Below are 72089 nucleotides of genomic sequence, written 5' to 3' on the forward strand. Positions count from 1 at the left end.
TAGTATCAAACTCTTCCAAGCCTCCTCACAACCGCAGGAATTTCAACTCTATTGATTTTCAACAGTTTTCCACCTCTCTCCAACACCTTCTCTCCCCAATTTCTACATTTTCCTCCCCTGATCGGGCAGTACCCCATTTTCATCAAACCCTAGCAACTGCTCTGGATCAAGTGGCTCCAGCGACACTACATACTTTGCGTACAATTCGTTGCCAACCGTGGCACACTACAGTAACACGAACTCTACAAAAATTCTCTCGTAAAGCAGAACGTCACTGGCGTAAATCTTGTGCCTCTAATGATTTCATCACATATACCGATATCTACCACTCTTATAGAAATGCTCTGGACACTGCTAAACAAGCATACTTCCGATCTCTCATCTATGCTCAGGCTTCTAACCCCAAACGCCTCTTTAGCACATTTAACTCTCTTCTGAATCCTCCTGCCGCAAATCCTCCAACTAACATCAGTGCACAGGCTCTTGCTTCCTATTTCAAGGACAAAATTGACAAGATCAGGCTTGAAATGGTATCATCTCCCTTGACAGGCAATCAATTACCACAAATGAAGAGGAAGTTTCTACTCTCTTCTCATATTCCTACTCTACCTCCTGTCCTCTTGATCCCATTCCCTCACAAATTGGTATGTCCCTGTCTCCTGTTCTCATTCCTCTCTAACTAAAATCTGTAATCTCTCTCTTTCTACTGGTATTTTTCCATCACTATTCAAACATGCAGTGATTACTCCCATTTTAAAAAAACAAAATTCTGACCCTAACTCTCTCAAATTACCACCCCATCTCCCAGCTCCCATACCCCTCCAAGCTTCTCGAGAGAATTGCCTACACTCGCCTCACACACTTTTACAGTCAGGCTTTTGCTCTCAACACTACACAGAGACTGCACTGACCAAGGTTGTCAATGATTTGATCACAGCAAAAAATAATAACCATTACTCTCTTCTAATTCTCCTGGATCTCTCTGCTGCATTTGACACTGTTGACCACTTTTTCCTCATACAAATGCTACAATCCCTAGGTCTTGAAGGCACTGTCCTATCCTGGTTCTCATCCTACCTATCTAATCGCTCTTTCAGTGTTAATTTCTCTGGATCCACCTCTGCTCCGCTTCCTTTATCAGTTGGAGTACCACAAGGCTCAGTCCTAGGTCCTCTGCTATTCTCTATCTACACCACTTCTCTTGGAAAACTAATAAGCTCCTTTGGATTTCAGTATCATCTCTATGCGGATGATACACAAATTTATCTATCCTCTCCTGATCTTTCACCATCTGTGTTGTCTCGCGTTACTGACTGTCTTTCTGCCATTTCATCTTGGATGTCTTCTCGCCAACTCAATCTTTCAAAAACTGAATTAATAATATTCCCACCCAAAAAACAGAAGCTTCCTGCCTGACATTTCAATTTCTGTTGATAACATGACCATAAATCCAACCCCGCAAGCTCGTTGCCTAGGTGTAATCCTTGATTTACAACTGTCATTTATCCCCCACATCAACTCTAAATCTAAATCATGTTACATACAACTAAAGAACATTTCCAGAATACGTACATATCTGACAAGAAACCGCAAAAACATTAAATTCATGCACTCATCATCTCCCGCATCGACTATTGCAATTCCCTCCTTACTGGTCTTCCCAAAGTCAGACTTGAAGCCCTACAATCTATTTTGTATGCAGCGGCTAGACTGATTGTCCTTACCAACCGTTTTTCCTCTGCTGAGCCACTCTGTCAGTCTCTACATTGGTAGCCTGTATTTCAACAAATCCAATATAAAAATTCTTCTACTAACATACAAGGTCATCAACAAAATTGCACCGACATACATTTCCTCACTGGTCTCGAAATCTCTCCCCACTCGACACCTCCGTTCTGCACAAGATCTACGTCTCTCCTCCACTCTCATCACATCCTCCCATTCTCGGTTACAGGATTTTTTTCCGGGCTGCACCCACATTGTGGAATTCCCTTCCTCGCACAGTAAGACTTTCCTCTAGTCTTCAAACCTTCAAGTGTTCACTGAAAACCCACCTCTTCAGACAAGGTTATGATATTCCTCAGCCACCATCTTAATTTCCCTAGCTTACCCTATTACCATCCTCCACACAGCTAACGCAAGACAACAACCCTCTGACCAACACTGCAACACACACACCCCACTCAATACTTTTACCTTTGCGTTCTAGCTGGTCCATTGTGCAATATGATGTAGCACATGCCCTTGTGTTTCTACCTCCCATTGTCCTATAGATTGTAAGCTTGCGAGCAGGGTTCTGTTACCTCTCTGTCTGTATGTATTACCCACTATTGTTTTATCAATGTTTGTTCCCAATTGTAAAGCGCTATGGAATTTGCTGGCGCTATATAAATAAATGTCGATGGTGATGATGATAGTTTACGTGTATAATATACTATCAATATATATATATATGCACTAATTATTTCTACATTTATTGATTTTGGTAGATTCAAAGAGGCAAGATCTCCGTATGTATGGCACGGCACAAGTGCCATACTTGTGGGTTGTAGTCCTTATTCAAGGACTACAACTCACATCATGCTATGCTTTTTCATCTTATGTTAATACTTGCATTTTCAAAGCAACAGTTAAATAAATACAAAGTTATAAGGTCCAGAGAATAACAAAGGATAGGATGAGAATTGCATCCAGTATTTATTTATTACCATTTATACAGTATACAAAATAACACATTGTACAGTGCAGATGGCCAATACTGAAAATAAGGGATTTTTTTTTTTTCAGAGACAAATCTCTAAAACCTGGGACTATCCCAGGAATTTAATGACATTTGGCCGATGTATAATCTATGGTAAAAAATGATATATTTTTATAGCTATATTTCCTGGTTAGGAAGAATAGTCCTCTAATGTGTTCAGAGGGCACCCATCCAAATGCAGACCAGTTGTTGCATACAGACAATATACTCTACATGGCCATGTATTTCTCTAAATGTATTTCTCAAATAATAATTGCCTAGAGACCCCCATTGCTGCCGCATATTTGAGAAAAATAAATTACTATCCATAAATAGCAAGGCAGTCCCCTCCCCCTATAGTGTGTGTCCCAAAACCCAAAAAAAGGAAAGATAGTAGACACACAATTTTAAAATAGAAACTAAACAAGGTGAAGTAAAATGTACAGAAGAGAATCAAAGTAGGCATAAGCATTCAAATAAACAACACATTGTTTTATTAAAAACATAAAAAAAAAACAAAAAAAAAAAACATTTAAACTGTTGCAACGTGAAAGTATTGTCTACCTCTTACTTCCAATTAGAGAAGACAACCACTTTTCAATTAATAGACACTGATTGGTGAAGGGTGTCTCAAACTTTCGTGCACAGAGACAGCAATTATAAAAGTTCTTTTATGAGTTGAAAGGAGGGTTTAGAGATGTATAACTAATATACTGACAGCAGAGATTCCGACACACTTATTCATAAGACTTGCCTGCAGTTAACGAAGATCTAAAAAGTTAACAAAACCAGTTGATCAATATTGATTTTTAAAATGCTCCAAAACAGTATTGTATCTACTAATAATGTATTTTTTACATGGCAAATAGATATGGAAGCTACTTAATCCAAATCCAGACAAATGTGTTTTAAATTCAGGCAAATCCACTTAAAAAGGCAGCTCGAATGTCAAATGAGTTCCTTTGAATTTCAGTAGTTTTAGAAATTTTTTTTAAAATCCGATTTCAGGCCCATGGCAAAAATACACAATATTTCATTTATACCAATGTTACAGCAGCACCAATTAGAACATATTAAAACCATTACCTATAATAAATAACCTATACCTTGCGTTATGAGATTAGTCACAATACAAATTATCCAAACTATGTAGTTGTAGTCACAGAAGGATTGTGGCTTCATGTAATTATGGACCCTCAAAGGCTAGTAGAGACATAAAAACCATCTAAAATGTAACCAATGACAGCAATATATTTACTGCATCTAAAACATACAAACAAAATGTAAACAGTTTTTTGTACTGGAATTATTGAAGATTAGATTTTCTAATCTCTTACAGAACAAACAACAGAGACAAAAATACAAACAAGCAGAGAGGCTTTCTTTCTACATCAGAACATATAATTCACAGAAAAGATAAATACTATACAAAAGTGCATGTCCATGATTCAATATTTGCTGACTGACCTCAAAAGGGTTTAGTTACAAAATATATTGCTGCCATTAGTTCTAGCTAGTCCCAAGATTTTCTGACACAGAATACAAGTGGAACTTCCTAAGGTTTCTTCGTCTTCCTAAAGGTTCCATTATCAGTATCCTCGGACCACTGCATCATGTATGAGCCACTGCACAGGAGCAAATGTCCAACCACCTGTGTCAGGTGCGACAGGATCCACAGGAAACTCCTACAATCATAAAGAGACGTACATTAATATTTGAGTTGGGAGACAGAAAATAAAACAAGTACAATACACTTACTGTATATTGTATGCTTAATTTCACACCAAGAATTGGCATTAAAAGACACTTTAAGGAGTCAGAGGATGTTCTTGCCATATGGTCCCTTATTAACTCCACTGCAGGTAAGTGGAATATATGGGCAACAGGTCATTGGCACATACAGATATACTGAAACTTACAGAAGCATTAGGTTTCAGAAGATTGTGTGTGTAAGATGATTTTTTACTTATGTTAGAAACAGCCATGCCATATGGTATTAATGTACAAACAAATACAGTGCCCCTTTTTTTTTTTTTTTTTTAAAGATTAATAGTATCTGAACATATTCTATCATTTAACATCTTATCAGGTATGGGCCATCTATAAAGCATACTGGCCACCTCTCCCAGAATGTCCGGGAGACTCCCGCATTTTGCGAGAGTCTCACGGACTCCCGGGAGAGTATGGCAATCTCCCGGATCTGCCCACTTCAAAACGCTGCGATTCTCCGGGAATCGCGGCGTTTGGCCCCGTACCATGGTGTTAAATGTAACGGGGGCGTGTCCAAAATGACGCAATTTTGGAGCCCCCCACCCATCACGCCCACCTCCCCCGGCAGGCTCCCGGAAGCCAACTTTAGAAAGTTGGCAAGTATGCTATAAAGTCCATTATGGAAAAGCTGTTTATAAATGATTGATAAAGATAGTGGCTGCTCCTTGCTGAGAGCGCCACCATAACTGGTTCCCCTACTTTCAATGATAGGCTGGGAGACCAATCTTGGGCCCAGGAAAAATGTTGTCAGGTTCCTGGAATGATGATTATACTGTATACAGGAATCAAGCTGAACATTGTATGTTTTTAATACGGAGCACTTCTACATTAGAATCAGGAATCCTGTGACTAGGACATCCACACGTTGGCTACAGTGCCATGGGCCTTAAACTTCCTAACAACATTACATATAGTGGAAACAGGAACATGGTCTCTGGAGATTGATTTGTAGCCTTGAAATTGTTCATTGCAGCACACACAGTGACACAGCAGTAGTACGAGTTCTTTTCTCTATTCAACTCATGTAATGATTTTTATATTGCAGGCACCTAATATTCACGAGAGAAGAGTTCAGTTCCAAGGTCAAATCACCTGCTTGAAATCTAATGTAATTTCTAACTACTCTAAAAGTCCTGCCCATTTAATGATTTCTGTGTGAAATAAGCTACAACGCAGTAAATCTTTCTGCTATTTGTGCTTTATTCCACTGCAAACCGATGAATGTGTAGATAATAATAATATTTTATAATTTCAACAATGTTCTGGAAGAAAGTGTGCATAATAATTAGAATAAACGGCAAGGGTGCCAATATTTGTGTCCATGACTGTGTACATGCTTTGTAGATCTTAACCTTCTACAGCTCCAATTACTGCACATTGATCCACAGTGTATTGCGAAATAGGTTGTGCTCTAATTTGACACCAGTCCATTAATCAACACGGGCCCAACAAGCGGTGGTCAGTATGTAGTATGCCTGCATCAGGAATTATTCTGAAGAATCAATTGCAAAAAAAAAAGGCAAATTTTAAACAACCAATATTTTTCAACAGAAGTGGAGAGGAGAGCATCTATTGTATTCCACTATCTCTTCAGTTACCTTAGTGCAGTGTTTCCCAACTCCAGTCCTCAGGGACCCCTAACAGTGCAGGTTTTCCATATCTCTTTGAAAATGTGTCAGTTAGTAATGATTACACCTGTGCTCCAGCAAAGATCCACAGGTGGTACTAATTATTTTACTTGTGACCTGGAAAACCTGCACTGTTAGGGGTCCCTGAGGACTGGAGTTGGGAAACAGTGCCTTAGTGCTATGACCCAGTCTTTTTTTATTAATGTAATTAATGATGTTTTAACACTAGTTAAATACATGCAAAAGAATTCACTAAAAAAACTCTTTGTTCCAAGTCCATAGCCATTTGCATTTTTATCTGCGCATCACAGTAGCTGTTTTCAGACTACTTGTCAGTCGGTTTTGACCTGAAGTGAAAATATACACAAGGATTCCATTTTACTTTACCCAAAAAGACGACCGTGCTCCAATATAGCTTTTATTGCTACAAATACATTTTGTACCTTTAGGGCCCGAGTTAGAGCTGCGTGATAATATCAATAAATGTTCTACTTTGTATTAAGGTGAACACTCCGAGCTTAAGCCCTTGTGTTAGAAGGAAGTGACCACACCATCTCAACAATACTAGAAAATGACAGAATAGTTGTCCCTCCTTACATACAATGAACATTGTTGTCTAAGCTTACACAAAAATAACCAGCACTGGTTTGGTTTTGCAGACACACCCCCACACTCTCATTTTACACCGCTTGACTACAACCCTACTGGACTACCCTAGTAGACAGATGTCAGGGTATCTTACAATCTATGTACAAATATTTAGTACTGTGTAAGCCAGTTATAGAAGCAGTCACAATTCTGATTATACAGTGAACATGAACCATACTTACCTACTTTCTTCAGCTCCCTTCCGGGAGCCAGCCAGTGGAGGGGGGCGTGAAGGGGCGGGGTGGCCGAAATCGCGTCATTTCGGCCCCGCCCCCTGTGACGTCATGACGCAAATTGCGTCATTTGACAGCGGGGGCGGGGCCAAACGCCGCGATTCGCCGGGAATCGCGGCGTTTGGGATCTAATTCTGCCCACTTCACTAGGAAGTGGGGCACTTCCTAGTGAAGTGGGCAGAATTCGGGAGATTGCCACACTCGCCCGGGAGTCCGGGAGACTCTCACAAAATGCGGGAGTCTCCCGGACATTCCGGGAGAGTTGGCAAGTATGACATGAACATCCTTACTGTGCTTAGGGGCCTATTTATTATAGGCAATTTACTTATAAATTCCCCGAAAACAGAATGGATGCATATTTAAGTGTTTTTCTAATTTATCAACGCTGCCTCACAGCAGTTATCTATGATATCTGATGCTTTTCATTTTGTTCGAAATACATAGCAGTCCCCACAGATGTCTATGGGGACTGCTATGTACCGCAATTTAACAATTTTCAAAACTACTTTTACACTTATGGCAATGTCCACCAGTTCAGGCTGGCGTACATCACCGTTTTTGACAGTTTTCAACACTGTGGAGCTCTGCTCCGAAGAGCAGAGCTCCACAGCGCATGTGTGGAGGGATCACATGACCCCTCCCAGTCTCACACCGCTGTCTCTGCAACAGTGCATTGCAGGGATGTTTGTGCGAATGCCCAAGATTTTCAGTGGGCGCATGCACACTGGAGTGAGAAGATCGCAAATGTCTTCGGAAATGAAGGGACATTGGCAAGTATGTTTTTCACTTCACAGGAACAGCAGTTTTTTTGAAAATGCTGTTCCTGTGTTGCTTTTTTAATAAATATGAGAAATCGCATTGATAAGAATTGAACTATAAGGATTGAAAACTATTTTCCATTTTTTGCGACTGTTGATAAATGTGCCACTTAATCCCTTAAAAAGGTGTTGTCCTGTTACGTTAAAGTAAAAAACTGTTCCTAACAGCCATCCACGTACAACCACTCATAAGGAGACTATCTGTACCTGCCTCTGTGTGATACTGTGCTAACCCAGCATCTGAGACACTGTACACCACTTAACACCCTGCTGAGCCTACATGGTAACGGATTTGATGGATTTATAGACCATGCAGCTTCCGGTCCTCCTTTATACAGTGCAACGTGTTATATCTCACAGCACGTTAGTGAAACATTATACCAATGTATTAGAGTAGTAGAGGGGTTGTATAGGAACAGGTCTACAGATGCATCAAATCCACATTAACAAAAGTTTTGGCCATAAAACCAGTTTATGTTCGGCTTTAAGAGCTCTGATTTCAGTTGAGTGAGTGAGCCAGACGAGGAGACTGAAACCAGGATACGGTGGCAGGTGTGGGCCGCCTCTTCCAGGACACAACTGGACATACAACAGCTGCACGTCCCAGAGCAGCTGCTCCTCAGTATAAATCAAGACTTGATGATCTTAGCGCTGTGATCTGTGAAAAGTTAGCTGTGAGTGAAAGAACGGACATGGAGCCTGACAGACAGTGACGTAAGGAACACATACATTCATTATTTAAAAGACACATGCATAAAGGAAATGACAAGGGAAAATAGATATTATTCATCTTATTTTTTGGGATTGACAGCATTTTACAGCTACAGCATTCCTTTATGCAGTATGGAAAGAGAAATGTTTGTCTGGGAGATGTAGAGATAGTAACCTAAACACAGAGGAGGGTGTGTGCGTCAGAGGGGGTGGGGGATAAACTACAGTTGTCTGGAATTCTCCAACCAAAAATACTGTTTAAAATAGAAATTAAGACTGTAGCACTGCCATAGCTAGCACTAGAAAAGCAATGAATCATGTTTGCAGGGCAGTGTAGATTTTTCAAAATCATGTAGTATGTATATACATAGGGTAGAAATATTTGGCTGAAAGGTGAAAGTGGAACACCCCGGTTAAAATCCTGCATTTGTCTCTAATTGATACCAACAACGGAACACTGACACTAATGGTCCCTGGTGAAAAATGGGCTTTATTTGGTATACTTCAAAATGTCAAAAATTAGTTGTTATGGTGAACAGCATATTTGTGCCGTTCGCAGCACACCATTAAAGCACTGTCATCTTTGCCTATTCAGCATACAATATAAATGTCAATGTATCAGTTATGCACAGTGATCGTATTCAGCACTGCACACATACACTTATAGCCACTTTCTTCTGGAAAGTTTATCTGATGCTTTAAATAGACAATGCTTAGAATCCCCTCCTAGCCCTCCAAACCATAAACATAAGTAAACTGGCCCACTGGGCAATATATCTGTGCTGGGTGATGTGCGAGTTGTTCAAATATGCTAAAGACAACTCAGAGCATTTATGTATTATGGTCATCTATGGACATAATTCTAGATGAAAAATGATGTTGTCTAATTAAAATCACGATAGAAACATAGAATTTGACGGCAGATAAGAACAATGTGGCCCATCTAATCTCCCCTTTTTTTAACCATGGTAACCACAAACCCTATTTGATCTTTAGTTCTTTGTAAGGATATCCTTATGTCTATTCCTTATTGTAAAGTAATTTTTCCTCAAATTTCCTCTGAACCTACCTCCCTCCAGTGTCAGTGCATGTCCTCGTGTTGTAATATTTCTCTTCCTTTCTCGAATGTGTCCCTCCTGTACCTTGTTAAACCCCAGATATATATGAAAGTTTCTATCATGTCCCTCATTTCCCTTCTCTGTTCCAAACTATACATATTATCTTTTAGTATTTCCGGGTAACTTTTGTGCTGTAGGCCATGCACCATTTTAGTTGCCCTTCTTTGTACATTCTCTAATGTATTTATATCCTTCTGGAGATATGACCTCCAGAACTGGACACAATATTCTAGATGAGGCCGTACCAATGACCTATACAGTGGCATCATTACTTCTTTATTCCTGTTACCAATTCCTCTCTATGCAACCTAGCATATGATTTGTCTCTCTCATTGCTTTGTTACATTACTTACCTGCCTCTAAGTCACCTGCAATAGCGACTCCTAGTTCCCTTTCCTCCTCAGTAGTTTCCATTATAGTGCTGCTAATTCTAGATTTAGCCTTTGGATTCTTGACACCTAAGTGCATGATTTTGCATTTTTTGCCATTAAATATTTGTTTTACCCCTCCTGGTGTGTCTACCTTGTTTTATATATTTGAGTCATCTGCAAAAAGGCATACATTCCCTTCAATACCATTTGCAATGTCAAGATATTAAAAAGCACTTGACCAAGTATGGATCTCTGGGGCACTCCCCTGGTAACCTTTCCCTCCTGTGAATACACTCCATTTACTACAACTCTGTTTTCCTTCCTGCAACCAAGATCTTATCCATTCAACCATCTTAGAATCATTCACGTTTATTTAACAGTCTGTGATGGGAGAGTGTGAAAAGCCTTACTAAAGTCTAGATAAGCTACATCTATGATCTATTACTTTAGTCACCCAGTCAAAAAAGTAAATAACATTAGTTTGACATGATCTCCTCCCAGTAAATCCATGCTGTTTGGGGTCATGTGAGTTGCTGGATTTGAAATTTTCTACAATCTAGAGATGCGATTAACTACACAATCTTCCCGCACATCACTACTCTGTACTATTAGTGGCAGGGGCCCCCAACTCTCAGTCTGCGGCTTCTGGCTGGCATTCTTTTGCCACCTTGCATCATGGCACTGCCCCTTTCCTCACTTACATAAGCACAAGAGAGACAAGATTAACACATTCTTCTCCGGAAATATTAGAAGCCCCTGTGAACATTCCCATGATCTGACTGGGCACAGGCTTTATCCTTCTTCATTTCAAAACTTCCAAACTGGAGATGAATATTCACTACAACAAGGTGCTCTGTCTTGTCAAACCCTAATTAAAAAGGACAAAGTTACTGTTCTTGTTCTACAAAGCTTTACATCGAACATGGAAAACAGACATGAGCATTAGCAGAAGCTGCTCAGTAGTGGTTTATATTCATCTGTTCAGACCATGCACATTGGTTATTCCTACAAGTAGTCTGTGACTGCTTTGTGATTATACTTGCACTCACCGCAGAACTTTCTTCGCGCCCAAGCACTGAATATCACAGGATACAGAGTACATTTCATAAAATGTTGCCTTTATGTTCAAACATCCAATAAAATCCCTGGGGTTCAGCTTGTACAAGTCCAGTGTAATGTTTGCTATCCCTTTCTTGCTCATTTTCTGGGCTGAATGTGGAACATTTCTTCCCTAGTTGTTAAAAAACAAACAAAAAATAATTAGTATTAGATCATGGAAGCCAGACATATCGTTAGACATGTGTAACGTTTATAAATGTCATGTAACCTTAGTAACCAGATTATAACTCACTTACCTACTACTCTTGAAAACATGAATGCAGCATCTGATTGGTTCAAATATGTATATATGAAGAATTTATCAAACACAAAATTCTTTAAAGGACTATTATCTATGGTATTGTCATTCACAAAGTAACTGTTAGAATAACGAACTGTAGGCAGGGCCGGTGGAACGCGGTAAGCAAGGCGGGAGGGGGGGGGGGGCACCAAGCCAGAGAGGTGCACCTTATTGCAGAGGGGCACCCTCCTCCCTGCTCCGTTTGTACAGACCGTCTGGTGTGACATCATCACGTCCAACATTTTCAGTGAGGATTGGCACAGAGAGGAAAGAACAAGAAAGAAGACAGAAGAGAAGAAAACAGAAGAAAGCAATAGGAAGGTAAGGAAAGGGATGGAGGATGCAGTGTGGTAAGGGGACACAAATTAAGGGGAGCAAAAGCAGCATGGAGGGCTCAGTGTGGTGATGATAAGGGGGTACAACCAAACTAATTTGCCAAAAATGTTAAAACATTTTTTTATATTATTCATATAGCAATTCATGTTTGCTGTTTAATTCATTTGTATTACTCTCTTTATTAAAGTTTATTACATGATTTGTATTAATAGAGAAAGCATTATTGAATGAAGAAATAATTTCTAAAAGAGGAGGGGCGCAAATGTATTTTATGCAGGGGGCGCCAGACATGCTAACACCGGCCACGACGAGTAGTAACTGTCTATAGTTTAGGTCAGCAGTGTCCAGACATCCACCAATAATTCACTTGTGGCGAATGGACTATCAAGTTGTAGCGATCATTCTCATGGTCTGGCATGTCACAGTACAAATGGTTTCCAAAAAGATTTCACAGCGCATTGGAAAAAGTCATAAACCCCCTCTATTCAGTATGTAATTGTTAGGTACAACTCCTAATAGTGAGGGGGTTGCACCCACACATTAATAGAATTCACAAAAAGAATGCCCTGACTATATACATTTTCTGTTTCTTCTACCATTTATGTCACAGTAAAAGATGGTGTGTGTTCTCTGGTATCACACACACATGCTCTGCTGCCAGCACAGGGGCTGTCAAGCAGCAGGTAGTGGAGGAGATGTTCTCTGGTATCACATACCATGCACTGTTGCTTGGTGTTACTGACTGGCTGTTATTGTGTCATTACCATTGTGTGTGTGTTCACAGCTCATTAATCCTGGATCAACAGAATGGAGTTTTAACACAAGGGACATCCCCATCTCTTACCAGCTGCTTGTACATCATCATCATCATTTATTTATATAGCGCCACTAATTCCGCCGCTCTGTACAGAGAACTCACTCACATCAGTCCCTGCTCCATTGGGGCTTACAGTCTAAATTCCCTAACACACACACACACACACACATACACACACAGACAGACTAGGGTCAATTTGTTAGCAGCCAATTAATCTACCAGTATGTTTTTGGAGTGTGGGAGGAAACCCACGCAAACACGGGGAGAACATACAAACTCCTTACAGATAAGGTCATGGTCGGGAATGACCACAATGCTGTAAGGCAGAAGCGCTAACCACTTAGCCACCGTGCTTGCCCATAAGGGTATAAGTGTCAGGATAGGAAGGAGAACAAACTATAGGGGGGGAGGGGGGGGGGGATACATGACATGAGTATGTGGTTGAAAATTAAATAATGAGGAGGGGAACTAGTGAAGGAGAAATCTTATTCTGCAGGGTGGCAAATCAGTTGGACACTTCTAGCCGCTTTGAAAAATGATTGTAGATTATAACCATCACACAATCACAAGTTAAATAGAGAGGAAATGTACAGTTAACTTCATGGATTCAACAAACAGATATTATTTTAACCCCACGTGAATGACAAGGCAGTTAATAATAATGACTCTTCCCCAGGAAAAATGAGATTCATAGCCATCAGTTTATAAAAACAAGTATTACTCATCTTTGTGATTATCCCTACCATTCATGTAGACCGTAAGTTTTTTTTCTTGCATTTTACCAGTGGATTCACCAAGGGACCAGACCTCAGGAGGCACACACTTAATATTGAACACCAAAAAAACATAGGAAAATCTCTTCTTTTATTTATGTTGTGTGTATGGTGGATCTCTAGAACTGGACTTCATAGTGTGTGCGATATAGATATAAAGTGCTTAAAGTTATAAGAGGAAACCACACTTCTTTCTTTCTTTAACAGGTATGTATATATTTTTATACAAATCAATCTATTCCAAAGTAAATTAATGTAAGGAGAACACACATTTGCATTTCAGTATTGATTTCTTAAATATTGGCCTGCCACCTAGTGGTAAACATCAATATTCAAAGAAATCACTTTGCCTGTTAACTCTTTTTTTTGTATTGAAATATGTTTATCTGGAAAATGTATTTAATGGTCTTAAAGCAGAATACAAAAAAAAAAATAATCTGCTTACACAAAGTATGAGTAAAATCTAGAATAATATGCATATTGTTGCTGAACAAAACATATCCAAGCCTGGAGTACATACATTTTGCTCAATTCACAAATCAAGTATACATTTCTATGCTATATTAAACAAAATGCATGCAATATTTCTATGAACTACAGTATTTAGCATATGTGAAGGTTTGCATGACTACAGTAAAGCTGCAGTTCAAGAGAAATAGTAGCTTATTTTACACTGCTAATTATTCTGCTGTATGGGATAACTGCTTAAAATAATCAATTTGAGATTATGCAGTAGTAAATTTGTATAAATTATTGCATATGCTAACAGAAGGTATTGGGCCTTATTAGCACATTGACTTTGGAAAGAATATTTAAAAAGGTCATGTACAGTTCTCAGTGGCAAAATGGACATATTTAGCTTAAGTGCAACAATCTGAATAGACAATTACCACATCGAGGAGGAATAATGAGAGATTACAGTTTCTGGTCTTAACTGAAGGAGCTCAAAGAAGGTTTTCCTGCAGTTTTCAGAAAAAACCCAAAGTCCAATTGCTGGTCATAGGCCACCCCTCAGCATTAGGGGACTTTCCACACTTTCCAGTGGCAGATTAGCAAGTCCCTCTCCCACGACCACTGTACACAAAAACCATGTACTCCCTGTTTTATCCTCACTGGTTCCTCTAGGTTCCGATATCACTGCAATTAGTAAAATGATGAAACACTGATGATTGGGGATTGAAAGTGCCAGCAAAGAGGATGCAAGGTTCCCCAGTGTTGTGCCTTATTGGTAGTGCTAGCTAGGTTTTAAGATTGGAAACAAAACAAAAACAAACAAAAACAGAAAAACAACACAGAATTCCCCAAAAATAAAACAATGAAAAAAAACCAAAACCTTAGGAATAATCAATGAATTATAAAGGAAGTTGTGTTCCATGTGTGTGAGATAAATCACATGGATGAGATATCATTGTGTAATGTTGTTACTGCAGCTGTGTGGCTCTTTTTATTTAGCCTTTCCATGTTTGGCGTTCATACCAACATTTCTAAAAGACCTCTCAGCTGTGAGCTAGGAAAGCCTGTGTGCAGTAAACATAACAAATGTACTTATAAAGAAAACATAGGCACATCTGTACTTTTCTTTAAAACAAGAAGTAATTAAGTAAAGTATGGGAAGTAGCAAAAAAAGTACTTGGGGGTGTCACGAGCCGCGGCGGTACTCACAGCCGCCGCGGCTCGCTTCCCGTGCGCCCTGGCGTCCCAGCCGTCACCATGACGACATTTCCTCTTCCTGCCCAGCCGTCACCAAGGCCATGGCCGAACGCCTCTACAATAGCGCTGCGTCCCGGCGGTAGGCGGGCGCATGCGCATGAGAGGCAGGCTGTGGGCTGATTTAACTAGTGGGCTGATATTACAGGCATTAGCCTGCATCTGTGTATTTCAGGGACAAGCCCTGATTGGCCCTGCTCTGTATGAGTAATTAGCCTGCAGCAGTGTATCCAACTACCGATTGGTCTGTATTGGTATTTAAGGCAATGAGGTCTGCTGCCTCATTGCCGGTTATAGCGTTCTGTCCTCAGTTCTGCTGCCTGCTTGTGCTATCCATTTTGGTTCCTGCTACCTTGGATTTGACTACCCGTGTTTTGACCCCTGCTTGTTATTGGACCTGTGACGCTTCTCTTCTGACCTTGACCTTTTGCCTGGAATTCGGATTTTGCTTCTCTGCCTGTGAGTTTGACCCTTCGCTTGCCCTTGGATATTGCATCTGTGCCTGTGACCTTTTGACCTGGGATTCTTCTTATACTACAGACCACCAATCACTCCACTTCTGGGAACTCCTTTAAGTCAGTATACGTTACTCAACCCTTGGTCGGCCCGCAGCCCAGTCTGTCCCCACCACTAGGGGCTCCAGCGAACACCTGGCCTTCAGAGTAGTTTCCGAGTTTCACTGTACTGACTTGGGAGTTCCTAACATTATAATCGGCCAAGGAAGATTGGTATCATACGGCCATGGACGGAGAAGAGTCGAATCTGTCCCCAGCCCAGATTCTGGCCAACCAGATACAGGCGGTTTCCTAAGTGGTGCAGACTTTATCCCAGCGTCTGGCAGTCCAAGAAGGGGTTTCCAGAGACCGGCAGCTTCCGCAAGTTCCCGCTGGTGACACACCGGAGCCTAAGATGAATTTGCCTGACCGATTCTCTGGAAGCAGGCCAGCCTTCCGTAATTTCAAAGAGAGCTGCAAGTTGTACTTTCGTCTGAAACAACGTTCCTCTGGTTCCGAACAGCAGAGGGTAGGGATCATCATCTCATTACTCCAGGGCGACCCTCAGTCTTGGGCCTTCTCCTTGCCCTCCACAAGTCCAGCCTTACAGTCTGTGGATGCCTTTTTTCAAGCTCTGGGGTTATTGTACGATGACCCAGACAGGGTAGCCTCAGCTGAGGCTCATCTCCGTACGCTAAGGCAAGGACGTCGCTCAGCGGAAGAGTATTGTGCGGAATTTTGGCGATGGTCCACTGATAGCGCCTGGAACGACCCAGCATTGCGAAGCCAAATTTCGCTTAGGACTTACTGAGCAGATTAAGGATTCCTTAGTTCGGTATCAGATATCCAACACGCTGGAGAACTTGATGCAACTTGTCATAAAAATTGATCGTCGGATCAGAGAGAGAAAGGCTGAACGGGAGTCCGCTGCTCCGATGGACCTTTTCACAAGCTCCGATAACACTTTGCCCGATTCCTCCGAACCTATGCAATTGGGCGCTTATCGCTTGCCTCCGGAGGAACGCTCCAGAAGACGCTCACTAGGTTTGTGTATGTATTGTGGTCAACCAGGCCACTTAGTCCGCTCATGTCCCAGCAAGCCGGGAAACTCCAAAGCCTAAGTGCAGGTGAAGAGGTGCGCTTGGGTCTTCAGATTACCTCTTCAGACAATTCCTTATTAGTCCCTGGACGTCTAACTTTCCGTGAGAGATCCATGGACCTGAAAGCTTTTCTTGACAGTGGTGCGGCTGGTAATTTTCTGGATATACATTTGGCTCAGACACTTGATATTCCACATATCAGGTTAGGATCAAGCATCACCACATGTGGTTTGGATGGTAACCCCTTGCCTGGGGGAAGGATTCTCGCCAGGACTCCAATGGTTCGGTTGTCTGTAGGAGTCCTCCATACGGAGGAGCTCTCCTTTTATCTCATCTCTTGTCCCTCTGCTCCTTTGATATTGGGGTATCCATGGCTTCGCAGTCATAACCCCCTTATTGATTGGAAAACAGGGGAGATTGTCCGTTGGAGTCCCGGGTGCTCTACGTCCTGCTTGACCTTGCCTCTTAGAATTATACAGCCTAGTCCAGAATTGTTGCCGGTACCCTACCAGGACTTCAGTGATGTCTTTTGCAAGAAGAAAGCTGAATCACTTCCACAACACCGGGAATACGACTGCGCCATTGAATTGGTACCCGGTTCTAAGTTGCCCAAAGGGCGTTTATATTCACTTTCCCTTCCTGAAACACAGGCCATGGAATCATACGTAAAAGAAAACCTGGAGAAAGGGTTCATCCGCCCTTCTAAGTCCCCGGTTGGCGCAGGTTGTTTTTTCGTTTCTAAAAAAGATGGCAGCCTGAGGCCTTGCATCGATTTCCGTGGACTAAATAGCATCACGATTAAGAACATGTATCCGTTACCCTTGATCTCTGTTCTGTTCGATCAATTTAAAACAGCTACTGTATTCTCTAAAATTGACCTCCGAGGGGCCTACAATCTTATCCGAATCAAGAAGGGGGATGAGTGGAAGACTGCCTTTAATACCCACTCGGGACATTACGAATATCTCGTAATGCCATTCGGTTTGTGCAACGCTCCGGCAGTCTTTCAGGATCTGATTAACGATGTATTACGTGAGTTCTTGGGAAAAACAGTGGTTGTTTATTTGGATGACATCTTAATTTATTCTGAATCCCTATCTCAGCATCGTCAGCACGTCCGCCAGGTTTTATCGAGATTGCGTGATCATCTGTACGCAAGACGTGAGAAATGCGAATTCGAGGTGTCCACAGTGGCATTCCTGGGTTATATCATCTCCTCATCAGGATTCGCTATGGATCCCGCCAAGGTGCAGGCAATTCAGGATTGGGTCCTACCTACTAACTTGAAGGCGATCCAAAGATTCCTTGGCTTCGCCAATTATTACCGAGGGTTTATTGGCTCATTCTCCTCGTTAGTGGCTCCCATCACTGCCCTCACTCGAAAAGGAGCAAACCCAGCGGAGTGGTCCGCAGAAGCACTGGCGAGTTTTTCAGCTCTCAAAGCTGCATTCATTTCCGCCCCAGTCCTTAGACACCCTGACCCAGGACTTCAGTTTATTGTGGAGGTGGATGCTTCGGATGTCGGTGCTGGTGCCATTCTCTCTCAGAAAGACTCACAGAGTAAAAAGCTACATCCTTGTGCATTTTTCTCGAGAACATTTCTGCCAGCGGAATGTAATTATGACGTCGGAAACCGTGAACTATTGGCTGTTAAGTTGGCATTGGAGGAATGGCGACATTGGTTGGAAGGGGCTGCACACACCATTACCATCTCCACAGACCATAAAAACCTCCAATATATTCAGACTGCAAAACCTCTGAATCCCAGGCAGGCTCGCTGGGCCCTATTCTTCCCCAGATTTAGGTTCATCATCAAATTTCATCCAGGTGCAAAAAATATTAAGGCTGATTCTTTGTCCCGAAGTTTTTTGGCTCAGCATCCTCAAACTCCTGACTCGCAGTCTATTATTCCTTCCACTTCAATTCATCTCGGACTCACCCAGGATCTGGGAGCCACTATCCAACACTTCCAGAAAATTGCTCCTGTTCAGACACCTCTCAACAAGTTATTTGTCCCGGTTCATCTAAGGAAACCTGTCCTCATAGAGGGTCACAACAACCGCTCTGCTAGTCATCCGGGAATTCGTAGGACTATTGAAATCCTCTCTCGCTGGCTTTGGTGGCCCACCTTATCGGATGATGTGGAGACTTACGTTCGTGCTTGTCCTGAGTGACCTAGAAACAAATCCGCTAGGAACCGTCCTGCTGGTCTACTACTACCCTTGCCTGCTCCAAGAAGACCTTGGTCCCATCTTTCGATGGATTTTATTGTTGACCTTCCAGTATCTGCAGGCCATAACACCATTTGGGTAGTCGTGGACCGATTCAGTAAGATGGCACATTTTATATCCTTACCCAAACTACCGGATGCCAGGACTTTGGCTACCTTGTTCCTGACCCACATCTTTCGTCTCCATGGTCTTCCTGAAGATATCATCTCGGACAGAGGATCTCAGTTTATTGCACGATTCTGGAGATCTTTTTGTAAGTCCATTGGGATCACTATCAGTCTGTCCTCAGCGTATCACCCACAGTCGAATGGACAGATAGAAAGAACCAACCAGTCCTTGGAACAGTTTTTACGCATCTATGTTTCAAAATTTCACGATAACTGGTCCTCTCTCTTGCCCTGGACGGAATTCGCATTCAACAATTCCTGCCATTCCACAATACACACATCCCCGTTCTTCTGCAACCTCGGATTTCATCCGAAGTCCAACTCTTTCTCTACTGCTGTTCCCAGTGGGGATTCTGGAACACCTGCTTTTACGGCCAGGTTGAGATCTCTCTGGAAAAAGGTGCACTCTGCACTGGGTCAAGCCACTCAAAAATCCAAGACTTTCGCTGACCGCCATCGTGTGCCATGTTCTCTGAAGGTGGGAGATCGGGTTTGGTTGTCCACACGGAACATCAAGTTGAGGCAACCTTGCAAGAAACTGGGGCCCCGATACATTGGACCATTTTCAATTGAGAAAAAGGTTAATCCAGTGGCTTTCAGGCTGAAACTCCCACCGTCTTTAAAAATACCCTCGACATTCCATTGTTCGCTTCTGAAGAAAGTCGCTGCTCCCAGCAGATTCAGTCAGCCTTCCTCTAGCAGGCCTCAGCCTTTGGATGTGAATGGAGACCAGGAATATGTCATTGAAAGAATCCTTGACTCAAGGAGGGTCCAAGGCCAAGTTCAGTTCCTGGTGCACTGGAAGGGTTATGGTCCTGAGGAGCGATGCTGGATACCGTGGAGGCGTCTCCATGCTGGGAGACTCATTAAAGAATTTTTCAGGAAATTTCCCACTAAACCTGGGTGTCGGGGTTCCTTAACCCCTCCTCAAGGGGGGGGGGTACTGTCACGAGCCGCGGCGGTACTCACAGCCGCCGCGGCTCGCTTCCTGTGCGCCCTGGCATCCCAGCCGTCACCATGACAACCGGGACGTCACCATGACAACCGGGACGTCATTTCCTCTTCCTGCCCGGCCGTCACCAAGGCAACGGCCGGACGCCTCTACAATAGCGCTGCGTCCCGGCAGTAGGCGGGCGCATGCGCATGACAGGCAGGCTGTGGGCTGATTTAACTAGTGGGCTTGTGCTATCCATTTTGGTTCCTGCTATCTTGGATTTGACTACCCGTGTTTTGACCCCTGCTTGTTATTGGACCTGTGACCCTTCTCTTCTGACCTTGACCTTTTGCCTGGAATTCGGATTTTGCTTCTCTGCCTGTGAGTTTGACCCTTCGCTTGCCCTTGGATAGTGCATCTGTGCCTGTGACCTTTTGACCTGGGATTCTTCTTATACTACAGTCCACCAATCACTCCACTTCTGGGAACTCCTTTAAGTCAGTATACGTTTCTCGACCCTCGGTCGGCCCACAGCCCAGTCTGTCCCCACCACTAGGGGCTCCAGCGAACACCTGGCCTTCAGAGTAGTTTCCGAGTTTCACTGTACTGACTTGGGAGTTTCTAACAGGGGGAAACCATAATAGCCACACATTATAATGTCAATGTCCGGTGACTTAGAGAAACAGCGCTCACTTCTGGTGCGACGTCCTAGCATAAGGCTGCTCTGCAGAGAGCACCAAGGATTACACATGAATACTACCCTTGTATAATCTACCCATATGTGCTTGCACACACTTTTATATTTGTGTGGATGAGTTTTTAAACTCTCCTACAGCAGGGAGCACAAAAAATAATTATGGTGAAAATGTGAGGAAAAAAATGAGTAGTACATGTCAGAAGTCACGCATACCTCCGACATCATCCTATGATCACAAACTATGAAGAAATTAAAACAATTCTGCTAAAGGATTAAATTACCAACATGTGTTTTACAGTGTACTCTACTATACTATAAGTGTTTCTAGAACAATCAGAAGGGAGCAACCAGCAGCAAAACGCATAAGCTCATCCTGGTTATACATGTAATCAGAGTTCCTATACATTCCTATTGCCTGGAAACAGAAAACATACCTGTGTCCACTTCTGCTGTCCTTCAAGTAGTACAAAGTGAGTGTTGTCCTCCAAAGACTGGAAGAACTCTTCAGTGTCAACAACTGTGCCATCTTCCTCCAGCACTAGGGTCACCACATTAGCAACTACATACAGCGTGTTGATGGTCTGTAATAGTAAATGAAGTCTTAATTCACCATTGCATAAGGATTTTACACAGTATATATATCAAAATAATTTGATGGGGGGGCAGGTTTGTGACATAGTTCAGTTTTCAACTACTACAATTTAAAATTGTCTACAAATGAAGTAGATTATTGTTATCAAGCTATAACCAATAGACGATTGAGTACTTCTACACATTGTAGAAGAAATGTTCTGAACTGACATTAATCTATCAAACTACTTGCCAAGTCATTCAGACGTAGAAGGACATTTCCAATCATTAGAGAGGATCTTGATAACTCTGCCCTATTCATTAACAGCTCAACCCATCCCATCAGAACACGTAGCACGTCACTACCTCCTTTCTTCATCACGAGGTCTGGTAGAATCTCCAGGCCCAATACTAAATTCCAGGACTTTGTTATGCAACTTTCGGTGTTACCAGTTCATGTGTATTTTCACTTGCACACTGTTCTCACATCCAACACCTGTCACACTGTCTTGCACCCGCACACCTGTTTCATGTTAATTTGTTCTAAAAAAATGCAGGATGTAGATGTACGCTATGAGTGCTTGGTGGAAGTGACATCACTGCCATCCACTTGCCAACCAGGAAGTGCTGGCTGACAGGAAATACCTGGCAGCCATCTTCAGTTCTCAGTATATACCACACATGTTCTCACAGTTCTCCAGCCTCTGCTTTTGATTTGAGCTCAGACAGTTCTACATGGTCAACACCAGAGTTTAAAGTTCGAGTCTTCAAGGCTTCCAAACAGTCCAGATTGTTATGGGGGGAGGGGGGTTGAGAACTGATGTTGGAAATTACTGGTCTACACAATTGATAACCATGTCGGGTATGGTACTATGAAAAGAATTATATATTTTTTCCTCATCAGATGACATTACTCACTCTTGAAAATAAGAGATCAACAGCTGCAGAACGTCACATTATCGCTTATAAATACAATTTTCATCATCAACATTTATTTATATATGCGGGCAGCATGGTGGCTTAGTGGTTAGCACTTCTGCCTCTCAGCACTGGGGTCATGAGTTCAATTCCTGACCATGGCCTTATCTGGGTGGAGTTTGTATGTTCTCCCAATGTTTGTGTGGGTGTCTCCTTTCCTCCCACACTCCAAAAACATACTAGCAGCCAAATAACCTACTATTAAATTGATGTTAGTCTCTCTAGATCTGTCTGTGTGTATGTTAGGGAATTTAGACTGTAAGCTCCAATGGGGCAGTGAGTGAGTTCTCTGTACAGCACTGCACAATTAGTGCCACTATCTATGATGTAGATGATGGCGCCAGCAAATTCCGTAGCACTTTACAATTGATTTTAGATTCAATGCTTTAGGTGGGGCACATTTGAAGAGATCAGAGACAGATTTTGAAACTAACATTTATAGAGGTTTTAATAACATTTTACACTTCTCCATAAAAAAAAACAAAAAAACTTGCAGCACTCTATAGATAACAAAAGAAGATACGGTTTATCCATAGCAACCACTCAAAATATGGTAGTGTTATCTATGGAACAGTTTTCCTGAGAGCACCGTCCCATAAATTTTTTGGAGGCTACTGTACTACTCATTAAAATAATATTCTATATATTTGTTGATAATAATAATAATAATTAGGCAAAGCCTATGTGAGTATCGGACAAATACTCATAATATGCTAGCTACTTACAAGTCATATCAAACAGCAAACAGGTGTTTGAGATTTAATTCACAGTATTAGCTAGGTGTGGTTTATAGGAACTCCGCTTGCAATCATTGATTAAAACCCGAGAGGCAGAGACTAAAATTATGTTATTATCTGTTTGATTGTCTCTAAATTCTTCTGCTCTACCCATGAGGTATTTATGGACAGAGATATCCAGAGGTGTAGCTAAAGACGAGTGCCCAGTAGCAATTTAAGACACAGGTTTATTTATGAATATCATAAAAAACATCCAAAAACAGACCACTCACATTCTTTGTGGTTCTGTGATACCTCAGGACATCTCAACAGAGTGGAGGCTGTCTCGTATGTAAATAAAAGGGACTATATAATCATATTATATTTGTGTGACATTCTGGTAAGATGTTAGGCCAGTATAAAGAAACTAACTTGAAAGCCCTTTAAAAATGAAAAAAACAACTACTTTCCATTAACACAGACTTTCTAGTTCTGACATCACAATGAAAGGGGCTGTGAGCACCAAAGGCAAGTTTAAAATGTCCGGCAAATGTAATTGTTTTTGTTCACTTTTGGGATCTGTTTCTCGTTGAGAAGTGAATTGAGAATCGATTGTATATATCTATGTATATAATTTGTGTGAATAGTTTTTCATTTTAAGCATTGTTGCTTTATTTTCCATATTAAATTACACTTAAGTTCAGGTCTCTGTGTACTTACGAATTCACGTGTCAGACTTGGAACATTACCTAGCTGAAACAGAAGAGATTATTTGGTTTATGATAGCTTTGGATCTGGGGAGATTATTTGGTTTATGATAAATGATTAAAGTAAGTTGTAAAAGATTAGTTTAGATAAAGGGAGAAGAGAAAGCGTCCTGAGTAAGAGTGTCAGCTCTTCAGAAAAAACCTTGAGGGTGGCCTAGTTGGTAAGGCAAAAGTTAATGTGTGGGATAGAGAGGGAGAGTTTTGATCAGTTTTAAATATACCAGGGGGTATATTTACTAAACTGCGGGTTTGAAAAACAGGAGATGTCTATAGCAACCAATCAAATTCTAGTTATCATTTGCTTAGTACATTCTACAAAATGACAGCTAGATTCTGATTGGTCACTTTTTCAAACCCGCAGTTTAGTAAATATACGCCCAGGTGGGTGTTTTTGATTAACCCTTTGTCTCACACGCACACTTCACATAGGCTCAGGTGAGTGCTGGATTGTGAAGTCTCAAAAGTTTTTATTAAAAATGCGGTGCATATCTTCAAACTTTGGATAAGGACCAACATCAATAGTCAAACAAACCACCCTAACTATTCAAAGTTATTATTCTAATTTAATTTATTTCACTTTTAAATTACATAATTTTACTTTATTTTTATATAATCTTATATTGTGTGTTTTTTTTATTGTTTCGTTTTTTTTAAGCATGAGCCTGTATACTGTGATCTGAATCCATTTAAAGAAAAAAAGAAAATGCAAGTAATTCCCTTTACTGAGGACATTTAGGTTACAAGCATACAGGAATACAAAGTACAGTTGAGGAAACACTCACTTTTCATATACTATAATACTATATACAACCTTATGTCACAAAACTCACTTGAGCCCTTGAGAATGGGTCAACATGATCATCTGGTCCATCTAAAAATCTATATCCAAACTGGCACCAAGCTAGCACTTTGCAGGAGCTATTAGGTTCTCCCTTCACTTATAGATCACTTAAATTTACTCTGTGCACTATTGCACTTCAATTTAGTGTAGAACTTTTGTCTAAATTCCCAGCAATATATAGTGAAGTATTAGTGTGCTATTTGTATAAAATGTATTGGTGGAGAGCAAGTTCATGATCATGTATTTTTTCCAAAAATGTCAGGAAAGTAAGATTAACATTCACCCTCAATGATGATGCTGATTTCATTATAATTATGATCTCATAAGCCATAGTAAGATTTGGAACTCTTACAAAAGCTGCAGGTCAGAGGGACTGGGTGGTCTGTTGAGTCATTAATGAAGGAAAAACTATTTGAACGCAACCAGCTGTCTTTGTGGGTTCTACCTTCATTAGGCATATATTTATAGGTACGATAATTCCATCTTTGGAGACAGAGTGAGGGAGAGAGAAAGATGAAAAAAAGTGTGCTTGTTAAATAGCAAATTTATATTTTTTAAGAACAAAAAAAAAAAAAAGATGCTTAATGCTCATGCATTAATTATGTGATATATATATATTGTAACAAAAGGAGGCATTTAGCTGGCAATATACAGAGAAAGCAGGGAAGTAGAGTAAAACATTTGTGCAGTAATGCACCTAGAGTGAAGACTTATGTATGAAAAGCAATAGTTTAAATTTGGTTAAATTTACATGATCTGAAATCCTTCCTCTCAGCAAACAGACAGGGCGTGTCTGGTTGTGCAAACAGAGGCAGTGATGGGTGTTTTCTTTTAAAGAGAAGGTAGGTGTGTCACCTGTCCATCAAGCTAAGGCTGGGGGAGGAGCATCATGTATAAAAGCTTGTTTGTTTCATTTGTTCAGAGAGACCAATGCTGGGTGAGCTGGCTGGTCCTGAGAGAGAGCTGGACTATGTATAGCTAGTGTTTAGAGTCTCCATGATTGCTGTACAAGTATACGGTGTCAAACATTTACCATCCTGACAATAAAGCACCATAAAAAGGAAGTTGTTGTTCGCGTGTGCTTCTGCAGTAGCGGGCTCTTGCCACAATATATATATCTCCGCTTGGTCAGGGCCATGTATAACAATATTGTAACGTCCTATTGCCTAAAATTATGGCCAACATAGCTACAAAACCTGTGACTATGACAGAGGGGTGAGTGTTGTAACACGTTTGACAGGAGCTTCAGTTCAAATTCCTAAAGCTTCACAAGCATCTATGTGTAAGGTGATCTCAGCATGGAACATCAATGGAGAAAAAAAAAAATCTCCAAAGGGCAATAGTGGGCAGATGTGTATACTCCTATATAAGGATTGCGATACCTGTGCATGTTTTCGAGGTGCAGAGGAAAACAGGTGAGAAATTGCAACCTAGTTGGGTTGCAGTGCATAAAGCGGTCATCACACCTGGCAATGTACGTTTGACAGTCCAATGGGGCAGAGAGCACAAGAAAAGGATTATTGAGCAGTGGGTTACAGTGATCTGGTTAGATAAATACTGCTTTCCCGTGTTCTTGACAAAAAGATTGTGGCATGTGTGGAGCCAACCTAAGAACTCTACAGCCCCATGTGCAATTCTTTCCAATGTAGCTGCTGCTGTTCCTGTCACACTAAGCAATGAAATTACTTAATAACACCATTAAAACACTACTGATCAAATTGCAGTATTTTTGTAGCAGCTACAAAATTATCATTTAAAAAAAAGTATTAATTATTTTTGTATATGCCATGTAAACGATTTTTTTTTTTAATAAAAATCATTATTGAAAAAAATCAAAAAAAGTATATAAAATTAAAATTCAGTAATTTGTATTTGTTAGTACCAGCCTCTAATATCGTTATTCAGCAATTTAGTTAAAGTGTGAAAAGCACAGCAGTAGTTAAACCCAGTTATGCCAGAGAGGAATCACTCAGCATCTGAGCTACAACATCTCCAGTATAACCAGGGACCACTTTGTAGGGTTGAAAGCAATTCATTATCAGCAGAAAACGGAAAAATATAACTTCTATTAGATTGCCAGTGAGACGCAGCAGAGTGATTCATGCAATGATGGTCACAGAATGCCGAAATCACTTGATAATTTTTAGTATGGGTATAATACCTGCATTTCAGCAGTGCTTCTGATGCTGAGAGGATACAACAGTGATGAGGTTACTAATCTACAGTTTGTGACATCGCTACTCATATGTTCTACTCATAACATTATCGTGTGCAGCAGACTATTACACTACAAACATTAGTTATGTATAACAGAAGAAAGCTTTGAGCTGATGAATTATTGGATGATATCTGGGATTTCCTACTAGAGTATCCAATATAAATAGTATATAGAGTGTACAACAAGGTATGCCCTTGCCAGGACAAAAGATTGACTTGGACCTTGCAACTGTCTAATGGGATCTTTGAGGATTCACACACATTTATGTGGAGACAGGAGCTATGGGGTGCTATTAAACGGCCACTGCTGCTCTGACAAGTGAGGTCATAAGCCAAGCACTTGAACCCATTTTTTGTGCCAGAGTAATTCACTTATCTATTAGGGGTTAAGTTCTATTGTGTACTGCAGTCAACTGTAACTTAGGGGAGGGCCTGTTGTTCACCCTCTATATTCTTCTCAAAGTGGATGCTGGTTCTCTGTGCTGCACAAATTCCCTCCCACAAGCTGCAACATTGCATCTCTTTTAATGTTATTGTATTGCTGTTTATTTTCCTGGTGTAGGTGCGGATCCTTGGTGGAGTTGCTAACCAATTTTCTCCCCTATACAGACGAGGTACAGTCGGAAAAGCTTTTGCGATCAGCGACTAATACATAAAGGGCTATCGCTGATTGGCCGCAGGTCACTGCCCCTTTCAAAGTAACGTGGGTCATGATCCCCTTATCTGAGGGATCCCTTGACCTGCTTTGTGCGGCATGTAATTGTGAGTCCAGAGGGGGTGTAGTTACTGACGCAAGATTCTGCACTGGCCAAATCGTAAAGGAAAGGAGTACATCCTGCTACCAGTGTTTAGTGCCAGATGGCTATACACTGTTTTAGTTTGGGTACTAGTGGTTTGCTGACCTGCAAAGGCTTTAGCCATCACCATAATTTATGCTCTAATAAACTGACCTTTTTGACAAAACTTAAATTGGTGTCAGTATCTTTATTTATGTGCTCGAGTATTGAAGGCAACAGGTAGAAGGGTTTGTGCAATGAAGAGAGGCAACGACAGAATGTAAATTAGTAAAGCTACAATCCGATATTATGTATCAATAGTACAGTATTTAGAAATTAGACTATCCAAGTACCTTCTCAATGAGTTCCTTTAATGTGCCTGCTACAACACCTTTTCGCTTGCTCCTATCATAGTTAGATACTCGAAAAGGCCTCTGTGAAGGAGGAAGAGGTGAGAACAGAACTTTTCGGGTCAGTGAGGCACCCACTGTGGTAAATGATCTGAAATTTAGAGGCACGAGACATGTATTAAAAACAAAACAAAATTAAATGAGAACAGTTCAAAGTATGAAAATATCCAGCAAACTAAACAAGACACTCATGTAAGGAGGATAAGATAAGGTACATCCCAAGATGTACAAATGTGCCTGCTCAGACTTGTACTGCAAGTTTGCCAGCAAAGAATTGGAATAAAATGACAGAAAACAGCTGCTGAAATTTACCAGTCCACACTCTGTACTTCATGTACTAAAATTAAACAATTTACATGTTTTACATTGCTCTACATGGTTACATGTGCAATTTTTACACTTTTTTTGTATTTGTAAACAGAACAGTAGTAGTAGTTGTCTTTTAATGAAATTGCCCGGGGATCAAGGTAATCCAAGATACACTACATTCCAGATTTAATTTAAATCCCATAATCCTTTTACAAAAGTCACTTCATTGGAACACAATAATTAACTAATTAAAAGATCAGACAGTGCCTATCTATAATATCAACTATAACACAAAATGTATTTATTATATTAGGAAGTATGTATCTACAAACTGTGTGTGTGAAAATGCTATTTATATACATACAAGGTAGCACTGTCATCTACAAATCACTGACCAGGTTTCCAGGGATTCAGTTCTAGGCAAAACAGGGCCCTTGATAATAAGATTGAATTATTCACCCTCAAACACTTCACTCCCAAAATGTCATTAGAAGTTTGCTTTAGGAAGTTTTTCTGTGAAATGTCAAATGCAACAATGGCTGTTTATCTAAAGTTGCAATGGTAAATGGTCCCAACAGTGGAGCCACACAAGGTGGAGATACAAGAATCATACATTATAAGTGAACCTTTAAAAAAAATGGGGTTTGGCCAATGTGGACCATCAGTAGAGACCCAGGACCCATGCTCAATTGGCGTACTCTAAAAAAAAGCAATGTTTAAAGAAAAGAGGTAAAACATACAAAATTATTTTGTTATTTTATAACGATCAGCAAAGACAGCATATTCTATTCTGTACTATGACATTTTTAACTGCTTTGCTTACTATTTAAATAGACATAAGACATAATAAGAAGTTATGATTGACTTATTAAAAACTAATTTATAGATTTATTTTTTTAAACAAAATGTTACAGATGCTTTGTTAAAAAGTTGTCGCTTAGTGAAACAAGTTTTTTTGATGATAATTTGGCAAGTAGAGATCCAGCTTTACTGACACTGCTACCAATGTATTTGATCAAAGCAGTGTGTTTGTGGATTTATGCACAGTGGGTGACCACTGGCCAAGCATCAAATCGGCACAGGGATTAGAAAATGTTTGCTTGGGAAAGGCTATAGTTACCCATCAGAGAAGAACATCCTGTACGCCAATAACTGCAATGGCTGGACTGTAACTTGGGCTCCTTCAAGACCCATACTCTTGCTCACCCACCTAACAACCAGATCTTCATAAATCACCATCCATAGGGCTAGTTTTAGTGCATGAGTTAAATCAAGGTGGAATGGCCAATATCATAAGTCTCGACTAGTAATACCATTTTCACTTCTGGATCATATTCAGTAATACTAAAAGAAGGTGGCTGTGTGATATAGCTGATCTTTGTGTGCTGCAAAAGGATTTCCCTGATGCTGTAATTTGTTTTTTTTTGGAAAGCCAGTTCGAAAACCCAATCATTTAAAGTGATTTTGTGGGGCAACAGAAGGTCAGTACTCCAAATCAGGAAAAAAATAATCTCCTAAGCTCTCTTAGCAAAGTAAAATCTTGATGTTTGCCATCTGTTTATAGGAAGCTGTACACTAAAATAAAATAGATACTGTGGAAGTAGTATAAAAATGCAATGTTACATCAGACAATCTTATGCCACCTATACGTTATAACAGCTGCCTTCAGAGTTAGTTCGTCAGACCTAGAGCCATTAAAGTCTGCAATGTATTTACAGTGTCAAATAACATTTTAAAAAGTTCTCTCCACTATCTAAATAAAGCGTTACTTTTATAGCACCTCGGAGGTGACTTGTATCCTTATTACTGTTGCTATGCTCATCATAAATGTGTCTTGAAATGTCACAGATGTGCTCAGCAACAACTGCGATGCCAGAAATACATGGACTGTAAAATAAAAAAGGAGAAAATGTTACATGACACATTATGGAGTTGTTGTACATTAGTATAACCCCCATATAATGCACTTTCACTTCACATACAGTCTTAGACACTGTTTATAGATGTTCCTAAACATTTTCTAGTTTAATCCAGTTATTGTCACTGATGGGAGAACAACATTACTACAGTGATTTCCTTTTAAAATGCCAAACTGAGACAGTGACCTCAGATGACCTATCCTGGGGAGCGATTTACCCGCATAGAATACCTTGCCCAAGCGACTGGTGGCACAGAATGATGATGATCTGGAGGATCCTTCTTAGGTCTTATCTACAAGACATTATCTATTGTTCTATTTGTGATACAATTATATACTTTAATCATATTATAGCATGAAATCCAAAGTATTGGCTTGATATCGAAAAAAGACTAATTTAGTACTTTGAACATTGGAATATCTAGTATTAGAAATAAGCAGGTTACTTTCATCTTACTACAAGACCCCAGTCCAAAGAGGGGACATGACATCTTGTATCTAATTATTATTATTTCAGAACTCTGGATATAGCAAAGTAAGCACTTCAAATGCAAAACAGTTTGAAAACGAATAGAAACAAATCTGTTGAAACTATACAATTACCATGATCCTCAGTAACTCTAATACTAGGTTATTACTATGCAAAAAACAGGATGATGGGAGGTTAGTTCAGCAACAGGAGGTGTTACAGGCTTTCTGCCCAGAAGTAGGGTGCTACCAAACATTAGGAAATAATCTTTTTTTTTTTTTTTCTTTTGCTGCAGGGTATTTATTACATACAGATGGAAATGATGAGAGATTTTTTTTAAAAAAATCCCACTCCTATTCACCTTGGAGAGTTTCCAGCATCAAGTACATCCAGCCTGCAAATTGTTCTCCTGGGAATTCTCTTCACCGCTACACTACACTGTTGTACTTTAAGGCTACTTGCTGGTCAGAGAGCATTAACGCACAGAAGCAGTAGAGAGTCAGAGCTCTGCCCAGAAAAGCAATTATTTCAATGGTCCGGGAAAACGGAGGGATACATCATCATCATTTATTTATATAGCGCCACTAATTCCGCAGCGCTGTACAGAGAACTCATTCACATCAGTACCTGCCCCATTGGAGCTTACAGTCTAAATTCCCTAATATAGACACACACTCACACACAGACAGACAGAGAGGGAGGGAGAGAGAGACTAGGGTCAATTTTGATGGCAGCCAATTAACCTACCATACATCTTTTTGTTTTATATTTCTGTCTACGTGAAGGTAATGAAAAAGCTCCTTACTCCACCTGTGACAGACCCTCTTTATAGCGGACCTGTCACTTGCCCCACTCGATACAGGGTCCTCTCTCATACCAGTAAAAGTATCTACTGGACGGTTGCAATCTCTTAATCTTCACTTCCCAGAGAACCTGCAGTGACACTTAAGACACAAAGAGTATTCACATAATTCTACTCAACCAGTGCCTACTGTAAAACTGTCCCCAACAGTCAAACTCAGTATATATACAAAGCACTGACCCATTCAGCTCTGTATCTAAGTGTTAGCTCAAAGAAGAATGGGTAAGATGTGGCCAGTAGCTGTGCAAGATAAAGATATGACCTCCGCAAATCCCAGCTTCTGCTTTGGAGCTCAATATAGTTTTTATTTTTTCCCTGTGTGCGATTGCTAGTTCACTTTTTACAAAGGCACTCTGTCTTTGATTATCTTGGGCCTCTGGTAGCCAAATACTTTTTTTAAATTTTACTTGGCTTTGCACTAGATGGTGCAATATTTCTGAATAACATTGGTAACTCAATTCGCTAATTAACATTTGCATGGAGATTGATGTTAGCATCTCTAGTGTACGCCATCATATGTTTACATGGCCACAGCAAAAAGTGTATTGTCATGGAAACAGCTTTGCTTTGTGGATAGAATTTTAATACTGCAACTTAGAGGTCTATTTCCAAACAATGAACTCTAGTCATTGCTACAAGACATAGGGGTAAATTTATCAAGTTGCAGGTTTGAAAAGTGGAGATGTTGCCTATAGCAACCAATTAGATTCATTTATCTCATTTATTTAGTACATTCTACAAAATGACAGCTAGACTTAGGTTGCTATAGGCAACATCTCCACTTTTTCAAACCTGCAGCTTGATAAATTTTCCCCATAATCATTAATTCCACCTGTGCTTTTCCAAAACAGAAAAACGAAGAAAAATAAAACAAGTTGAATTATGTACTTTGTTTCAAATAGAGGTTAGTTACACAAGTGCCCCTATATGCAATTAAGTTAATGCAAGAGGGGGCTGGAGGTGGGCACTTGCAGGACCATTCAAGTCCATTTACTGGTCCCACACATTGTACAAAATCAAATCAGTCCTGCACATGAGCAGTTTAAAAAAATAAAATAATTCAGGATATCACCAACCAATGATCACTGCAAGAAGCGCTGACAGCCTGGTGAAATGTGTTTCAAATACCAGGTTGGACAAAAGGATTGAGGCAAAAATTAGCCAATCTTTAAAAAGTAAATAACCCTTATAATATAATGAGTGTTGAATAAAGAAATATGAGCGTGTGAAGAATTACTGAATTAGATGGCATTCACTCACAATGTCTCTGCTAGTAACAAATGTATTATGGCCCAGCAGACTATTTTATAATATTATCAGTCATATTAATTATGTCTTTAATCTGCCCCTTCATAGTATTAGTAAATACTCTCCTCAGGCACTACAATTGGTTTATGTGTTTGGATTTACTGCAGATAAACAAGGAAATACGAAGACCCTCTGACACCCTTCACCAGGAAAATATATATACTATAGCCTACCACTTGTAAACACCAGAACTGGGTGAAAACCTGTAATTGGATTGTTGTGTTTACTAATACCAGATACACAGTCTATGGTATATCTATCCAGCCCCAATTCTATTATTCATTCACCAAGCTGAGCACATGTAAAACAAGGCAAGATATTACATTACAAGTTGCTATTATGCACATTAAATACCCACTAACATGTAAGATGCAATGGAAACCAGACATCACCGGACCCTAATCAGACATCATCATGATATGTTAGATAACAATCACCATAAAAATGGATGCCTTAGTGCACAGCACGATCCAGGCTATTAGTCACCGTTACCTCACCTTATGAGTGACTTGGGGGATAAGGCATTGGCATAGTCCATGGCACTCTGCATCCTGCCGTCTGTGTAAATTAATGGCTAAAAGATCCGAGGGAGAGGAGTGAGTTAACCTTTCCCCTACTTCCACGGATGAAGATACTAGATCCCCTCCCACGGTCCCATCACAGCGTTACTCAGTCCTTGGACTCCACCTCCCTATAGCAGCTGATTCATGGACAACGTTACATCATCCACTATGCTCGTCATGCAGACACAAATCCAATTCACACTGACGTACAAGTTAAAACCAGCTGTAACAGCCAAAACATGAGCTTATAAAGTAAGATGGGTTATTCCATACTATTCAACTGAGCGTTTACTCTACAGGGGCAAATGGAAATTATATATATATATATATATGTATATATATATGAAAGTAACGATGTATTTTAAACTGACACACTGTACTAGAGAGTGAATCATGATCATATGTGTATTTTGAATAGTTTATAGTTACCAATTGCCCCCAACACTGCGCCTTATAAATGTTTGCTACTGTCCATGTTTTTTTCTTTAAATGAGTTGTTGCTTTTGACAAAAAAGTAGTATATAATTATAATACTATTTTAATATTTAAATATTTTTCCTAAACTCTGACATCATGGGTCATCAAAGATAATGATATATTTCACTACTGTGGTCATGATAGCACATACCTTTATGACACTCTAAAGAGTAACAATGGTAGTATACTTCAAGTTTGTATATATGCTGTCTCTCCATGATATTTACAGTTCTCTCCTTTATTTTTCTATTTCTTCTTCAAATTTACCTCAGTTGAACAGTCTGGGGAGCGTCCTGATGTTCTGGGACAGTAGGTAAGCATGATTTTAAAGTGTCTTTGACAAAATAAGTCAAAAACACTTTAAAAGTGAAAGTACACTGGACTTTGAAATAATGATTTAATTTGGATGCCAATTGTGCAAATGGAAAGCATTTAAACAGTTGGTACTTCACAAAAACAGAGAATAGACATGTAACTGTGTACGCACATGACAGACAAATATACACATTTTTAAAAATAAATGATAATTGGGTTTGACATATAAAAAAGGTGAGGGGCATTTAATATGCAGGGCCAAGTGAGTCTTCATTGAACCAAGGCCTAAGAGTATGCAGGAGGTATGGAGCTTTTTGTTTCACAGTCCTGAGGAGAATTTGGAAGTTTTACCACTAGAATTGAGCTTGGACATTTGAATTCAAGTTTATTTAAAAATAACCTTTTACCTTTCATGCCTGTGACATCAGGTGCTGTCTATTAAAACCAACTAAAACCAATTAAGAATATTCTATGGTACCTGGGCAACAGGGCTGTGTTAGCATTTATTGTGCAAAGTTGTTTTTCTGTCTGACCTTCTAATACTGACCCAACTTGTTCTCTTGATATTGATCTTTGTTTGTGACCCTGACCTGACCGTGGCATGGGTATTGACCAAAATTCTGTATGGTAAGCAGCTGCCTACTGAGGCTAGTTCTGGCAGCCACTACGCGTGGATTTCCCACAGCAAGGTCCATCACCCCCTTGGACTCTCTGGACTTCCACTAGACTCCTCGTCTCAGGTTTATCCAGCACCAATGCTAGTTATCATTGTGCTGGCCGTGTCTCCACAATATGATGAGTATGATGGTGTCGCTCTTGTTCATTTTTGGTTGGTACACTGTATGAATCAAGCCCAGTATCTTCAGTTATTACAGCAGTGACTCACTGTTGACCATCCCCATAATTCCTACCATGCACAGAATCATAAAGAGCAAGTAAGGGTAAAGTATTGTAGGCTAGGGCTAAACCTCAGTTAAGATATGTGTGAAGATGGCACCCCGTGGAAAGCTCTTCAGGGATGAAACCTGTAATTGGGCATGGGGTAATATATTGAGCTAAAAAGTACTGTTTAAGTCTTGTTGAACAGTCCTGCTCAGTAATATTTTATAATGCATCTTTTGCAGACTACAACATTCTTACTGCTTTTCTATTCCCTTGAGGGCAGCATGGAGTTATGTTTGTAGCTCAAATTAAGTTTAGATCAGTGGAAATCTTGAATTTATGACAAGTAAATTCAGCCCAATTACCATATAAAATGACACCGTGAAGAGGTCACACCAGATGTTTGAGCAGAGATGAGGATTACCTTTAGCCATTTTGAGTAAGAATCCACCACTACAATAAAATGATTTCCTTGGAAAGGGCCAGAAAAATGAATATGTTAATGCCTTGACAAAGGCTTCTTCGCAGTCTCCTAAAATAAGCTGGGGTGTAAGGATTATTAACCTGTGGCAGCACTGCAGACACTATAAACACAAGCATCATCAGCTTGTGGCATACCGGGTTTATATAACCGTGTTGATGCAACACATTGCAATACAGCAAAACACTTCTCCACATTTTGAAGGCAACAACAATTAGGACTGAGTAGCTACACCAGATTGCAAAGTACTTATATGCCCTTTATTCACAGACAAGCTTTGTAGGAGCAAAGTTGAATTACAGCATTGCCTTGTTTAAAGACTTGCATTATATTAACGTATTTTGGCCTTTTCTTTTCTTCCAGTTATTCTACAGTCTACAATCAATTGACCACTGCTTATGTCCTCCATAATTCTACTCTTTCCAACCCTTTGACACAGAATTATCCATCACTACTCATCCTCCCGAGACAATCTCTTTGGTCAAGGAAAGTGTGTTACTGCCTGCTTCCCCTACGGAAGGGGTCTACTCCTGACAATGGTAAATTTCCACTCTATTAGTCTCAGGGGTGGACCCAGACATTTGCCCTTCCCGGGGCGATTTCAGGAGGGGGCGATTTAGGCCCCGCCCCCTTTCTGTGTTCTAAGGCTGCCGGCGGCTGCACAGTATGTGCAGGTCCGTTCAGCAGTGAAAGTGTGCTGTCCTGCTGCTCTGATTGTGTTTAAAACACAATCAGAGCAGCCGGGCAGCATACTGTCACTGCTGAACGGACCTGCACAGTGTGCAGCTGTCGGCAGCAAGCCCCTGGTAGGGGGGGGGCGATCGGGGCGATCGCCCCCCCCCCCCCCTGGATCCGCCACTGATTAGTCTCCAGACAGACCTTCAGAGAGACAAATTTGTGAAATGGTCCTGTGATGAGAGGTTTGGCAGATATCGCACTGATGTACAACCTCCTTTAGGTCAGCATCGATTCTGGACCACCACACGTAACTTTCATGCACACAATGCCTGGATGTGCTACATTGCACAGTATTGGGCTATCTGCAGTCAGTTTTTCTAAATTCATGGCTTCCAATGTGCAAACAAGAAGGGATGAGTGTAAATGAGATATTGAGCAATCAGTGGCTCAAATTTCAGTGTATGTATGTTTTACCAGATTTAAATACAAGGTTATTATCATAGGCATTCTGAATGACAATCTGAAGAAGCATTTGAGGTGAAATATTAGCCATAGGAATATATTTTGATAGTAATCCTAAAGGTGACTTGTGATTCGTATGGATTTCAAATGTGTACCCATGGTAATGGTTGTGAACTGTTTTAACACCAACTATGATAGCTAAATGCTTCTTTATTAATTTGTACATTGTTCCTTTCTGCAGTTGTTATTGTTTTTGAGTAGAAAGTAAATTATTAATTTAAATTAATGAAGTTGGTGGCCCTAAAGCAGAATTAGATTGGATTTATATGGGACATATTTACTCTTTCCATCTTGCAATTTGTCCAGAGTATCCGCAAACCTGAAAAAGTAGGTGCGCCCCCTTTTATCTGAATGTGTTCAAAAACCAGGATGTGACCATACACCTTTAAATGCGCTGGGCAGATAACTTGAAAAAGAAGCAGTATGGATCTACATTGTTTGAAACTGAGCCTTTTTCTACTCAAAAAGTTAAGTTAGGCTGCACGAGAGGGTGACACTGCAAGCCCTTTTCATCAATACATCAGACTCAATGGTCCTGCAGCATCTTACTTTGAAATTCTCTAAGTTTACATTAGTCTGCTAAGTGGCTCAGGACTGTAATGTAAATAGGTTTTGTTTTTTTGGAGAAACTGGAAAATCTGCACGATGACAGATGATGGTGTGGAATGTGTAATTAACATAGCTAATAACTCCTTATAAGTATTTTTGGACTAGCTGGAGCAGTTAGTGAGAGTATTATTGTAAATGTTTTAGCCCCACATACTACTAATAGTACTGGTAGTATGGTTTCTGGTAAGATTGTCTATTTGATTTACTTCTAAAAATATGACAGTCTTTCTGAAAATTAGTTAGAAGAATTCATGTATGTGCAGACAGTGGGAACCCACAGAGGCGGCCGAGAACCGAGAAGCAGGCGGCTGTCCCTGTGCGAGAAGGGACGCAGGGACGGCGCCTGACACTTACATGGTTTAAAAGTTTCTTTTCCTACAGCAATCTGACAGGGTGTATCTGCAGTCAGAGCAAACAGAGCAGCTGATGAGAACTCCTGCCCATCAATCTAGGGCTGGGGGAGGGGGTGTAGTACGAGTGATCGGTGCTGTAAACACCGACACTCTTTAATCCTCCACAGTTATTCCTATACTGAACAGAGCGACAAAGAAAAATTAACTACTTACTAGTAAAAAGACAGAGAATAAATCCAAAGACAGGAGATAGCGACTGTTGTAAATGATGTCACTTACAGCTGCGACTTGCAAAGTTCCAAATTTAAAGTAGCAACACACGGAAGCAGGTAAGTATTAGGTTGACATTACCAGTTAGGGGTAGGGTTAGGGGTAGGGTAGGGGTTAGGACTTAGGGTTAAGACCCCTACCCCTAACCCTACCCCTAACCCTATGCCTAACTGGTATACTGTATACTTTCTAAACCAGAATATTGAATTTATTCAGAAATTTGTTGGGTAAAAAAACTTTGTGGTAATAGAGATTGGTTTTAATCTAAAAGTACTACATCCAGAATATTGTTGCCTGAACTCAGAGTCAGACAGGCAGGGGTTAATGCAGAGCAGTCTTGTCTGGTGGAGTGGACAGCTCAATGTAGCAGGTAGTGTAAACTGGAATATAATTGGCAGAACTCAGAGTCAGATAGGCAGAGGTCAGTAGTATAGAAGACAACATAATCCATTAAACAAGCCAGGGGTGAGGGCAGGTAGAGATATGAGAGCAAATCTGTTTAACAAAGCCAAGAGTCAGGATTGGAGAAGACATTAGAGTCCTTTAAACAATCAGGGTCAAATACAGAGAAAACAACAAGTCATAATGCAAGACACACTAGGTCAAGCAGGAACTATCACCAGCAATGGTATGCTGCCAGGAAGAGGTTTATAAAGACAGCAGCACCATTCAGAAACTGCAGGATAATTAGATGCATGGGTGTGGTAAGTAATAGCACAGCTGCCAGACTGAGAGCTGAAGAGAGGCTTGTTGCCATTTACCTAGCAACCGAGTCAGTGAACTCCTTACCCTGTTTATTTCTGGGGTACTGAGAAGAAAGGAAAGGTTACCGACTTTGGGACATCGAAGGAAATAAACTAATTAAAGCAAGAGATGTCATTTTCCATGAGACTGTGACACATGTAACAAATGACAAAGTACCAAGAGTGTCACCATCACTGAAATACTACTTTGTTGTATTAAGCATGCTGTCTGAAGATATAATTGTAAGTAAGGAGCTTAGTGAGTCTCAGGCTAACCAAACTGAGCCTACAGTTAAACCGCAAATGCAAGTGAGGACATCAGCAGGACAGAATAAAGAAATGCCAACTCTGAGGTATGGTGATGAATTTGTAAACTTTGTTTTGTGTCAGCCTCAATCCATAAGCGAAGCTAAGTCATGTGATGAATGGAAAAGTGCAATTAACAAGGAGTTAAGAAAGATAATTGTACATGGATTATTCTTGACAGGCCAAATAATCAAAACAACATTAAAAACGAGTAGGTATTTTGCAAATGTATAATACAGATGGGTCCTTGGCAAGATACAAAGCAAGGCTCATTGCAACAGGCTACACTCAGCGAAATGGAATAGGTTATGGAGAAGTTTTCTCACCAGTTGAAAAGTACAGTATTTTCTGTCTTATTATGGCCATATCTGCTTTACATGATTTGGAACTGTATCACTTGGACTTTGATTCAGCTTTCCTGAATGGTAATCTAACAGAAGAAATTGATATGGAATTTTCATAAGGAAATGGTGAGATATTGATAAAAGCATTGTATGGTTTGAAACAGAGTGGGCGATGTTGGTGTTTAAAGTTAGCCACTGTCCTGATTGAAATGGAGTTTTCAAGGTCAGAAAAAGATCCTTGTTTATACTCGAAATGGGTGAAAGGCTACATTCCTTATTGTTGTGTACAGGATGATCTGCTACTCGCAGGTCAACCAGGTGAAATACAAGTACAGAGGGTAAGAAACTAAAAATTCAATGATAGTAAAGAAGGTTGTTTTCTTCTAAGTGTTAAAATTAATATTTATTAGTTTCTTTTTAAATTGCTAACTCATAAAACTAGCCAAATAGTAAAAAAGACAAGTGATAAATAATTATAATAGTTAAACATTGCTGCATCTAGCTATTATATTTAAAACCTCTCATTGTATAATATTAAGAACTTGAGCTCACAACAGAAACACCAATGCACGGTTCACTGTTCCTGCTTTTTCAAAGCTAGCAAATTGGGTCTAAGAGCAGGATATTTAAACTTCCTGCATCCACGGATCCGTGGCTGTAGTTACCTGATTGGCATCCTATTCATTCAACTCCTTGTATATCATTAGGTTTTGATATCTCATGGGGTTTTCGTTCAGATAAATGTTTTAATACAAAGATTATTTGCTCTTATTAATTTTGTATCGTTAAATTTGTACAGTTAGATCTTTTATATTTTGTATTACATTTTTATTTCCCTCAGCACTATTTTAAATGAGTTAGACTTCCTTAATTTCATTTATCATCATCATCATTTATTTATATAGCGCCACTAATTCTGCAGCGCTGTACAGAGAACCCATTCACATCAGTCCCTGCCCCACTGGAGCTTACAGTCTAAATTCCCTAATATAGACACACATTCACACACAGACAGAGGGAGACAGACAGACAGAGAGGGAGAGACTAGTGTCAATTTTGATAGCAGCCAAACACAGGGAGAACATACAAACTCCACACAGATAAGGCCATGGTCGGGAATTGAACTCATGACCCCAGCGCTGTGAGGCAGAGGTGCTAACCACTAGGCCACTGTGCTGCCCCCAAATTTATGAATTTGGCTTTATAGAGCTTCAAGTTCCTAAATGTCACGGTCTGCCTCCGCCTGCTTTGCAACATCTCCCTTTTGAATGCTGCTTGCATCCTGCAGCTCCTGTTTCTTTTGAACTGTGCAGTATTTGTGTTTATTTTATGTGTTGCAGCAGTACCTCGGATCACCAGAGGTGCTGCTATTGTGCCTTACTTGTTTGTATCAGGGGTTAACCTGCCCTGTAATTATTCCTTGCACCTGGGTGTGTCCCTTCTTAAACCTGTCTCTCCCAGCAGTCATTGCTGATTATTGTTGTCACATTCTGATGTTACACTCTGTGGTCACTTCCGCCTGTTGTGCTCCTGGATTTATGCTGCTTGAGATCTATCTCAACTTACATTCTGCTGACCTGTTTCATCTGTGAACCTGGGACTTACCTGTGCATTTCCATGTACTTGCTGCCTGGAATCTTTCCTCACCTCCCATTTACCTGCAACTGCTCTCTATCTGGTAATTTCTGCAGGCTTATTATTATTATTATTATTATTATTATTATTATTAATTTTTATTTACAGGGCGCCACTAGGTGTCCGTAGCGCCGTACAGGGACAAACGAAATTACAATACAAGGAGAGACAGCACAGTACAGTAAACAATAAGCACAGTAACTCCGTGAGCTCAAAGCACAGCAAGGGCGGGGGGGGGGGGGGGGGGGGAGAGGGGAAGGTCTGCATACGACGGAGCCCAAGAGGGAGGGCACGGATTATAGGGAGACCCCCAGGGGGGGAGAGGAGGGAGCGGGAGGGGACATGGGGAAGAGGGTCCTCGAGGAGGACGACAAGGTTGCTGGAGAGCAGAGCTAACAGTGGTGATACAGGATAATTAGGTAATTAGGTGGGAGACTGGAAGGCTTTACGAAAAAGGTGGGTTTTTAAAGCCCGTTTGAAACTGGACAGATTAGGGGAAGTTCTGATGGAGGGAGGGAGCTTGTTCCAGTCGAGGGGGGCAGCGCGGGCGAAGTCTTGGATACGCGCATGGGAGGAGGTGATCAGGGGAGAAGAGAGGCGACGGTCATTGGCAGATCGGAGAGGGCGGGATTGAGCATGAATAGAGAGGAGGGTGGAGATGTAGGGTGCAGGGGAGTTGGCGAGGGCCTTGTATGTAAGAGTGAGGAGCTTGAAGAGGATTCTGAAGGGGAAGGGGAGCCAGTGAAGGGATTGGTAGAGGGGGGAGACCGACGAGGAGCGGCGAGAAAGGAAGATGAGCCTAGCGGCTGCGTTAAGAACAGATCGAAGGGGAGCAAGATGAGATTGGGGGAGGCCAGTGAGGAGGAGGTTACAGTAGTCCAAGGGGGAGATGTTCAGAGAGTGAATAAGACATTTGGTGGCATCTTGGGAGAGAAAGGGCCGGATGCGAGCGATGTTACGCAGCTGGAAGCGGCAGGATTTAGCAAGAGAGAGAATGTGGGGGCCAAAGGAGAGTGAGGAGTCGAGGGTGACACCAAGGCAGCGAAGTTGGGGGACAGGGGAGATAGAGGTGTTGTCGACAGTGATAGAGAGGTCAGAAGGGGGCGAGGTGTGAGACGGAGGAAAGACTATGAGTTCAGTTTTGGCGAGGTTAAGTTTGAGGAATCGAGAGGACATCCAGGAGGAGATGGCAGAGAGGCAGGCGGACACCCTAGAGAGGAGGGAGGGAGAGAGATCAGGAGAGGAGAGGTATAGTTGAGTGTCGTCGGCGTAGAGGTGGTAGTTGAGGCCGTAGGAGCTGATGAGTTCACCCAGGGAAGAGGTGTATAAAGAGAAGAGCAAGGGTCCCAGAACAGAGCCCTGAGGGACCCCGACTGGAAGGGTGGACGGGGGGGAGAGAGACCCAGAGGTGGTGACGGAGAAGGAACGGTCAGCAAGGTAAGAGGTGAACCAGGACAAGACTGAGCCGGAGAGGCCAAAGGACTGGAGGGTGTGGAGGAGGATGGGGTGGTCGACAGTGTCGAAGGCTGCAGAGAGATCGAGGAGGATGAGAACGGAGAAGTGGCCCCTGGCTTTAGCAGAGAGGAGATCATTGGTGACTTTAGCCAGGGCAGTTTCAGTGGAGTGAAGGGGGTGGAAGCCAGACTGGAGAGGATCAAGGAGGGAATGTTCGGAAACGTAGGAGGAGAGACGGCTGCAGACAAGCCTTTCAAGAATTTTGGAGGCAAAGGGGAGGAGAGATATGGGGCGATAGTTGGAGGGAGAAGTGGGGTCAAGATTGGGTTTCTTAAGAATGGGGGATACGAGAGCATGTTTGAATGAGAAGGGGAAGATGCCGGTGGAGAGGGAAAGATTAAAGAGGTGGGCGAGGTGGGAGCAGGTGGTGGGGGAAAGGGAGCGAAGAAGGTGGGAGGGAATGGGATCCAGGGGACAGGTAGAGGGGGGAGAGGATGAGATGAGAGAATGGACTTCCTCGCCCGTGGTGGGGCGGAAGGAAGTCCATTGAACATCTTCTGTTCATACTCTCCAGCAATAAACATTGTATGTTTTTTCACCTTATCCATGGCTCCTTGGCTGTATTCCTACATTGATTCATGACACTAAGTTATTATAAGCTGTGTTCTTTGTGTTAATTTGACTAATTATAACACATTTCATGTATTGGGAAAGACAGACTTAATTAGTTTTCAGTAAATCTGTAATGAAATATATGCATATTTTGATATTATCTCACATTTCCTATATTGTACGTGTATTCAAATGATAATGCTGCTTATGACTGTAGATTAAGTCAACAATTATATCCTAATAATTTTAATCATTTAAACTACTAAATTCAATTGTTTGTGGATCTGTAATTTATAACAAGTTTTTTAAGTGACAGTATCTTTCATTCTGTGCAGTTTTTAGTGCTTATATTATATTAGCTAACTGTGTTCCCTAAAAAGTTTTAATTTGTTTTTTTGAAATTTAAGTTTTATTATTGTTAATATTTACACTAGAACTTGGTTCATCTTTATTTTGCCACAACGATGGGCATGAATAGTGTTTTGTTATCTCGACAGACCAATCTGAAACATTTACAGCTTAACTCATTTTTATAAGATTATTTAAATTTTATGTTTGCATCTTCCCCAAATATTTTCTCCTATTCGCTCTGAAGATTTATTTTATCATTTTTTTCTACAAACCTAACTTGTTACATAGAACTGTTATCTATATTAAATTTATAAAGTAATATACAATTACTTTAATTTAATTTCATCCACACATCTCCCATATTTTTCTCATGTTCCCTAGTGGTATTAGTGTTAATTATTGTGAATTGTTGTGAATCGAATTAATTGAAGAAGTGAAAGAATCACTTAGTACACAGTTCAAGTTAAAGGACGTAGGACCTGCTCATCATATCCTAGGACAAAACAAACAAGCTGGAACAATTTCAATTGATCAACAAAATTATATTGAAGTTATGCTCAAAAAGCTTGGAATGGAGGGCTCAAAGCTAGTCAATACTCGTGTTGATGTAAGTGCAAAAATCAAGAACGAAATGTGTCCACACCAGATGAAATGGAGGAAATGGAAAGAGTTCCATATCAAAGTGCAGTTAACACTGGCGGATCCAGAGGTGGGTGCAACTAACAGGTTTAGAGCCACTGAAAGAGGTGCGAGGACAATGGAGGGGTGGAGTCACTGGACAGAGAGCCCAAATAGGAGGTGCGCAGTATAACTGGTGAGCAAAAGTTATAGTTAATGAGAGACCTGCTCACTAGAACTTAGAATCTAAAGGGACAAATGGTTGACACATGGGGGTGAGCCAATGTAAAGGAATTTGAGGGCAAGAAATATATGTACATTATCCACCATATTCTCTATAGGTGTAGTGGGTTGAGTTGATGCATTGTTATTACCTGGAACTCTTTCCTGACAACTCTATTTACCACTTCTGGAGACCCCTTTGGAAAACTTACTGCTGCAACACTTTTATCCATTACTGGAATATTGCACTCTGTTAACTCAGAAACAGGAGAATGAACACTCTCCTGTTCCTGCATTAACAGAGTCCAGTATTCCACTCTCTGCCCTGTCTCCCTGACAGACTGTCCTTATTCTCATACAATAATCATTCACACTTTTCTTGGTAAACCTCTTATATATATCCCTACTCGTCTCCTCTTGTGGGCTAGCTGAATACCTACTCCCGCCTAGACTCGTTTATGTGGTATCCTAGCAGTTCTGGCACTAAGGAATCCACATTCCACCTCTGCCATTCCCCTGCTTAGTCAGTTCCAAGGAACTGCAACACACAATCCCTCCCACAAATTCCTTGATTTATGAAGGTTTAGGGCTGGGGTCTCCCTCCTGTAAACATTTCACTACCTGAGCAGGGCCATATTTTCCATTGGGCATAATGGGCAGCTGCCCAGGGGCCCCACGGGCAAGGGGGCCCCATAGGCACAGCTCTTAATGAGAATAAATAATCCTGCAAAAGAAAAAAAACCTGAGACTAAAAGCTACAAGGGTCACTGAGCAAGTACATCTATCTATTTCTATCTCTATATATCTATATCTATATCTATATCTGTATCTGTATACATCTATCTATCTATATCTAGCGGCCCCGGTACACTGCTTTGCCCAGGGGCCCATAATGTTGTTAAGATGGCCCTGTACCTGAGTCTCCTTTTAGGGCTAGCTGAGAGAACACCCTCCTCCACATTATGCTCATTTATGTGGGACCTCACCCTCACTTATACCGACAATGTAGACAATTCTGGTTCAGGTACAGATGAATACACACTTCCACTGCCCTCCCTCCCACTCAGATTAACCTCTACCTTAGTGTCACAAAAGCCCAGCCTGTCCCAGATACAGCAATCTGAACAGCTGACCATGACCAGCGTCACCTTAGTCACTTAGCAATGAATACACCTTTTCTGCCACCACCAAGGATTTATCATTGTGTCCTTACATTCACCAAAACCACTTATTAATGTTTCACACTTAATTCACATATACATGTAGCATGAGTCTCCCTGGGCTTTGTTCACAGAGAATCACGGAGAATACACTAGATTAAATTTATTTAATCTGAAAAATGTTTCAAGGCTTATTTACAAAAATTAATAACAAGACATACAATATGTTTACACAAATGAGTTTCAAAAAAAATAAAATAGGAAATAAAATCAGAACACTACTTACTATGAAGACTTGATGTGTGTAAGGGAACACAATGGAAGAAGATGGAATATTTCAGTCTTCATAGACTCCCTCATGAAAATGCACGATTTAATGTCTAAAGCAGAACATTTTAAACCCTTTCAGTTTAGTCAGATTGATTCCTAAAATGACACAGAGCTTTCCAAATTCAATTATCTATCTTCATCAGCAGCAGCTATTTATATAGCGCCACTAATTCCGCAGGACTGTACTCACTCACATCAGTCCCTGCCCCATTGGAGTTTACAGTCTAAATTCAACATACAAATTCCACACAGATAAGGCCATGGTCGGGAATCGAATTCATGACCCATGTGCTGTGAAGTAGAAGTGCTAACCACTGTGCTGCATGTGATTTATCTTATCACTAAGATATATGTTTGGGCATCTCAGAGAATCTCTCACCTCTGATCTGTTTTGAGTAGCTAGATGGTTTACAACTTTGGGGCTTCAATCTCCCCCGAGATCCTTATCTATCTGACTAGTTTCAAAAAACTCTTTGTTAATTGCACAGGTCACCTAGGTCAGTCAGCAAGGCATACTTTGAGAGGTTACATAAAATATGTACATGGTCATACATGAATTCAACAGAAAATAACAATCAGTCATTAGATATACTACATAAACATCACACTCAGCACATAGTACCTGTGGAAGAACTTGGTTAGTTTATAAGACAGCAGAATTAACAGCAATATCATTGGAAACAAATTGAGCAAACATTCTGTCTAAATCAGTACCAAGAAAAACATTTGTAAGAATATTGGCCAATATCCCTACTTCTAGTGGCCCCATTACCACACCCCAATCTAGATACATCTGAGTCAGAGCCACTGCAGAGTGGGTTTCTTTTACCCAACTCTGGACACACTACGGTAACATTGTTCTCTTGTATCTCTTAACCTCACAGTTACCTTGTCACTCACAGTGGCAGATTGCAGGTTGTCCTTCTGGCTCTCTCTGGGTCCAGCAACACATAGGACAACAGGGTGAGAACTAAGAGTAGGTATGCCTCTAATGGGGGGTATATGTTTATTCTTCTTTGGACAGGTGGCACTGATACACCAGTGGGTGTTTCCCAAAATTGGCTTTGCCCCCACCCTCCCACAAAAGGTATATCTGTCATCCATTGTGGTTGCCTCCTCAAATGATGAAGGTTTTTGATCCATTAACCATTTTACCACTTCTGCTGGGCATTGAGAAACTGCTTCTCAATCATCCAATCTTTTAAAGTAAACCATCAAAGATGTTGATTTGCTTCAAGTCTCTGTTCTTCTGCAGTAGTGCCTGAGGAGTGATGTTAAAACACTGCAGGAGGAAGCTTTTGACAGCCTCATGATTTTTGTCCTGTTCAGAGGAAAGACCTGAAAATGATTCTGAGGCTTTACTTTTTGGACTAGGGGTTAAGTACCATGCACACTCACTTCAGGGCAGCTGTTGTCTGCAGCTTTTTTTTCTCCCCCTGCAGAATGTGTCCAGATCCCCAACTTTTTCACAAAAAAAGTCCTTCTGCTGTTTTCCTTTTTACCTGCTATTTTTCCACCTGTTTGTCAGGAGCCGCGGCGGCCACGGGCACCGCCGCGACTCCCCGCCCATGGTCTCTGGCGTCCCAGCCATCGCTATGACAACCGGGACATCGCTTTCGGTCCCGACATCCCGGTTGCCTAGGCAATAACTGGGATGCGTGCATTTACCTACCGCAGCGCCGAGCCAGCTGTCAGATAGCTGGGCGCGTGCGCGCAGGGGTTGTTTGACTCAGACATTACTGGCTGATTAAAGGGGATCCTATTACTCTTTTACTGGCTGTATGCCAGTAATTTATTATGCAGCCAACTGGCCGATTACTACTGGCTGAGTACCTTTATCCTCATTGGCCACCAGCATTACTAATCAATTAAGCTAGTGCTGGAGATGCTTGCAGGGCTCTGTTCTGATTGGCTCTTAGTACTATTTAAGGCAGGGAGGACTGAGCCTCACTACCGGTTATAGAGTTCTGTCCCAGTACTGATGCCTGCTCCTGTTCTTGTTTGGTGTTGAAACCTTGGATTGATTTACCTGTGTATGACCTCTGCCTGTCCCTGGATCCTTAACCATTGCCTGTGACCCTGACCTTTTGCCTATACCCAGATTCTGAACCATTGCCTGTGACCCTGACCTTTTGTCTAAATTCTCCCAAAAAATCTTACACTTGCTCTTGATCACCCTGTATTGCAACCACTATCTGAACTTAATTTAATCAGAGTTATTATAAAGCAACAATTATCTGACTTAAATGTAATCTTATAACAATCAATCCTACTGGACCTGTGAATCTTAAAAACACAAAGACAGAATGCTATTAAATAGAGGCAAAGAAAGTCATAATGCCTATTGAATAAAAATGGTGATAACAAATCGACATACAGAAATGCAATACAAAAGTTAAATAAAACAAGAATAAAAATAGAAATACACATTCACTCTTTGCGTAACTATGTTGCCTGAGTATATGTTTACATACATATGCAAAGGAAACATCATAATGAACTATGGATTCTTTAGGAACATACACTATATGGACACAAGTATTTGGATGATCATTACGCCAACAGGAACTTTAATGACATTGTATTCAAATACATAAACTTTAATATGGAGTTGGTCCATCTTTTGCATCGATAACAGCTTCCACTCTTCTTGGAAGGCTTTCCACCATTTGGAGTGTTTCTGTGGGAATTTGTGCTCATTCATTCTGTACAGCATTTATGAGGTCAGGCACCGATATTGGACGAAAAAGTCTGGCTCGAAATCTCTGTTCCAGTTAATCCCAAAGGTCGTCCTTGCTTTGTGCGCTAGGGCACAGTCGTGTTGGAATAGAAAAATGGCTACCCCAAACTGTTGTCACAAAGTTGAAAGCATAGCATTGTCCAAAATGACTTGGTATGCTGAAGCATTAAGAGTGCCCTTCACTGAAGATAAGGGGCCTAGCCCAAACCTTGAAAAACAGCCCCATACCATTATCACTCCTCTACCAAACTTCACAGTTGGCATAATACAGTCAGGCAGGTAACATTCTCCCGGCATCCAACAAACCCAGACTCCATTTGACTGCCAAACAGAGTAGCGTCATTCGTCACTCCACAGCACACGTTTCCACTGCTCCACAGTCCAGTGTCGGTGTGCTTTACACCACTCCATCCGACGCTTGGCATTGGTCTTGGGGATGTGAGGCTTGCATGCAGCTGCTCGGCCATGGAAACCCTTTCCATTAAGCTCCCGTCACACAGTTTTTGTGCTTACATTAATGCCAGTGGAAGTTTGGAACTCTTCAGCTATGAAATCAGCAGAGCGTTGGCGACTTTTACGCACCATGTGCCTTAGTAGTCATTGACCCCGCTCTGTGATTTTACGCGGTCTTCCGCTTAATGGCTGAGTTGCTGTTGTTCCTAAACGCTTCCACTTTCTAATAATATCACTTACAGTTGATTGTGGAATATCCAGTAGGGATGAAATATTACGAACCGTCTTATTGCAAAGGTGACATCTCCTCATAGTACCAGGCTTGAAGTCCCTGAGCTCTTCAGAATGACCCATTTTGTATCACAAATGTTTAAAAAATGGAGACTGCATGGCTAGGTGCTTGATTTTATACACCTCTGGCAACGGGTCTGATTGAAACATCTCAATTCAATAATTAACAGGTGTTGCCAAATACTTTTTGTCCACATAATGTATGTCTCTATGTTCCCTATCAGATTGGTATTTATGCTTGACATATGTCATGTGTCTTGTTTAAGTGTTTGCAAATATATACAGAGGTCTTCCCAAATATGGATTGTAAAAAGTATAGCATACATGTATTTTCGCAACAGGAAAGGAAGAAAGTTTGACAATCTTTACAGCATCTGTGGTTGGACCATAAACCATAGTTGACTGGTCATCCGGACAGAGGCAACTCTGAAAACAGACTGTTTGCTGGTACACAGACTCTCTGAAGTAACATCAAGATATATTAACCCCTGGTTTATTTACACACAGGGGGTTGAGTCACTAAGGAGAGCAATGCAAAAAAAGGAGTAAAGTTGACCCCAGACAAAGCATGTTACAAGGGGTGGAAATGAGTTTATTATTTTGCATTTAAGGAAAATACTGCCTGTTTTTTCATATAGCACACAAATACTTGATAGCTTTATTTTTACACTGAAATTTAAAGTTGATCTAGGACATGCCCTACCCCCAAATATAAATCTGTCCCCACATTTTAGGTATATCTCTCCCTCCTTCTGCCTCACAGCACTGGGGTCATGAGTTCAATTCCCAACCATGGTCTTATCTGTGAGGAGTTTGTATGTTCTCACTGTGTTTGCGTGGGTTTCCTCCGGGTGCTCTGGTTTCCTCCCACACTCCAACAACATGCTAGTAGGTTAAGCAGCTATCAAATTGACCCTAGTCTCTTTATTTGTTTGTGTATGTGTATGTTACTGAATTTAGACTGTAAACAATGGGGCAGGGACTGATGTGAGTGAGTTCTCTGTACAGCGCTGCAGAATTAGTGGCACTATATAAATAGCTGATGATGATGATGACACATATTCATAGTTGAAAAGGTGTCTCTTTATCCAAAAAGCATTCTTTTAGATTCTGCTGGTTAATGGGGTAGACCATAGCAACACAAATGGTTACAAAACAGATGCAGTAACCACAACAGTCAGAGTCAGGTATAAAGGAGAGGCACAGGACACTTTAGGAGATGAGCGCTGGTCATCTCATGAATACATGGACCACAGCTGGTAAAAAAGCTGATAGGCAGGTTCTCTGCTAAGCCAGAGGTGGGTTAGGAAACGCCTTAGTTATGGGATGATAGATAATATATGAAATTATAATTATAATATAACTGGCCTAGAGCATGTCCCATGCGTCTTTCACTTGTGCCTCTGGTAGAGTGGGAATCCATTTAATAGCCATCCACGCATACCCTGATGGTCTTCCTGGTCCCATATAGAGAGGTGTGGTCAGGGCCGGATTTACCGCTAGGCAACCTAGGCAACCGCCTAGGGCTCAGCGGTTCCCAGAGGGCCCTCCCAGGGCCGGCGGTGAGCAGGGTAGGCAAGGCAGAGGGGCGCTCCCCTCCGCCTGCCATCCCCCTCTGTCCGCTGTCATAATAAAACAAATTGCGGCCGAAAACAGATTTAAAACAAAAACAAAAAAACAGTCACGTAATCGCGCAGCGGCTCCCAGCAGTCTCTCCTCCTCTCTGTTCCCACTGAGACGTTCAGTGGTGGCAGAGAGGAGGAGAGACTGCCAGGAGCCGCCGCGCGATAACGTGACTGTTTTTTTTTTTTTTTAACTGTTTCCGGCCACAGTGAGGACTAACCGAGGAGCAGCGCACAGGAGAAGGAAGACAGGAAGACAAGAAGACCAGAAAAGAGGAATACAAAAGAGAAAAAGGCAATAGAAAGGTAAGTAAAAGAACGGAGGAACAGAGGTGATGAGTATGGACACAGAGGGGATGTGAAGGGGCACAGAGGTGATGTGAAGGGGCACATGTGATATTGTGAAGGGACAAAAGTGACAATGAAGGTGCACATATGATATTGTGAAGGGGCACAGTGTGATGATAGAGGGACTAAAGTGACAAAAGCACATACTTGGCTTTATGCGTATTACTTTTGCAAACAACTTAATAAGTATTTCTGCCCTGACTTAAATAAGTTGTTTTGACCCAACTACTTAAAAAACGGGACTGGTCCGTGATTATTTAGTGGTGCCTTTTTCTGCAGGAGGGTGGCCTAGCTCTTTTCACGTTAGGTACACCCCCAATGATGCAAGCCATGCCCCCAATTGTATGGCCACACCTCCTTTGGCAGCGCGCCACCGCTGAGCGGCGGCACATACTTTCACTTCTGCTTAACTATAGGGGTATATGGTATGCTACAAATATAATATAGTGCTATAGATTGTTTCAGGGAGAGGGGCCCCAAACCAGTATCCTGCCTAGGGCCCCATGAGTTCTAAATCCGGCTCTGGGTGTGGTACAAGAGCGATCTACCCATTCTTCTGCCTGAGGTACCAAATGAAAAGTCTCTCTTCTCATCTCTTGCCCAAACTCTAAACATTTATATATAGGAGCATATCTGGCTGCTGTATAATGATGTAGCTACCTTTGACTGATATATTAAAATATGGGCACGACTAGCTGGGCACTTTACTGGCTGATGTTTGATGTAGGCACCTTTAGCTAATATATATGGGCACTCTTCAAACTGCTATATGATCATGTAATCACCTCTATGGCTAATATATAATTATGACAGCACCTCTGCTGGCAATTATATAATCAGATGCGCTAGATTATGAATGCATTGGTTTCTGCCTATGAGGAAGCATCTTTTTTGGCACAAAACTTATAAGGCTATGCTCAACCTGCCACCTATTTTTTTATCTGTCACCTTTGCTACTTGTTATTAGAGATGCTCAGGCTCGGGTTTTCTGAAAACCGAACCCACCCAAACTTAGGGGATCCGAGTAAACTCGCGATCCGACTCTGTACTTTCACGCGTCCTCAGATCTGAATCGAGGCAAAATGTCATTGTTGATTTGTCAGATCTCGCGGGTTTTGGATTCCACAAGTACCTCCCTCCCCAGGAAATCCAGTGCCATTGTTCACACAGAAACAGGGGTACCAGTGTTCTTGTCACTCTCCAGTCTCCAGTGACATTGCTCAGTGCCATTGCTCACACAAAAACAGGGGTAGCAGTGTTCTTGTCACTCTCCAGTGACATTGCTAAGTGTCATTGCTCACACAGAAACAGGGGAAGCAGTGTTCTTATCACTCTCCAGTCTCCAGTGCCATTGCTCATATAGAAACAGGAAGGGTAGCAGTGTTCTTGTCACTTGACAAAATTGACTGTAAATGATTGGAAATTAATGTTATTGAGGTTAATAATAATGTAGGGATAGAAAAGAGCCAAATTATGTGATTTTAGCTTTGCCAAAACCCAAAGTTAATCCAGATCCAAAACCAAAACACGGGGGTCAGTGAACATCTTTACTTGTTATCAGTAAATAATATTTGTATAAATGAAACTTAGCAGCTGTTCTCTTTGACCAAAGGAAGTACAGTCCCTTATTTGTTTGCACTACGAGTCTCCGTTAGAGCTTGTTCCAGGCTGAATGAGGTTCTTTATGTTTCAAAGAGTTAATGACTCATGAATGCAAGATTTATTGTGAAGTTTACCTTTAATTTTACAATAAACATAACATAAAAGAAAAAGTAAATCAAATACTTATGTTACAATATGTTCAAGTAACAATCAATTTCAAGGACCCCTCTTCACACGAAAGTTGGAAAAACAATGGGCACCTTTCTTCATCAAGGTCCAGTCATGAGGCAAGGGTCTCTCTGGCTGCATTCTAGTTTTATACTCAGAACAAAGGGTCTTAGAATCAACTTACATATAAGGGTATAAACATATTTTCAGACTCGCTATTGGTACGTTACTGATAAGAAAGAATATATTCTCACTCATGTGCAGAAGCATCTGAGACACCGCCCTGGCATAATATGTGGAGATGTCTCGGTTCCGCCTTTGATAGATAACAAATTTACAATACACACAGAAAAGTATGAATACAACAAAATGGAGCTCAGTGGCCATTTTGGTAGGCCTGTCACAGGGCTGTACACATTAGCATCCAAAGCAAAGGCGTAAAATGCATGCTGCAAAAAGTGCATTTACATGTTTACATTGTATCCTACCTAGTTTGTGCAATTCAAAATAAACATGTAAATGTGTCTGCAATAAGATATGTTCAAAGTGCATGTGCTACAAGCGCATCGTGATGCAGAAACATATTCAAGACACCATCATCACCATATATATTTATATAGCGCCACTAATTCCGCAGCGCTGTACAGAGAACTCATTCACAGCAGTCCCTGCCCCATTGGAGCTTACAGTCTAAATTCCCTAACACACACACACACACACACACACACACACACACAAAAAACAAGTTCTTTTTGTTCACTCTGCTGTGTGAATTCATTAAATATTTGTAATTTTCTATTTTAGAAACAATACTGAAAATAAACTGAATTCTGGGGCATTTTTAAGAATGCTGAGATATTGCCAACTCAGGAATAACCGCCCAACCCACTGATTAATCTGTTCATGACTGCTGCTTGCCATGACCAGGGTCTTATCAGGTCCCAATTGTGTCTGACACACCTGTTATATAACACGTTACACAATTCACACAAGACAACAACCCTCTGACAAACATTGCTGTGTGACTGGATCATATAACATACACTAATACCGTTTGTTTTGTTTTTTTACTTGTGCAATCTGGCTGGACCGAAATGCAATACAGTATGTAACCTTAACCTCATGTATCCAGCTCCCATTGTCCCATAGCAGGGCCCTCTCACCTCTCTGTCTGTTTTACCCAGTATTGTTTATTACTGTGTTAGTCCCCAATTGTAAAACGCTACAGAATATGTTAGTGCTATCTAAATAAATGTTGATGATGATGATGATGAACACATGCTGGGATCCTGAATTACCGGGATTATTGAATAACAAAGACTCACGCAAGCCATTTCTTTTTTCAGCCCTTACACTCCCATATCCACAGGTACTTGTGTCTGTCTCTGTCGTGTGGTCATTGCAATTTGGAACTGAGCAGAACTGTTAAATGCAATACTGCAATGTTATGAGTTATATGGCGATATAAACAATGGGCGCTAATAGGCTTGATCACTTATGTTCAGAGCCCAGAAGAACACAATGTTGCTATCTTGTCGAGTAGCAGTTATCTTTTCTACCTGGCCAGGTAACTTAGTTTTATGCTTAAACACACAAGAAGGGCATATAGGGCCTGAATTAGAGTGAGACATATGGTTGTTTGCGTAGTGTATCTTTGCGTGTTTTCACACTGTGCTCAGAAAGTGAACGTACACAACTACAGTTATCAGACCTGCGACTTTCTGCCACTTATGACTCCCTACGCCTGAAGAGGCAAGATGGGGGAGGAAATGGATGTTAAATTCAGACTGGGACACAGTTCATCATAATCATCAATTTATTTTTATAGCGCCACTAATTCCGCAGTGCTGTACAGAGAACTCATTCACATCAGTCCCTGCCCCATTGCGCAGTTGCAGATACGGCTAAAAAAAAAGCTGTTCTATTTTCAGGTGGTCAGGGTCAAGTGTAAGTAGCAGATGACGAAGATGATAAACACCCAAACTAGTGAACCCTTTGTAATTAGAGGTTTGTGAATGAGTCACAGAGGCGTATTGAGACTTCAGTAGTCATTTGGTTATAGATTAGGATTTGCCAACCATGTTGTATAGCAAAGTTAAAAAAAAAAAATATTTTTCTGTATACATGTCAGGAAGTTGTAGGTAATTCAAGATTAAATGATGCTTCATAGCAATTCCGTTGGGCATAAGTGTTCCACTCTGAATCAGGCCCACAGTGGCTTCCTATAGGCCTCTACTATTGCGCCCTGCAGTTGAAGCACCATGCCTGTTATACGACTCACTCAAAGAGTAAGGAGAGGTCCCGTATATAACCTTACATTTTTGTGTGTTGTCATTGAAGTGGGGTCACACAGTACAACACACAAACTACCACTTTACACACATTTGCCCTAAAAAAATTAATTAAATTATTTTATTTGACTGGAGTACTTAGAAATCAGTTTATTATGTGTTTTGCAAACTGATATAATTTTCCTACATTAAAATGAAATAGAAATGAATGTTTATTTCAGAAAAGAAATCGATACAGTCTATGATCACAGGTTGGTGCCAGAAATACATTGAAGCAGGAGCGTGACAAATGCAGGTCACTTTTTATAATGATACTGCCGGATTGATTGTGGACAGAGTTCTCTTTATTCTAGAACACGATCTGCCACAGTATAGAGAGCAATGTGCGAGTCCATAGGCTTCCAGCAACTTGATGCACTGCTATAAGCAAAGTACATCAGTGAGAAAGCCTTATTGTCTGTCAGACTTTGCTGACGGTTTTGTTTGCTTTGGATAAAAATGCTACTCATCACATTACTTGGTGTCTGCAAATTAAAAGTACATCCCACACGTACTGACAGACTGTGGTTTTATTCAGTTTTACTAACTATGAGTTGACTTTACGGTTTATAAATTTACTGACTACAATCCCATCACTAATATAAACCTGTGGTATTTTTCTAATATTTTAGTAAGCCACTAAATCAAATCACATAACATTTTTTAAGTACTTTTAAATGTATGATAGAACAAGAGCAAATTATTTTTCAATAAGCATGCAAAGAAACAATGTATATTGTTTTTTACTCTAGCATTGAGTTGTACTCATAGAGCCTGACAAGAAACGTCTCCTTTGATTTTTCAGTAATATTAGCCAGATTTCAATATATAAATTAAAATAGTTCAGAAAATAACATGTTTACACATTTTGTTCACCTGTACATAGGTGGGCAGTTCCTCCAAAAGACAATAATGTTTTTGTTTTTTTAATGAGGTGTGAAATGGGCAGAGCTTTTACAATCCCTTCATATGCTTCTGTCCTTTTACCCAGTTTGGATTGTCAAATGAATTGGATTCTTCAGGAGCACATCTTACAGAGCTGAAACCTTTGGAGATAGACATTCCTGAGTAAGTCAAAATTGCCTGTGATGAGAGTTAGTGACAACATTCCAAGTAATTATTGATAAATCCTGCTAGGTAAAGTTTATACTTTTAGTGGCAATTGTGTAACTCAGCTATCCAGTTCTTTTGGAATATGAATCATACTATTGATGACATATTGTTTAGGGAATAATCTTTTTGTTGTCATACCAGACAGTGTGTGTCTGGAATATTGATTATATGGACTTGAACATTTAGCGGCAGATTCAATTCCTCCACGGTAATTTCAGTGCAGATTTTTGCTCGCGGGCCACAGAGCAAAAATCAGCTGAGAAATTATTGTAGTAACAGTAATAATGCGCAGCTATTACCGTAGCAACGGTAATAGTGCACGGGCCGCATTGTTCTGAACAACAATGCAGGGAATTGAATCTACCCCTTAGAGTTAGGAGCTAATCAGGCTTAAGGGTGACAATTGCAACTGGACAAACAGTGGTGTGATGGAATATGGTTTGGCAAGGTGCCCCCCCACATGTTTATGGCCTAATCACACGTTAATAAAACAAGGTATGACTTGTTTTAACATGTGAACGCACTGGGCCCGAGTCATTAAGGAAAGTAAGGCAAAAAAATGTTCTCCCGAACTATTCATGTCACAATGCAAGGGGTGCAAATTAGTTTATTATTTTGTACACAAGTTAAATACTGGCTGTTGTTTCATGTATCTCACAAATACTTGATAGCTTTAGGTTTACACAGAAATGTAAAGTTTATCTAGGACATGCCCTACCCCAACTATAAATCTGTCCCCACATTTTACATTTACCTCCCCCTCCAGTGCAACATGATTTTGCCTAGGTGCAAAATTACTCCATTTTTATGCTTTGCTCCCCTTAATGACTCAGGCCCACTGTGTGCAAGTAAACAATGGGTTAATCTAACTAGGCTGACAATCACCCCTGGCAATTTGCTCCCGCCTGTATCCTGCCACATAATGGGGCATCATACCCAGCCAAATGTGATGTCTCTAGCACAAGATAAAATCAGCAGGTCCAGATAAGGGTTATAGTGAAAGCCTCAAATCGTGGCTTCAAAGGACGATCGCTGTGACCACTGCAAGTCAAGTTCTCATGACATATAGGGAACTTACTACATCAAGGAAATATTGTTCCTAATTGATATTTGCATTTATAGTCAGTGCAAATAGGCCCTTGACATGTCAAATTTAGGGATTAAGCATAGCCACAAATAAATAAGTTTTCATATTCATGTTTAGTATGTATCTGTTTGTAAATGTATGCTCTGTCTGTTGAATATTATGACACTGGTATGTTTCTGAGGAAATATATCATCATTTTCAGATTTCATCACTAGAATTGGTTTTGCACACAAAAGAAACCAGGTTATACAACCAATTAGGTAATCAGAAGACTTCCTTGAGTGACCTCAGGTGAAGAGGGCCTTGGACAGAAAGAAATGTGTATGAAAAAAATGAAAACCTGTTATCCATTGTCAGTTTTTGTGGCCAATCTTATTGAGGAGCGGTCTATATTCTTGTTCTATATTATTCTTTTCCCCCAGTTTCACATTACAGTGCATGAAATACATAAAAGTACAGGCCCTGCTTCTGGCACCGCCCTACTTCTCCCCAATGCATCAGTCTGTCACATATAAAACCACCTCACACGAACGCTTACTTTTCGCTCATAAAAAAAAAAGAAAAAGAATGACACAAAAAAGCAAAGTATAAAAGAACACAATTTAACACAATGGTAATTAAAATTCTAAATTGGTTTATTGTGTCATAACACATAGTAGCCATTTTTTAAGGAATAATGCAGCTCCTACAGTGAAATATAAAGGGGTATAGAAGTCCTATCTGAGTTTTGGGACCTGAATAAAAGCACAAGGTTGCACATGGTCCTAGAATCCCGTGGTGATTTCTAATGCACTTCAATTTCAGATAAGGGGGTAAATTGTACCATGTAATGAGTTTTCGGGTTTGTATTTCAGAAATATATATATATATATATATATATATATATATATATATATATATATATATATATATATATATATATATATATATATATATATATTATATAGAAATCAAAGTTGCTCAATTTATAGGTTCACAGCAGGTGCTTGATATACCATTCACTTAAATTTTCCATACCGTTACATTATATGTATTTTTTATTTCATAGTGTAAGTGTATTTGATAGTTTTACAATGAAGGCAGTCGAAAAAGTGGGGGTATGGTGTTTATATAAATATATATCTCCCATATTTACCTAGATTGAATTTCATACACTGTATCTATAGTCACCAGCCCAGCAACAGAGTATCATTTGAAATTATAATTAAGTATTGGCTACAGTATGTCATTAGTAACACAGCACCTTTTTAGGTTCAGATGACAAACAAAAGATTTAATATACGAACAATAAAAATAATGCAGGCTTGCAACACAAGTACAGTTTTGTGATGACATACGCCAGCCAGTTTATATGGAGAAGTATGAGAACTAGCTGCAAAGATGGTGCTGATTGCAGATGTGCTAAAGTCGTCATATTCTGTGGAGATCAAGTCATTCCTAACTAAATGCAGGCTAGGCCCAGGAATAGGCCTTGTACTGCACCCACTTGCATCAAGGAGATCTATAAATGAAATTTAAGAAAGGAGACCTTGTACAATTAAGCGCAGTATTCCCTAGTTAGCAGGGGAAGGTGCTTGATTTTTACATATCCTTGGAGCTGGCCTAAGTCAGGTCTCAGCCTTTATTTTCAATGGGAAGGTGGATTTATGGGCACAAAACTACAATGCAATAAAATGTACAGTTATGACATATGTTAAAGACAGTCCTAATGTCCCTCACATTCATGATTTGTCAAAATATTGAGGATCCACTTCGCAGAAATTTAAGAGGAAAATTAAGAAATAGCAGGAGGTATTAGTCATATTTGGCAGGACTTTGAAGTGACAAATCGCTTTCACCACTGCGATCTTTACCAGTTGTGTTCACCACCCTACAAGTAGACTTTACAGAGGCAGTGTAATGTAGGCGTACAATAATGAATGCATGTGGCAGCCAAACAGGCGCGTGAAATACATTGTGGGGACCCATTCTTTTTCAGATTCATAAGTGACCCTCAGAGAGGCATTGTATTATTAAGTAGACCAAAACATATACCCAAAGTATTATAAAACATCCATGAAAACAAGAGGATTGTCGCCAATAAAAGAGCACTAACATCAATGGCTCAACATTTACAGAGATGCTAAATATCAGTTACCTGAGAATGTGAAAAAATAAAGTTTCATTTTCGTTGCATATTTGACAAGACATTTTGGACTATAATTCCAGGACAGTTGTGAAATGTGTTATATTACCAATGCAGTCTAAATTTAAAAAAACAAAACAAACAGAACAATACGCCCACATTTAATTTAAACAATGGCATGCTGTTGAGACAGTCTGTACACTTAATACACCAGAGCAAGCCATTACTGTTTCTAAGCTCACAATAACACTTGGGTGTAGGTTTCTGCTGGAATAGTGGGGATTTCAACATAAATCAACATTTTTCAGTTATCATCTCTCCCGTAGTCAATAGTCTGTAACACCTGAGCTATGCCCTGGGCCAGTTCCATTGTACCAGCTGCTACCACTCGGCATGACATGAGGTCCAAAGGTCCACCTGAAGAAAGAAAATATATATTTATTTTACACCAAAATCGGCAAATGTGACCATTTCTTATTAAAACGTAAGTCAGTAGACAGTCTTTGTTACACAAGATTAGATGCACAGTATATGTGGATGAGAGTCACAGTCAGTGTGTGAGCACTCAGGTTGTTCTCATATTAACCAGACCTCATCCATCACTATGTTTATTGTTGATTAACCTTGGCTTCCTTACCTATGCTCTATGTAGTTAAAAGGGGATGTCCGCGTTGGGATAATGTTGATTCATTAATACTAGTTTCAGTGTTGCAGAGAGCTTTAAGGGTTAATGATTAGACTCATCCTGAAAATTCAAGTGTTTACAACAGAGGCGTTTACTGACTGGGCTGCTGTGGTTTCTGGTGAAATACCACATTTACTACCCTTTTGTCCTAGCAGATTTGCAAATACTTACCACCGAGTCCGGTCTCCTGTAATAAACTTTTCGTAAACTATCAGAAGATGTAATTTGGTGCCTCTTTTCAGGTAAAGATGGGGCACTTATTAAAATGGACATCTGTGCAGTACATGCAGATAGATGCTTTAGCAATTTCTCTACTGTACACTTTAAGGGTGACCATATACATCCTTGTAGCTACCTTTCATTACTTAACATACCATAACATAACTATAAAACCTGCTATGACATGAAGATTGCACATGCTTGGGGATATAAAACAAGAGGTATTGAGACTCTAGTAATCCTGTTTAATCATTTTTTTACTATCCCAGATTGTTGTGGATCTTAATGATGTAATAAAGTATCATTTTTGTGTAAAACATGCACCTGATATGATCTGCCAAATGAAAACTGCCAAGACTAAAAACAAAACGGATGTGCAACGCTTATATTCATTTTGCTCATGGTTTAAAAATATAGACGAAAACCACAAACAGAAAACTTCACCCCTCAATAACAAAAACAACCCCCATACTGGCCAAGCATATCATTTTGTACTCTCTCCATATGAAAGAATTAGCTTTTCCTATTTCTAAAATATAATTGATTACACTATGATTGATGCTAAAAAAAAACAAACAAACAACAAAACAAGATGTCCTGCTCAACGTCTACTTAACAGTTTATCCTTTAGACTTCCCCAGGAGCACGTTTGTATTGTTAGAATGTGTGTGTATGTATGTAGTTACACACACACACACACACACACTTATTATACATTTTATTTTGTCAGACTATGGAATCAAAATCGATTGAGTCGGGAAATTTTACCACTGATCAACAAAAAAAACAACAACTCTGCAATGTCAAGTATAGAAGTCTCTAAAAAAACATTTTACTCAAAATACAGTAAAATGACATAAGTCCAGAGACTGGATAGGAGCCCAGTGGCAGGGAGGAAGGCTGGCCAACAGGAGATTAGATGGTAAGAATGGTGAAACGTAGCCGTGTTCGGTACACAGTGAGACGAGAAGGTCCAGAGGTTCAGGAAGAGGCGGAATGGAGGGCAAGCAGAGGTCTGTACACGAGTAGTTAATGCTTGGAGCCAGGAAGAGCAACAGGAACAGGAGCTCGATCTTTAGTTGCATTAACAACTATGAATCTATTTAGGGAAGTCTTTACCAGCTTTGTACACTGCACATTTTAATCAGTTTTAATTTGTAACATCGCTTGCTTGTTTGTCATCAGGTTGGGTGGGGACTATTGGTGAACAGCAATTTCCAGATAATTTCTGAGAATCTCAATGAGACAGAGGTCTGGGCTTTGATTGAGCCACTTAAAGTTTTTTTTGTATTCAAGTAACTCCAATGTGGCTTTTGCTCTATGTTTAGGATTGATGTCCTTTTGAAATATACATCTTCTCCCATGTCCTATGTCTCTTGCAGAATAAAACAAGATTTCCTCAATGTTGCGTCTGCATTCCTTTTTGAGCTATTTTTTGGCAAGATATTCAGTCGCTGAAGCAGAGAAGCATCCCTATAGCATTATGCTCCCTGCACCATGGGTCATTGTAGAGATAGTCAATCTTCTTCAGTCAGGCTTTCGTTCTCACCAGTCCAGAGAAACTGCATCAACCAAGGTTGTTAATGATTTGATCACTGCTAAAACTAAAGGCCATTATTCTCTTCTAATTCTCCTGGATCTCTCTGCTGCATTTGACACAGTTGACCACTCCCTTCTCATACAGAAGCTACAATCTTTGGGTCTTCAAGACACTGTCCTATCCTGGTTCTCATCCTACCTATCTAATCGCTCTTTCAATGTTAATTTCTCTGAATCCACCTCTGCTCCGTTTCCCATATCAGTTGGAGTACTGCAAGGCTCAGTACTTTGTCCTCTGCAGTTCTTATGTACACCACTTCTCTTGGAAAACTAATAAGCTCCTTTGGATTTCAGCATCACCTCTATGCGGATGATACACAAATTTTTCTATCCTCTCCTGATCTCTCCCCATCTGTGTTGTCCTGCATTACTGACTGTCTTTCTGACATTTCATCATGTCCTCCCTGACATTTCTATTTCTGTTGATATCATGACCATAAATCAACCCCACAAGCTTGCTGCCTAGGCGTAATCCTTGACTCAGAACTATCCATTGTTCCCCACATCGACTCTATATCCAAATCCTGTTGCATACATTTAAGAAAACATTTACAGAATACGTACATATCTCACACAAGACACTGCCAACACTTTAATTCATGCACTTATCTCCTGCATTGACTACTGCAAATCCCTCCTTACTGGTCTTGCCCAAATCAGACTCTCACCCCTACAATCTGTTGTGCATGGAGCGGCTAGATTGTGTTTCCTTTCATATCGTTCTTCCACTGCTGAGCCACTCTGTCACTCATCATTGGTTGCGCTTTTTTACCGAATCCAATATAAAATACTTCTACAAATAAAAGGCCATCAATAAAACTGCACCTACATATATCTCCTCACTTGTCTCAAAATATTTCTCATCGACACCTCTGTTCTACACAAGATTTGCGTCTCTCTTCCACTCTCATCACATGCTCCCATACCCGGTTACAGGAATTTTTTTGTAGGTTGCACCCACTTTGTGGAATTTCCTCTCAAGCACAATAAGACTTTCCTCTTGTCTTCAAACCTTCAAGCGTTCTCTGAAAACCCACCTCTTAAGCAAGCTTATAATATTCCTCAACCACCCTCTTCAGCTCCCTAGTTGACCCTATTACCACTCTTTACACAAGACAACCACCATCTGACCAACATTGCTGTGTGACTGGATCATATCGCCCACTAAGCACTTTTACCTTTGCAATCTGGATGGACCAATATGCAATATGTAGCACTTAATCTCATATATCAAACTTACATTGTCCTATAGATTGTAAGCTTAGGAGCAGGGCCTTTTTTACCTCTCTGGAAATGATAAGTCGGTAGGCTTATCTGCGCGTCCTAAGAAATGTGCTGCCACTATATGGAACCTCTTGAATAGAGGAGGCTCCCTACCCTCTAATAGGTGAATAGCTGAATAGAGTTATAGTGTGGTTCCTGGGTGCATAGGTTGAAAGGTCTCAGTTATGGTGTATATACAAGAGCATTGTGGTAGTAAAATAAAGATCAGTTTTTAATCATCAAATATCAACATTTGAAAAATTTAACAATTGCTCTGGCCAGAAATATAAATACAAACATCTAATGGAAAAAAAACGGAAAACATGATAGTGTACGCATATGTAGAATCATACACTTAGTGCTGTACTATATAATGATATCAAAACTCATATCGGCAAATGATCGGCTATGTATACTCAAATGATAACTCTTCAGTATGGTATATAGTCCAATAACATAAGTAAGCAACCCAATAGAGATACAAGTCTAAATGCTGGATATAAAGTGTCTACTTGTTTCACACTTTAGTCCAGACCGAGGCTACCAGTAGCAAATTTCTTATTGTTGGTTAATGGTTATAGCTTTCCTCAGAAAGAGTAGTTTGTTGAAATGTTCGTTTAGCATTACGCCTTACCCGATGCTCCTCTTCTTAGCAGATAAATGAGGGGCTGCTTTCACAGAGGTTCGGGGGTTAGGGGTTGTGGAAGTGCCCAGGGCATTGCCATGCACCAGGACTGTTAGCCGTCTCGGCTGTTAGAAGCTGGTGAAGCGATTTTCGTCCAGACCGTTGAGCGGATTAATGAAAACAAGGGTCCGACTATTCATATCCTATCATTTGCCGATTAATCAGTTTTACCTTCTTACCTCTCTGTTCTGTATTACCCAGTATTGTTCTATTGTTGCGTTTGTTCCTATTGTAAAGCGCTACAGAATTTGCTGGCGCTATGTAAATAAATGTTGATGATGAGATAATGCCCAGTGTAAGACTTGTACCAAACATAGCACTTAGCATTGAGGCAAGAAGATTCACTCTATGTCTCCCTAAACCATAGAATGTTCCTTCACTTTGTAGGAGGGCCTACCACATGCTTTCTGGCAAACAATAGGTGATATTTCTTCAGTTAAGGTTTTTTTTGCTACCTCCCCTAAAGCGCAGATTAGTGAAGTCCCCAGTTATTGTCCCAGGTAAAAGGTTCCCCCATCTCTGCCATGAAAGACTAACACTGTCTGCTCTCACTGACCTCCTTCACAAGTACCCTTTTTGCATGTCTGTTCACACTTGACAAGGCTCCAAGGGATATGGAAAGTCTCCATAATCTTAATAAACTTATCTTGGATAATAATGTTCTTTGATCTTCATGATGAAGTTCCCATTTAGAAATGCAGTAACCTCTAACATTTGTATTTATTTTTTAAAAATACTGAAACCTTTGATTGTACACAACTGGATTAAAATAAATTGAGACCTCTGAAATCAACTAATTTCTCTTGGGTTTATTTAGGTATATTTAGTACTAGGGGTGAATATTTATTTAATCAATCACCTGTATTGTCAAGTAAAAAAACAAAATTGAGTATTTTGAGATGATCAGTGGTAAAAGTTCCCAAATATGTCTATTTTGATTCCATGATGTAAGAAACCAAAATCCAAAAAAATCCAAAAGAGGTGATTACTTTTTATTAGGCTTGCTGGGGTCATATTGAGTTGCATACCAATTGTGCTTTCGCAGTACAATATCCTATTTGTTTTGTTTTTTTTACTTCTAAGTATGCACACAAAGGACTAGTTTTGCATCTTGTGGTGTAGGTAATATAAGCCGGCTATTGAAGTGCTACTGTACTACATACCATTATAGAAAACAGGGAATATTCTTAATGGCTTAGTACGTAGCGTAGTATATATATATATATATATATATATATATATATATATAAATATAAATATATTATAGCGTAACTGTAGCCAAATGATAACGATCTCCACTGCCATAATTAAATGATATAATGACTGGGTATTTCTGCACCATCACATCAGTTATCTGTCTACCTTGCTGCCCAGTATAATTAATGCTGGGGCTGGAATTGCTCACAGTTGAGTTGAGGGAAGCTGACCAGTGATGTACAAGGTGAGGGTGTATGTAAAAGGTACTTGTAGAACTAAGTTCTAAGATTTATAAAGAAATAAAATGCTGATTACATCTGTTGATGGGAAAACAGAAACAATCATCTATACTTTGAATATAAGGAACATTGTACACTTTAAACTTCACTTGTAGTTTGATATATGAATACACTGAAAACCTACCTGACGTGTCTATGACACAACCTCCAGCTTCCCGGATAATTACAGTTGCTGCTGCCAAGTCCCAGCAGTGAAGTCCGTACTGGTAGAAACCATCAGCAGCCCCTGAAGCTATATAACAAAGAGCCAACGTGGCACTTCCAATCACTCTAATCCTGGTAACAAAACAAAAACTGATCAATGAAAATTCTAAGTTCTACATTCTGTTTTTCTGGTTTGACCTGTGATGGCAGTATCCGAGATAATTCTACAGATTACTGTACATTCTGCCATACAAAGCTATAGTATAATTATTTATAAAAATGTGGCAGACAAAAGCCTTGATAGAGAAGCATTTCAGATCTATAACAAAATATGCCAGGACAAAGCCTTGAGCCTATAAAATGAGGGTAGCAAATGTTTTGTAAATTAGCACCGGTCCATCTTTTGAACTACACAGACGCTCAATAACAATCAACCCTGCTAAGAACAAGTCATACGTAGCAGAGGAATATCAACCCATTGGCTTACCCATGAGCTTGGAATTTTAATAATCTCTCCATGTTTCCCAAGAACAATTTTAAAGTCGCTGGATCACGTTTTGGCCCAATGTCAGTTAAAATTAAGCTGTTCCTGATACCTGGGAAGTATAACAAAGAATTATGACAAAATACACAATTATTTCAGAAATAAAAATCTTTCAAAGCTTAAGAGCAACTTAAGGCAAGTATAAAACACAAAGATACAAATTGAAGGACAAGTTACCTGCTGTTGATGGGGTGATGTAACATAGAGGTAGAGGGCTATATAGCAAAGCAAGGTAAGAATTTGGAATCCGCACATTATGATCACTCATGCAAAACCCATTAACACTCAACAACTAGTTTCAGGACAAGAGAACATGCAACATTTATTACAATCATTGTAACTTACAACAGCCTTCTCTTTGTTGCTATATAATTCACTCCTCTAGCACAAGAGATCCCATCACCCAAATTCTTCATGCGGTCATAAACATTCACAATGCCCTTGTATCTCACCCTATATGCTGGATGCATCAGGTCATATCTAACAGTCAGCATATTCAACTATACCAACCAATTCCATAATCGTATACAAAATAGGACATTGCCCTGCAATCCTCCATGGCAATACAAATCATAATCTGGAATGGTGGGCAGCACGATGGCTTAGTGGTTAGCACTACTACCTCACAACACTGGGGTCATGAGTTCAATTTCCAGCCATGGCCTTATCTGTGTGGAGTTTGTATGTTCTCCCCGTGTTTACGTGAGTTTCCTCCGGGTGCTCCGGTTTCCTCCCACTCTCCAAAAACATAATAGTAGGTCACTTGGCTGCTATTAAATTGCCCTTAGTCTCTCTCGGTATGTGTGTGTATGTATGTTAAGGGATTTAGATGGTAAACTCCAATGGGACAGGGACAGAAGTGAATGAGTTCTCTGTACAGCGCTGCGGAATTAGTGGCGCTATATAAATAGATGATCTCTAGCACAGAAATCACAAATGTCCTACATTTTTATGCTGCAATGAACTTAGATAAAAAAGGAAATATATTACTTTAGTCACAGTGGCAAAATTCGTGTCCTAGAGGAGGTGCAGAATATATATAACAGAGTGCACTAGTTTACTGACATTCGTCTCAGCCCTGGTTTCTAGAAACTCTTGTTCCAAATAAGGAGTCCTATTAATTGCTTCTCTAGTATTTCAGGCACTAAGATACCAGAAGAAAAATCTATTTTATACAATAGATGGCCTACAAATTAAACAGATACTAACCTGTTCCTTTTGTCACATGAAGCCGTTCTTGATTGCAAAACGCCCCTCGTCCCCGTCTTCCCGTGTACATTTTTTCCTCAGTGCAATGATATATTACACCAAATTCAAGCTATAAAGAAGAAACAAAGCATTTTGTTGCTACCACCAAAGTGGAGCCAATAAAATACAAAATTAGCCTATTAAAAACTAACAAAGAATGTTTCAACCTCAGACACCTTTAATTTGTTAGCTTGGACATGCGCTACTATTTTTTGACTTCTCGCAGCAAGGATTTTATAGCATCCAGGTCTTTTTATTATTATTACTATTATTATTACCTTGGATAGGGTACAGGTCTGGATACAACACATAACTGATTTTGTGAACAATGTGGGGAAGAATACATTTTTCTCTGCTTGGATAATATAAAAGTTTTGCTGAAAAGCAGGAAATAAAGCCTGCAGTAAAACTTTTCAGACGTGTGCCAATAAATGAAAGCCTCTGAAGGTGGGCAACTCGTTTAATGAAAAGTTAAATCAAAATTGATAAACAAGCTTTGTCCTAGACATCAAGTTATATATAGATATAACGCACAGACATATGGTAAAGCCACACCATACAGCAGTGATGGGCGACAGGCAGCCCTATGATCCTCCAAGCCTTCACTGGTGGCCCCAACTTCCTTCCTGCTGTATTGTAGTTTGTTGCAGTTTGTAGCAGGTACAAAGGGGCCCCGGAGTGCCTGTGTAGTGGGAGGAGCCACCAACCTGGTGTGACCACATCCCCTTCAGGGCTATGGAAGGGACACCAATAGTTGCTGCCCGTCCAGCACGTAGTTCAGCAACAATATAGCAGACAACACTGCTCAGCATCAGGTAAATATCATAGAAGCATAATGTAACAATAACCCTTCATAAAAGACAGTCATAGGAAATGGCCATCACAGTGACATAAAGGTATCACAGCGGGATGTTAAACCATCTAAAGCTCAGCTGACATTTTTCGGGCACAGATCCTTGCTTGCACTTTGCAGGCGATATAAATGCTGGGTTCCTATCCAACTACAGCATATCAGCTCCATGAATGCCCGGGTACTTGTGGCGAATATACAAGGAGCGCAGAAAGCGCCAGTGAACCACTATACTTTCTACTGTCTAGAATCTCTGTGCCTAGGCAATGGAAGTCAGGAGTGGTCAGCAAGCAGTCCATGTATTACTAGCCTGGCCCACACCACATTACTAGCCTGGCCCACACCACATTACTAGCCTGGCCCACACCACATTACTAGCCTGGCCCACACCACATTACTAGCCTGGCCCACACCACATTACTAGCCTGGCGTACATCACTTTAGTTCTAGCATACACAGTTATACAATGGAAGTTATAATAGGCCAAATGATTTATTCCTTATACATAACTCTGTGGCTAACCAATCCAGTAGTGACACTTACAAAGCCCAGTTGTCTGGCGCCGTCCCCGCTGATCCCCTGTCAGTCGGGGATGGACGCCTGCCTTCTAGGCTGTAGCGCTCTGTTGCTTGGCAACAGACGCGCTGCGACTTCCGCTCCTGGGTCCTGTCGGGCGTATTCGCCCTGCTCTGTCCCGTTGCCTAGCAACGGGACGCTACTTATCCCTCCTGAGTGCTGTGCTCCTGGCTACTCCAATCACCACCTCCCCTGTCTTATTTAAACCTGGCTTTGGCGCCATTAGGGTGCCAGAGTAACAGGTTCCTGACCTAGTGTTCCTGGTTCTTCCTGCTCCTTTTCCCTGCTAGTGCTTCCAGTGTTCCTGCTCTCTCGTTTTAACCCGGCTTGGCGACCATTCCTTGATCTGCGAGACCCATATTGTTCCTGCGACCTCGGCTTGTTGACTATTCCTCTGGATTCTCCCTGGTACCTTGCATTCCCGATTGGTTTGACCCGGACCGTCTGACCCTTCTACACTACAGCGGCAGCTGGCTAGTAGGACCGCGACCTGCGTGCCCTGTGCAGCGAAGTCCAAACCTCCTTGCGGGGGTCCCTGGCGGATACCAGGGGTACGTTAAACTTCGCACCTGCTAGTTCAGTAGTGCTAATACCGGTTAGTGTTCTGCTCAATGTAGTCCTCCGTAGGCCTACGGCCTGACACCAGTCACATATATATTTTGCTGAGAGATAATGAGATCAATGGTTATGTCAGGTTGCACCATGGTACCAGTCTCTACATTAACAGGAGCAGTGCACCAGTTACCAAGTCCAACGTGGACCTACATCTAATACTACAGTAGGTTTGCTAAAATGTTAACATTGTACTTATCCTCCCAATCTGAAACATGCAAATATACAAACCCCAAACTAAAATAATTCTTAAGGTTGCTAAACAGTCACAAAATCACTCATCAATATTGGTATCACCCACTGCAGACAGTAATAATTATACTGACATAGTTAACAATTTTTTTTTTATTTTTTTTTAGAACAGTGTTGCATCTATTTGGTAGGACACAATGCAGCACTGTCACGTCTCAGAATCCACCATCTACTAAAGCCAACTACACACATTTGCTCTTTTTCTTCTCCACAATGATCCTTGTGTGCGACCTGGAAACAGAGCATGAAACCAACCAGTCACCAAAGATCACAAAGACAAAACCATGCAAACAAAGCAGAGACCATAGGGCTGGCAATAACTTGTGTTCATCAGTCCTGGCAGGCTGAACTACAAATTCCTGACACTGATTAATCATCATTTTAACCTTATAGTGTTGAACCATCTCGCTTCACTTAAAATTAATTTTTTCAATTTTTCCTGCACAGTCACTTTAATAGGTGGATCTGGTCCACCAATTTGGTAAACTTCAACCAAGTACTGGCAGTACTTCATGATCTGGTCGTTTGGCCCAAATGTAGAATAATCTGATCTGTATGACCGAATTGGACAAAGATCCATCACCCGATACCCAGGCTGATTATCTGCCCACGTATAAGTAACTGGACTTGCAAACAAACCAAGAATATAAGGTCAGAAACAAAACACTTATGGAACCTTTGGCATATTGTCAAAGGTGGGAGTGCCTGTCCTTGTGCGCATAGTCAGAAAGGCACAAAGATGCGTGAAAATGAAAACTGGCTACAATACGGATACAGAATCTATTGTTTCCCAATAGATTAAAAAAAAACTGTGTTCTACCTGGGCATTGAGAAAAATAAAATATTTAGGTGCAAATGGTATCAATCGTTAACACCCACTTTATTGTGTTCAAAGTTCAGAATCGCTGGAATTTTCCCCTAAACACCATGATTAGGAAATTTTGGACAAAATGAAAGAATATTCATTCCATAATGTACAGAATTTATGGACTATCATCCAAAGCTGATTTAAAGACATAAATAATTCCCTGTACAGAACGGTTATCAGCATTCAGATACATACGCATGAGGTTCAACCCCACCTTAGTGGATCGATTGACAGCATGGGCTATGGATAATGCCATGGAGATTCAATAAACTCTATGGTAAACACAGGTTGAGCAATGATAATTACCCCCCCCCCCCACCCCCCCTTCCCCTCCCTTCCTAAGCTATAGTATGGTGGGGTGGGTGATTATATAACAAATTTAGATTGAAAGAAGAGCTCCAGGATGACAAAGGGATTCTGGGGTATAGAAAGCAAATAATGTAACTGTACGAAACAGTAAACTCTGATGAGAGCTGACTTACTAGCATCATCATACAAATTAGGTAGTCCTATAACTAGAATATATTTATAGAGATATCTCCTTATATTAATATTATTACTAGGTAAAATAAAATATAACTATTCAATAAAGAAGCTCTAAACTTATATATCTCTCAAAGGTGGGGTCACTGTGTGGTGAACACAGATGCAGGGAACCGGAGCCATGAGGTCAGTTTGCATGTACACTTTTAAAGGAAAGTAGAATACTATTTGCATATATCTTTTTAAAGAACACTAAGGGCTAGATTTACTAAGCTACGGGTTTGAAAAAGTGGGGATGTTGCCTATAGCAACCAATCAGATTCTAGCTGTCATTTTGTAGAAGGTACTAAATAAATGAAAGCTAGAATCTGATTGGTTGCTATAGGCAACATCCCCACTTTTTCAAACCCGTAGCTTAGTAAATCTAGCCCTAAGTCTAGAAATAAACCACACAGTAAATTAAGAAAATTTTGTCAGTGACAATATTTCTATCCTATAGTGCAATATTGTTAGGAATGTTTATTTAACTAAATTTACATTTTTATTTCTTTACTATGTGACCTATTTCCTTCATTCACTTTCTAGGACATGCTGTGCAGTCCCTTTCCCCCATAGACATCCATTGGGTCATTGGTTGACCCCATTGTGCACCATTATTAAATCTCTACATCAGAACAGATCCCTTGTCTGCAAGGAAACGAGGGATTATTCAGGAGATCGTTTGTTATTTGTAGACAGGCCACTGGCCTTCTCTCATAGCAGACCCGTTACACATATTGTATGCATTTTAAGTCAATAAATATCAACTTATAAAGTCCAGAGAATAAGAATGGAAAGTACTCATTTAATCTAAGACTCGGATAGTTACAGATACGTCTTAATGTGCAGTTGGTGAACATTGGGACTATCCCTGGAAATTAGGTATAG

The 72089-nt window shown here is 40.5% G+C and overlaps 2 protein-coding genes across 3 annotated transcripts in view; both read right to left on the minus strand.

Annotated features, from left to right (window-relative positions):
• Nucleotides 1-3211: 3211 nt before the first annotated feature.
• On the minus strand, nucleotides 3212-33518 carry CIDEA (cell death inducing DFFA like effector a). 2 transcript variants are annotated; one of them, XM_075213277.1, is made up of 6 exons: nucleotides 33331-33518; nucleotides 27911-28058; nucleotides 23677-23709; nucleotides 21127-21273; nucleotides 11087-11268; nucleotides 3212-4425 (listed from the first exon to the last, which is right to left on the minus strand). In XM_075213277.1, exons 1-6 carry the CDS (start codon nucleotides 33381-33383, stop codon nucleotides 4296-4298), a joined length of 693 nt encoding a protein of 230 aa, XP_075069378.1. In that variant the 5' UTR covers nucleotides 33384-33518; the 3' UTR covers nucleotides 3212-4295. The 2 variants fall into 2 exon arrangements, with proteins under 2 accessions (XP_075069378.1, XP_075069379.1); XM_075213278.1 differs by lacking the exon at nucleotides 23677-23709 and having other exon boundaries at nucleotides 33331-33515.
• Nucleotides 33519-58130: 24612 nt separating this feature from the next.
• The window catches only part of IMPA2 (inositol monophosphatase 2), a 23139-nt gene continuing 9180 nt past the window's right edge, over nucleotides 58131-72089 (minus strand). The window contains exons 5-8 of the mRNA XM_075213280.1: nucleotides 67483-67591; nucleotides 66217-66325; nucleotides 65710-65861; nucleotides 58131-60055 (exon numbers count right to left, since the gene is read on the minus strand). Coding sequence (XP_075069381.1) covers nucleotides 59943-60055; nucleotides 65710-65861; nucleotides 66217-66325; nucleotides 67483-67591 — 483 coding nt within the window. The 3' untranslated portion in view covers nucleotides 58131-59942. The remainder of the gene's footprint in view (nucleotides 60056-65709; nucleotides 65862-66216; nucleotides 66326-67482; nucleotides 67592-72089) is intronic.

Source organism: Mixophyes fleayi, chromosome 5 (assembly GCF_038048845.1).
Source record: "Mixophyes fleayi isolate aMixFle1 chromosome 5, aMixFle1.hap1, whole genome shotgun sequence".
Lineage (NCBI taxonomy): Eukaryota > Metazoa > Chordata > Amphibia > Anura > Limnodynastidae > Mixophyes > Mixophyes fleayi.

Coding starts and splice junctions, on each gene's coding strand:
- CIDEA (XM_075213277.1), bottom strand. CDS start 33,383: ATGCAGAGTGCCATGGACTATGCCAATGCCTTATCCCCCAAGTCACTC. Junction 28,059..33,330: donor TCCCCCAAGTCACTCATAAG/GTGAGGTAACGG, acceptor TCTAAATTTCAG/ATCATTTACCACAGTGGGTG. Junction 23,710..27,910: donor TAAAGGAACTCATTGAGAAG/GTACTTGGATAG, acceptor CTTCTGTTTCAG/CTAGGTAATGTTCCAAGTCT.